Here is a 72,089-nt window from a genome sequence, read left to right on the forward strand (position 1 = left end):
ATTGATGGGGAGTAAAACCCCTGCCACTCTGCTATATTCTGGGGAGATTCGATATTGAAGCACAGCACAAGGTTGAATTGCTCATGTAACATAAGCTGCAGTTGAGTTGGAAAGCTGATCTGTTATTATGCAGTGAGGCTGTTGGGAAATTTTCTTGCTCATAATGTGTCACCAACCAACTGAGGTAGGTATGCAAAACCATGAGTCAGGATTAAGGAGGTGGGAGGTGTAAACAGCAATTTATCAGCACGGGCAGAAAATAAACATGGTTTGTGGTTTCCCAAAGCTCAGATGCACTGAGGCAGTCTGGGACTAATTCATCACTGGAAAAGCAAAAACAGTTCTGAGATCACTGAAGGTGCACTTATTTCTTCAGAAATTTCAGTACCTGTTACTGTTTTCTGAAGCTTCAAGTATCCCCGTGTCTAAATTAGCTCAGTTTCTAAAACATCATTAAACATCTCAGCTAAACAGACATTCCATGAATTGCTCATAAAATGTTTAGTATTTAATTCAGATTACTGCATTAAATCTTTATCTACAATATCATAATGATTTTCACTCCTTATAAAGATACACAAGCTCTGTAGTATGATCTTAAAAGCTCAGTAGTTGTTTCATCAAATAAAAAATTTAACAAGACCATATCTTTAAAACCGTCAAAGTAATTGATGTTTCTAAAATATGCATTAAAATCTACACTGTGAGTACCAGTAATTTTCAGAGTAATACAATTCAAGTTATCTTGTAGGACTTGAGTATGATATATAGGATGTTTTTATAGCTCTTGCCGAACATACCGATATCATGCTGACCAGGTTAGAGTACAAAATTCTCCCTTTAATGTTATATGTTCTGTAGGAAAATATACACATGTATACCAGATCTTATTGCATTATTTTTACTTAGAAATGTGAAAAATTTTAAAATGAGAGGAATACTTGAAAAGGTGTTTCAACCAGTACTTGAATAATTGCATCCTTGTTTTACCTTCTCTTTTAATGAAAATCTAGCCCTCTTGTTAATAGCTTGGTCATCATTTTGAATGCAGCTAATCATCATTACCTGCATCTGAAAGAATACTCTAAAATGAGTTATAGCCCTATAAAGTCCTATACCCTATAGCCTATTCATCAAAATTGTGCTGGAGACTATAACTTAATTCCTTACCATCATTGCCAGTATTTCCAACAGAAGATGTTCAAAAGAAGTGTCCATAAACTAGACTCTTTAATGTAAAGTGGAAATTATTTTAAGGAATTATAAATTCTACTCTGAAGTGATGTCTCTCTTGATTGCTTGATGTCTAAAAGCTACTGCAGTTTGCTTGTTCACATACTGCACTCCCTGGAAGCTGGAAAATGGCAGTTCCAACACCAAGACAAATTACTTGTAAACCCACACTGATTAATTTTTTCCTTTCTTCCCAGAATTCATTCTCAAAAAAGACAAAGAAGGCAGGTGATTATAAGTCTCCATTTGTATTAGCAGGGCAGCAGACAAGAGTTTGGCATGACTCAGCAGGGTTGCCCAAAACATAAGGCTTACTCAATAATTGGTGATATGACAGTTCACCTACCTAAAGAAAAACACTGCAACCTACTTATTTTAAAAAGCAGACTCTCTGCAACTTAGTCAGTTCATAAGCCTAAATTATTCCAAAGAAAATAATTCCAGTCAAAAGTGTTTGATAAGTACTTTCACACTAGAATTTAAAAGTAAAGGATTCAACAAATAAAATTAGTGTTTGTGAAGCCAATAAAACACAGACATGGTGGTTGCTCTAGTGCCAGTAATACTGCCAGTATAGTTCAGTTAGAATTTGCTCTTCTTTAATTACTAGCTATAGTCCTTTGCTGTGTTGAAGTGGTAACTGTCTCTTGCTGTCATGCATCAATTATATAATATTTGGTGAGGAGAAAAGACCCTAAAATTTCACAAGATCTCTTGTTTTGAGAGGTTTTTTGTTTGCTTGGTTTTGGTTTTGTCTTGTGTGTCAAATTCCCTCAAGACTGTAAAATTTCAGGCATACTTCTGACTGCCCTATTCATGTCTGAATATTCCTAATTATCCCATATCACCAAAACAAATCCTTTTTTCTCTGCAAATCCTTGTGATGTAAGATCACAAACCAGGAATGCACAGCTTCTGCAGAAATTGCTGGAAATCCTGGGCACTTGATCAAGTTTTGCAGGTCTGCCTTAGCTTTGGATAGGGGAAATCTTACTGCTAGGCACTGTGAAGTTGTGCTTAGGTCAAGTCAGGTTAAAAATATCTATTGCCTTCAATTTGTGCAACAGCAGAATGAGACAGCCCAGTGACAAATCTTCAGATCTAAGAAACAAAGGAAACTGTGCTTACCTACTTTTCCCCAGAAGATGATCTATATTCATCTGACCTGCTGTGGACATTTGGATCATTCACTTCATCAGAATTTCTGATGTCTGAAAACACCTCATGTCAGGTTGTACTCACGAGGTAAACTCCCCTCCTGCCAAAATACACTAGCATTTGTAGAGAAACCATTTCCTGGAGTCCTGCAGGGTTCAGTTCAAATTGTTGTAGGTTTTTGGTTTTTTTTCATATTGTCCCTTATTAACAACTTACTTAGTAAATTACTCAAAAAATTCTCCTGTCAGAAATTTCTGTCTTTGAGAAGTGCAGGTTCTACCAGGCACTAACCTCTGGCAGCAGACAAAACCTGCCTAATAATTGACTTTCCTAGAAACAGCTCCTCTATTCAAGCAAAACACCTACTTCACTGTATTACCTGTGCCTTGGTGAGTTTGAAGTTCAGTCTCACTTCATATCATGCCTCATTTTGACAAAATGATTTGATATATTAAACTAAATGCAATTAAATTAAATAGATTAAAAAATTATTGCACTTATCTCTTTATCCAGCCAAGCCTTATTAAAAATCACACATAATATTTGAATGGATAACAAAATAAGTAGGCCAATAAACACTTAGCATCCTTTTCTCCTACAGTGTTTCTGTACCCTTGCTCTTTTCCTGGGTCCAGTGAGCAGTGTGATCCCTGTAAGATAGTTATGGAAACTGATATTCTGCTTGAAATGTTTACCCCCAGGTCTGGGGGATATCCCAGATGTATCACCCAGCCTTATTCATGTTCCCACTCAGCTTCAGCTCCCATAGCTAGAACTTCAGATGGATAATAACCTTCCCTCGTGTATCCCCTTTCTACGTCCTTCAGAAATAAGCCAAAATGCACATTAGTGCTCAATTACAGCTTTATAAAAGAGAGGTTGAGCCTGAGGTAAATTGGGATTAAATATTAGGCTGGGTTGGTTTTGTTTTTTGATTTGTTTTGGTTTGGGTTTTTTTTTTTTTTTTTGGGTGGGGGTTTTCTTTATTCAATTAAAAAAAAGAATTTTTGAGCATAGCATAGCTTCCATTTCTGCATAGTCATCTAAGGCTGTAAAAAAAGACTTTGCTTTTAAACAATTAAATCCAATAATGCTGGATTCTGAAGTGGTTCTCTCCTATGTTCCTAGGTTCTCTCAAAGTTAGTTACACTTATGAAAACTATTTATTGATTGCATAGATTTTGAATACAATTAATCTAAAATTTTAGAGACAGCTTCATAACATATACGCTTATTGCCATAAAATAAGCAACAAAACCCAAACTAAACCTAATTAAAAACAAACCAAAAACCAACAAAAAAAAACAACAACAAAGCACAAACCAACATAAACCAAACATCAAAACTTCCACAATATGAAGGGGTTTCCAGTGGATTTTCAATTATCCTGTCTGAAAGTCTAAATAATGTAATAAAGTTGTACTCCAAGGAAGGAATTAGATCTCAGCACAACAAACACCAGTGTGGTTATTATCAATATGAGTAGAAATTAGTGAACCTTAACAAGGTGGTATCTACTTGCAGCAGCACTGAACTTAGAAAATGGAACTTGATGACCTATGCTAAAACTTGAGTTTGTTACTTCTCAGCTTAATAATGAGGGACTGAGAAATTGCTGAAAGTAGAGTCAGTTTCATGTAGCTTTCAGAGAGTGGAGTTTCACCTAATTCTAAACCCTGGGAGTTCATTTTGTGAGCTACTTTGGAGAACTTTGATGAGAATGTGCCACAAAAGCCAGTGTGATTTTAATCATAAAGCTCTACATCACATGCAGTGAAAAATTTTAGAATAAATTCTGCCTTCATGAAGGGAAGCACTATAATTTTTTTTTTAATAACAAATAACAGGAAAAGCCACATTAGAGGAACTGATGTATAATTATCATGAAAAGCAAATTTTATACATGACCATTGCTTTTTATTTGTGGAAATGGAAAGGGCATTTTAGTTTCAAATGGAAAACTTTAGTGACAAAATTTAATTTTATATAAGAACCTAAATTCATACTTTGAAATAAAGACAGATGGGAGGAAGGCAAGTGTTAGAAGTGGTGAAACCAAGAACATCTGTGCTATGCTAATGCATAAAGGGGAAAAATAGTAAGAATTCTTGATTTATTGGCTTTGTTCATAAGCTGGGTTTTTTTTCTGAAAGACTCTCTCTGGGGATCACTGGAAAAAAAACTTCAGTCATAAATATTTCATAGCATCTAACATTTATGTAAACCTGCATAAATTACTAAAACGTTAATGCATTAATTTTTCTGCCTGACTGTTTAGTGTTGAAATGGCAGTAAAATACATAGGTAAGCAACATGAAAGACTCTATGAAAGATGTCCCAAATGTGATCTTTTTTTCTATAAATGGAAAGTTCATAATGGACATTTATAGGAAAAGTCATAGTAGAAGAAAAGTAAAATGGTATTCTACAAAGAACTGTTTGAAGTTAGATAGATGACAGTCTGACAAAAGCTTGTTGTGAGAAGGATAGCTCCATAAATTGTTTTATTTCTTTTATCAGCATGATGTTCTAGCTGGTGACAGTTTGATTATTTGTAGTTGTGACCTTTCAAACTGAAGAATGTTGCTCTATGAGGCTCTGAGAAACAGATCTAAAATATGAGAAATATTATTTTCAGATTTTTTTAATAGTGCTTCAGTGTTTGGTAAATATTGTGGCAAATATTTTAAAATTTCTTTCTTCTGAAAATTGAATAATTAAATAATAATAATTATAAATTAAATTAAATAATAATTATTTAATTGAATAAATAAATAATTTCAATTTAAATACCATCTCTGTATTTAAAGCTTTGTGAAAAAAAGTAAATAACACAGGTACATACACTATGACTTAAATAAAGACATAAAAAATTATTTTTGGTGTGTAAGTGGGTCCCATCACAATAAAATATAAGCACTAGAAATTTACAACATCCTTTCAAATGATGTGATTTATTTAGGCCTTGCCATTTATTTTTTTGTAATGTTTCATTTCTTTGTTGTTGTCATGGCCAGTTTAGACAGTGCTGTAGCATTAAATGCTATAATTCTGACATTACCTGACCAAAATCCTTAATTGCTGCTATTTTGATAATAAGAAGTCTCTTTCTTTATCAGGAATAATATGGCTTTAGTTTGGGTTTTGGTAGGGTTTGGGGACTGGCTTTGGGGGGGGGGGGTTTGTGTTTTGGATTTTGGGGTTTTGACAGCTGTTAAATCTGTCTGTTAAGTCTTTTAACAGACAAAAGTTAGATAATAGTAGCTCAGAGGGCAAGACTGAGGCAATGACAATGTCAGTGACCAGCAAAACATTTTTCCTGCTGTAAGTAAGCAGTCAAGACATATTTTGCCACATTTGAAATTAATTCCAAAATGTGATGGGGTTTAAAAAAAATAAAGAAGGTGGCCATTTTGATGGTATTTACTGCTTTTTGACACACCAACAAAGCAATCTTTGTACAATGCAGAAGTTTCCATTTGAGTACAATGTCCTTCTACCTTTTTATATTTTTATTTATTGTTTTAGTACCTAAATATAAACTATAATAATTTAATATGAAAAATATGAAAGTATAAAATTTCATAATTTAATTTTCATAATATCTTTGCTGTTGTACTGTTTCTTCTTATAAATTGCAAATAAAAAAGTCTAAAAAAATTTTTTCTGGTACACTTCGTAAAAGGGAAAACTTATATTTAATTCAAATAGAAAATATTCAAAATGTAGGTTGAAAGACCTACCATCAAAAGAGACATACTCTTCTTTTTCTTGTGAACCAACAGTGTCATTAACACTTTGAATTTAGCTCTTTCCAATCCTGTAAAGTAACTGCTGTCATCTATATCACCAAAATTATTGAAGACAATATGATGTGATACACCAAGTCCACAAGAATAAGGAACTTCACAGAACCTTACATATCAGCTAGACTTTGCAATATCTATACATTTTTTAAATTTGCTTTGTATATAATCCTAATGAGTGATTACTTAATATCTATATATACTTGGATTTGTTTCTGAATAAGTAGGTATTGCAAATTTAAAAAAATAAATCTGGTTTTAGTACCAAGAAATTGAGAAGTAGAACAGACATTTCTGCAACTCAGGGATTGGATTCAGCTTTATGTGTCCCCAGAAAAATTGTTACCTTGGGGTTTTTTCCCCTTTTAAAATTACATAAATGAAGACCATTGGACAGTTAGTTTTTTTGGTTTGGGTCTTTTTCTTCCTGTAAGAAAATGTAATTTTTTGTAGATCTTGGTAAAATTTGATCCCATACCTTGGTTTAAGACATGGGATTGGATTAGATGTTATCAACTTTATGTTTGCCACCAAACCCCCTAAGAAGGGTAAGGTAATAGAAGATTGAATGAAGTTATAAAAAAAACACCCAAAAAAGTTCCCCCCCACCCAAAAAAAAAAAAAAAAAAGCCACCAAAAAAGTTCTCCAAGTACCAGGCATACAGGAATGAAGTACATTAGACCTGTTGCAAGCTATATGTAATAATCTTTTTTTGTTCTCTTACCATTTTTGAGGCTTCTGCTACCATACTGTGTACTGGACACTGCTCTACTAATGCAGGAATGAACCAGCTGGAGAAGGTTTAGAAGAAGGTGAGACTAACCAAAGTTCTTGGGCTTTAGGCTGCCTGAGAAAAGACTGGAATGTAAATTCTAAAAATCTACATAAAATAATAATGAAGAGGAAGAATCTAAGTCTCAAAATAGATCAAAAGTATGTTAGCACTTCTGAACTTGGTCTCTATACTCTGTACAGGTGTTTTGTGTCAATACGCTTTAGTAAAAAGATACAAAAGAAGAAAAGAAATATGCTCTCATGTTCTAGAAACTATGTTTAAATCTATGAAAAAGCAGATAAAAGTTGGTGTGTTAAGATAGTAGGGGAAGAAATGAGCAGGTTATTTTGTAGTGATGTGGATTTATTGTGAGCAATATCTGTAGTGTACATATCTTTCAGATATGCCAGAGATATGCTGCACACATTTTGAAACTTCATCTGCACTGTGCAAAGCCCTATTGATTTCTAATTTTCTGCCACTTAATTTTCTGTCTAACAGCACCATATATACTTTTAGGATTTGTGTCCACAAACACTCTCATAACTGGATCTCTGTAAAATACCATTATTTTTTCCTTCTTGTTTATGATCAGCTCCCTTTAACTATTTTGCATCCCAGCCTTGATCCTATGTGTGACATACAGTCGTATTCAAAAACAGCTTCATCCAGAGCAAAACCACTAAAAATTGTATTGCTGACCAATATAAAATTTGAGAATTAGAAGATTAGTCTAGCAGTATAAATAAGTTTTTTCTTCTACATCTGACAGCTGAGGCTCTCTGAGGAGGCAGGCATAGTTTATACGTCCACCTTCATTTTCAGCAGAGCATGCAAAAACCTATTACCTTCAAAGTTTACTTCGTCATTCCCTCCATCCAATTTAAATTAGTGCTGTGTTCTGATCATCAGTCCATCATCAAGGTCATAAAGGGGAGAGAGTAGACATTTAAAAAGATTAGGAGTCAGACTACTTATGGTTCTAACATCTTTTAAATCTTCCTGAATAAATATGTGGGAAGTATAAACACCCAGGAGAAGCCGGATCACTGAGTGACATAGGCTCCTCATTGCATGTTGGTTTTATAGGAAAACTTTTGTCTACAAATTTGTTTCACATCACTGATATTCAACATCTATTTCAGTACATAAATTTTAAGATATTGATACTAAGATGCATAATATGATATAATAAACAATTATTGTCTGTCAGAATATTTGAATTGAATACTGTCAAAATTCCATCTTCCAGAGATCTTCTATGAGCCTTGTGATGAAAAAATTGAAAGAACTCTCACCTGTGTCCTCTTTCTCTACACAGAAGCCACTTTAAATTTTAATTCATGGCAGAAATTCAGAAATTTAACTGATTGGCATCATTAATATTAATTTTAGATTAATACCATGGGTTTGTTTTATTTGCTAAAGTACATGCTGTCAGGAAAAATACTTGAACAGTGATCGGTTGGTAAAGATAAATGGGATGGTTACAGGAAAAATTTATTGGGCCAATGTGAGTAAAATAATTGCCAGCAAATTTTTGGATTGCAATTTTAACTACATTATAGTTAAAAAGTAATAAAAAAATATAGTATAAAAAATATAGTATAACTTATAGAACTATGGTTTCTCCCAGATAAATATCTTCAAAGCAGTCTCAACAAAAACACTGGTATTCCACATAAGAATTTGACTCAGTTCTTCTCATACCTGCATCAGTTTACTAACATTTTCAAAAGAGCCATGAATGACACTTGAATATGCATGTTGTCAGTGTGGCAGCCTTACCAGCATTTCAGGTCCACTGGCAGCCAAGCCTTTGGCCAACTTCTGACACGCTATTTATTCACTGTCCTTCATTGCCATACTCACAGACAGGGAGCTATGCAAAAGGAGAGGTCATTTGTTTCCCTCTTGAGGATGAATCTTTGTGCATATCAACAGAGCTGCCTCAGATGAGGGAATTCGTGAAGGGGAAATCACGCATGATCAACATGAGAGCATTTTATGTTGAGAAGACTGCTCTGGTGAATGCTGTGGAAACTTTTTGAAAACCAATAAATACTCTGATTCAAGATGAAATATTGAAATGGGAAAAACTTCACTGATTAGGAATTAATGAAATTGAAACCAAGTCAGTAAGAATTTTCTGTGTGACTATTCAATGATCTGTAAGTATATGCCATGTCTGATGGAGCTGTGTTATGTCTGGGGTTATCAGCCCCAAAGAAGAGTGGGATTGCAGACCTTGAATCTTATTTTTCCCAGAATATGTCAAATTCTTTTACAGAGATTTTGCTGTTGAATTTACCTTGAAAAAAACAGAGGATTAAAATATTTTAATTAAATTTAGTTTAGCTAAAATAATTCCAATCTGATTGCTATGAAGTATATAGTTATATTTTCCTGACGGTAGTTTTATAAATTACTGCAAAATTGTCAAGTCCATCTGAAATTTCCAGCCACAGAAAATTCACTGGGGAGAAAAGTACTTGAGAAGACACTTCAGACACAATAAAATATTACATAAACCTACAATGTGTTTAACTTTTGATACATTCTTCTGAATAGAGGTTTCAAAGAATAAAGATAAGATATTTAAAAGTATTTATGTAACCATTTAAAAAAAGTATAAAAGGTTACTATGATCCAGTTAGTCTAAAATATAAACAAAAAGGAAAATAATATTCTATGCTACCTGCAAAACCAAAAAGGTCTGATGATTTCTGTGGGTTCTGGCTACCATTTTATTGTTGATTGCTCTATTGTGAGGTAGAAATATTTCACATAATCCTTGTTGTGAGGTGTGAATATTCCAGTTCTGAATGTCATGTAACTTGGCATTGTTACCAAGCCTTGGCTTTTCTGTACCAAATTTATCCCATTTTGTCTCTTTTTTTTTGTTATAAAGATATTACAATAGGCCACCTCTCATCAAATGTAAATTACTGTTTGGGTACATAAACTTCTTTTTTCATAGTTATGGAAATTCCTGTGAAAAGTTAGAGGTAGCTAGAAAATATACTCATTTATGGACTGAACTGTAGCTATCAGGTAGAAACATACACCATTGGTGCTGTGTCAACAGAAAAAATGATTTCTAGAAGAAAAATGAAACTACTGTGCCCATTAGAGTTTATAGAGCTTTTAAAGAAAGCTAAGGAAATTTAAGTACTTTTATCCTTTCTTGTCAGATAAAAGACCAAGAATTTTGCATTGATTCTGTGGAAAACAGAAAAAGAAAATCTCCATTGACTGTAAATATTATCAATAAGTTATGGTGTTCATGTGGAATATAGCAAAGCTCAAATGAAGTTTTCCTCTACCTAGTTTAGACAAGAGTCTGTAATTTATGCCTCCATTTCCCAATGGAGATTTGTGTTCCCAGGTTAGCAGCTGAAGGACTTCAGATAGTTCTTTTGAAGTTCCAACTTCAACTGTATTTAAATAAATTACTCATCTTAGTCACACTGTTGAAAAGAAACTTTGTACCAGCTCAAAATTCTCAGTCTGAAGAAATGAATTTCATGGAAATCAATGTGTAAAGCTTTGGTGCAAATATGTTTCTTGAAGGAGCATGGTACAAAAAAATATCGTAATAGACTTTAATGCGTAACCGATACCCTAAAAGTAGAAAATTGGAGCAAAATTTCAAAGAAGCTAAAAAATGTATGGAAGGAAAGAAGAGGATAGGAATATTTTATTCCTGAAAGCTATCAAAAGGCATTGCTAGAATTTCTTTGTCAGCTAATGCTGAACTTCCCTTAAGGTTTGGTCAATTTTTATTGGCAAAAAAATCCCAAAAAACCTCCCAACAAAACACAAACCATGACATCTAAAAACAAAGTAAAAATAACTCCAAAGCAACAAACTAGATGGAAAATGGAATGTAATTTTTATTTATATATGTATCTCAAGCTAAATAATGTGGTGTGCAAACACATTGGAAGGGGAAAGGAAAAGTGTATAATTAAAAATGAACCAGCTCTAAAGAAATAAATAAGGCTCATATCTATCCATTTTACCTTCTCTAATTATTAGCTCCTCACTTTCTGTGAATCTATGATAGACATTTTATTCATAATGATTTTTTTTTTTCACATGACTTATTACTGAAAATTTTATAGTTAGTTTCCTTTACTAGTAAATATCGTACATGGAGTAGGTGAAAGACTGAAAGTCTTAATTTTAAAACTGTGAATGCCTCTGTCTGGAAGGTAGGTAGCACATCCTTATTCATGGGGCTGATTAGAAGTATCACTAGAGTTTTATGCTATTTGAAATCAAGCATCTTTGATAGTAAGAAACTGAATTGTGTGATAATGCCAGTCCATGAGATTTAAAATTCATATATTAATATCAAAGGGAAAAAGGAAAATGGAACTAGGATTGCTGAGGGATTAGCTAAAGTCTGTCTATATAACAGCTTCCACTTGTACTCCTGAGTTACAGGAGACAAAATTTTCCATTAGCTGTGGGAAAGTTCAGATGCAGCCTCTACAAAAAGCATCTCTGTGTTTACATCCCTCCTTCCTTCTACCAGGTGTACAAATGGCCTTAGAAAGTCTTGTTCTTTCATATTATTGCCTTCTTGAATGCTGTTCTCAGTTGGAAAAAAGGTTATGTCTCTACTGAAGGCAATTTCAAAAAAAAAGAAGTTGACATGATGTAAGTGTACCTTGTGATCCCATACTGAGGTGGTTTTGTTCTAGTGCTCTAGTTCCCCAAGTGTAAACTCTGTGTTGGTGTGAGGAAAAACAAAAACATACAATGTAGACTTCAGGCTTTGAATAAAAGCACATGCAATCACAGGCTTAATCATTTATAGTGAAATGTTTCCCTTTCTTACATGAAAAAGATATTACACTGTTTGCAATATTTTATTCAATGTATTACCAAACAACTCTTTTCCAAACATCAGGTGTACAATTACTACAGAATACACACACGCACACAAAAAAAAAAATCTAACAACATAGTAAATCACTTTGTGATTGCTTCCATAGTGGTAATGAAGCAATTTGTACAACAGCTTGAGGCAGATGCTTAATAAAGTACTTATTTCAGAGTATATAACTGTTAACTGGAGTTTACTGACACTGGGGAGAAAAATTTACTCTAGTGGTGTTTTATCCTTTTGCAAGAGGAAAATATATTCTAAACCTAGTAGCAACAGAATTCACACAATATTTTGTTTAATGCAATGATTTTACCCCAAACTAATACACTACTAGCACAATTAGAAAGAATTGGCTGAAAAGGTTTTGTGCTAATTGAGATCATGTTTTTCAAGTGTGGCACTTGAGTTGGTCTGCTTTCAAGTCCAGGACAGTATAAAGCTTGGAATAACAATAAAATGAAACATGGGTAGTACAAGTTAGGTCTGCTGGCTGGGAGTGCAAGAATTGTGACTTTTCATTGTGTATTACTTGTCTAAGGAAAGTATTAATATGTGGGATTATTCTTCCCCAGGTGCAAGAACCTGCACTTGCCTTTGTTACATATCAGACAGGTCTCTGCCCGTCTCTCCAGCCTGTCAAGGCCCTTCTGGAGGGCTGCACAGCATCCTGGGGCATTGGCTGCTCCTCCCAGCGTTGTGTCATCACCAAACTTGCTGAGGAGGCATCTGCCCCTTCATCCAAGTCATTGAGAAATAAGCTGAACAATGCTGGACCCATATTGAGCCTTGGGGGACACCCCCAGTGACAGGCATTTAATGAGATACTGGTCTAGCCCCTGCCTTATTTCATTTCCAGCACTGCATAACTAATCTTTCTTCATATAGCTCTAGTGTGAAATCGTGGTTTTTGTAGATGGATGTCAGGTATCACACAATTATACATATACATGGTTTTTTCCACCCTGTCTTGTCATGCTTATGCACTAGCAGTCCCTGCTGAGCTAAACTTTATGTACCAATTGCTGCAGCAGCATTCAGACATATTCATAGTTGAATATACTGTAGGATTTGGAGTTTTTCTCAAGGAAAGCAAATTAAAGTCCAAAGCTCTCAAGCTTTTGTTAATAAAGATTATTTTCCTACAGTTGTGTTATTACAGCCATAGTAATATTTTATCACTTACCTTCAAACACTGTGTTCTACTAAAGATGACACCATGGTGTATTTATAAGCACCAAGGAACTGCAGATTCTAAAATGTAGCACCTACTCTGACTGGAAATAATAGAATGTGTTGATGGCCATTTCTGTTTTCTTTTTCTAGTAGGAATTGCAGAGTGTTGTTCTGTGTAATTCTTCCAGCAGTGACAGAGCCAATTTATTTTGTTACCTATAGCACAGTAATTGCATATCATGAATATAATGCTTCACATGTAGATTACCTTGAGATTTGAATGGTAATAACTTGAAAAAATACCAAACACCAGGACAGTGAAAAGGAAGTTGTATTTTTATTTTCAAAGCAAATAATGCTGAATTAAATTCTTGCATTCAGTACTCAATGTAACAACAAGTGCCATATATGAGAATTTTCTAGTCCTGCGCACCTGGCTGCATAGTTCTTGCTTAATTGGTGATGGACTGGATAACCTGCCACAGGTGCCAGAATTTCTTTGCAGTGAAGTAGATAAGTTGATGTTTATTTTTGAGATTACTGAAGCACTGTGGTATCTGCAAGGGCATAGAGAAATGGAAAACAGCGATTACAGTAATTTACAGTATTTGCATTGTTTTTCTTATCTCAAAAAACAACTGTACATTTTATATGTTTCAAATATGTCTGATATCTGAAATCATTATGTACTAATACTGAATTTAAAGCACCCGTGTGCTTTTCAGAAAACCATTGTAAATCCCAGAAATAACCAAAGCACTCTAATTTACTGATGGCTGGTGTTGACAATTGCCCAACAGGTAGATCAACAATATGGTTTTACTGCTACCTCCTAGCATGGGATATGACCAATAACTTCTGTACCCAGGGTGGGAAAAGCCTCCATGCCACCCACTTCGGGCATTCTCTTGGAAAGAAGAATTCCTGGACCTGGTAGGTTCAGTGTTTTCCCAGTGGACAATTTGCCTTTTCACTTGTTCAATTCTGCCCCAGGCCGACATTCTGGCCAACATTCCTTTATGCCAGGTGGGGAGACTGCTCACCTAAGAGACCTCTTTTCTAGAGGGCAGATGCTCAAGTATCTTTACATTTCATTCTCTGAGGGGTCTTCTTCCTGCTTTTTCTGTCTTTTTCCTGACTCCTTTACCCAGCATGGTGTTGCAGCTGTCTTGGAAATAAGCTTAATTACTTTTTTAGGCCATAAAAAAATAAGATACAATGTGCAAAGTCAACATATCTATCATTAAGTTGAATGTTCTACTTTTCCTTTTTTTTTCAATCTTCTAATGTGATGATTCCTTCAATAAAACAAGGATAAGCTTAAACCCCCAACATAATTTCTTTTTCCTGCATGCAGCACAGAATTTCTTTTTAAGGAACAAATAAACATTTGATGTCTAGCAGCCTTAGATTGTTTTGCTGCATGTTTAAACAGACCTTGATTATAGATTATTTAAATGATCATTTCTGAGATGTAAATAATTACAGAATGATCATTTATGAATGCAGTAAATTACAGGGAAGCATTCTTTTTAAAGGAAATGGGGGGGAAAAATTTTGCTTATTTATTTTCTTCCTTGTCTCTTTGCTTCCACTAGCTTTTTCACTTTATTATTTTTTTGCCACTTGACTGCATCCAAGGTCAGAGTGAATGAGAGACAGATAAGAGATGACAGAGAAAGCATTCAAAACCAAATAATGCAATAATCTGATAGTGTCAGTAAAGGAGATGTTACCAAAGCAGAAAATATGCTGTAAGTAACAATTTTTCTCTGTAATTTCAACCTATACTAAATAACTAATAAATATTAAAAGGATATTACATGGGAGAAAATAAGAGAAAATAAGAATAGTTCTATGGTTCAACAAATTGTTTAAATTTAAATTATGCCCCATCTCATCAGTTAGGTCATGATTTAATTCACTGACTTTAAAATGCTGCATTATAAGGTTTATCACTAAATGGACTATTACAGTCATGGGCATATGTGCTTACTTTTAATTAAATTGCTGTACAGACCAGTATGTAAACCTAAGTAAAATAATTTTTTTTTTTCCTGAAATTTTGATTGGAAAAATACTGAACTTTCTTGATACAACTCAATTTTCCCATCCAATAAAATCTTAAAAAACAATTTTTAAAAACCCAAACAAACAAACCCCAACAAAAAGAAAATGCTGCAATGTTGTTGCATTATTTCAACATGGTTTCATTTACATGGGCATTTTAGTCCAGTGCAAGAGACACATAAAAATCAGAACTGCAGTGCAAATGGGTGTAATAATACTGTTGCATTCTAATTTATAAATGTTTGCCTTCACTGCCTTATGTTCCCTTTATTTTGACTAATTAGCCAATACTTTAGAGTTAGCAAGGCATGAGTGCAGACTAAGCATAACATCTCTCTGATGGTGAAAACCCTTCTTAAAACTGCAGATAGGTGGGACAAGGTCACCCTCTAGATATTCCTTCCCAGGAGATCCACACTACTTTGGCCTCAGAGAGAGCCACATTTATTTTGGATGTAAAATAGGATCTAATTAGCCCTACTGGAATAACTTTGGAAATCAGAGCTGGGTAAAGCATGGAGCTAATACTTCTACATTGCTTCAAGTTTTGCAGGCTACCTGCATAACTGTAGTGGACTCTGCTATGCAGCCATTGTGTTAAACAGCTGTGATAGTAGGTCCTGTGGAGCCTTTTATTTTATTTTTTTATTATAAATTCTCACTTATAATTGTCATACAATAAACTCACCTATTCATTCCCCCAGGGCTCCTGACCTTACCAGCAGTAATACCCAAGGTATTTTTTTTACAGGCAGAGGTTTAACTTAAGAATTTTCAAATTAACAAAGGAAAGGACAGAACAAACATGCCCTCTATTTTTTTTAAATCAGTTATATTGTTTTTTTAACTCTTGCTGATTCTTATGACTAATAAATATATGATTAGTTTCCTGTTCAAGGACAAACACATGTAAGAATCTCACAACCTTATGTATTTGAAAGTAAAAGAGTAAGCAAACAGATAACCATTACATCCACTCAGCTTTTATGTTCTACAAATGTGCTGCATTGCAAAGTGCATTTTCTAGCCTTCTGGGAAGGAAACACTATGTATCCACTATTATTTATTTTAGTTATTCAGTAATAAACCACAAAAGACTATGCCTGTCAACATATTGAGTGAAGGTTAAAGTCTCATCTGTGTGAGTACTGTGAGCCAGGTTTCACTTCTGTCTTTCTTGATTTAGTAATTATAACAATTGAAAATAAAAGCAGTGGGGTTGCATGGGCATAATAAAAGTATAAGATAGCAAAAATAGTCTTTAAAGCATTAGATATTCCCATAAAGCTTTTTAACAGGTGTCCTAGTGCTGCTTTTGAAAAGATTCTTGATTAAATCTACTAAACACCATTATTTATAACATTTAAGTACAGTTGGATAGTCCCCTCAGGGATGCATTTTGACTACTGAAGTGCAACAATATAGGTTGCAGGCCTGACAGCTTGACAATAAAACAAGTACAATATTTAAGTGTTTCATATTCCAGAGGGACAGAATGAGCTGCTTTCAAAACTCAGTATTCGTGTTCCATTGCAAAATATGTACATGCATTCATGCATAAGCAAAGGCAAACGATAAGTACTCAGTCTCAACTGAGCACTGTTATCCTCAGAATTTTTCTCTTTCAAACTTCTCTTTCTCTTCCAGACAGAGTAAAGCCCTTTGCAGAGGCTTAGATCGATCCCCTTGCAGCTTGCATTGTATCTGCAAGGTCTTTGAAGACTGACCCACACTTGCTGCTTGGACTTTGCAGTAAGTAGCAGAATGTCAGCTCTGATGCAAGGGCACCATGCCCCAGATAAGTGCCATGATCTCTGCTGGACCACAGCAGGTGTGACTTGGAGCTGGTGGGCACCTAGCCAGAGGCAGAGAAACATGGAACAAGAGCAGGACTGTCTGCCACATGCAGTGGTGAAAAATCTGGCTGCTAAAAATGTCTGAGTGTATCCAGACCCCAAAATTAGGGCTGTGGCCCCCATTCAAGTAATATTTAAGTGGAAATTTTGATCTGCCACCAGCCAGGAACTCAGACATTTTACAGACCAATTTTAGGCAAGAGGACTCAACAATTTAGTCAGTTCTATCTGGGGGAGATTACATTTTCAAATCTAAGTTGTTCTGATTTTTTTACACATCCCCAGAAGAGAAAACAGTTTTACTATGGTATTTCTATTTGCAGATTCATAGAATCATGGAATGGTTTGGGGTGGGAATGGACTCCAAAGATCTCATCCCAACCCCCTTGCAACTGGCAGGGATGCCATCCACTAGATCAGATTTCCCAGGGCCACATCCAACATAAGTGTATTAAACACTTTCTCATCACCCTCACAGGGAAGAATTTCTTCCCAATATCTAATCCTAATCTAATCCTAATCTATGTCTAAAGAAATTCCCTCTTTTCTGGTCATTACATGTCCTTGCAAAAAGTCCCTCTCTGGCTGTCTTGTCTTCCCCCTTTATTTGCTGTAAGGTGCTCTAATGGCTCTCTGTTCATCCTTTTTCCCCCAGGATGAACAGAGAGCCCTTAAATGTCCCTATTACCAAGATCTTGCCTTTAAAGGGAAAGGGATAAATGAAAAAAAGAAAAATGTAATAAAATATTCAAGCGAGGATGAAAAAACTGTTTTCTTACAATCAAAAATAGATCAAGATTCAAGAATATATTTTTATTTGAGGTCATCTTGCCTATTAGTATTCAGATTATGGCATAAAATATATTAACTTTTGGCAGTATAATGTCAGTGCTATATCTCATGGTAAATTTAAATGACATACTACTCTAAGGCTTAAGAGCATGAATTTGAGTAATTTGAATATAAATCAGAAAAACATGTTAAAGTTATCATATTTTTATTTACAAAATACCAATCTAGACTGCATATTCTGTACAAAAAGGACTTCCTAATTCCATTTCTCATTTCAAATATATATAAGATGAAAAATTTAGATATTTTTCCTGCTTTGCTCTAAAACAAGACACAGAGCAGAAAGCAACATTCTGATTTCCATTTTATAGGAGTAATTATATCAAGAAATAAGCTTCAAATAAGGAGGTATGAGCTTGTGACAGGACATAAAAGGTGATCTGGGTAGAAAGCACTCCTGGGCAAGATGTCTTGGGGGAGAGCAGTCCTATTCTGAGAGGTTCCACACAGACAGAGCACACAGTTTTAGCCTTGTCACATTAAAAATGCTGACATACATTTAAAACAGAAGTTCAGACAGGGATAAAATAGAAGTTCTATCATGAAAAATCTGCAGATCTGAATATTCCCTAGTCATTTGAGCAGCTTTTACCACTTCTGTGGGTATTGTACTTACAGAGCTGGAGTCCCAAAGGAAATGTAACAGAGGTTTAGCAGCAGATATGACAGGCTGCAACTAAAAGGAAAAATAGAGTGATTTAAAATTATATTGCACAATGGTGGTATCTACATATTTAAAGGCAAGGACATGCTGGGTGACTCTGTGAGATTTTGGAAATGATTAGTCCAGTCTTCTGAAGAGATGAGAAGTCATTGCTTCATACCATCTGCATGTGGAAGCTCTTGTTAGTCAGTCCAAAAGTAAAACGGATATCCAAAAATTCTATGGAAATAAATAAATTCAAATTAAAATTTAATTCATATAATGTTTTTCAATAATCAAACCTTAAATCTTAAAATAAAATTGGGAGGTCTCTTTTATCTGTAAAGACTTGTAAGAGGGAACAAGAGTAAGCATTGATCATCTGTCTTTCTGAAGAACTGTATCAGGCAAGGGTTTATTACTGATACTTCATCTCACAGCCAAACTCAGGTGGAGTGCCATATAACCACTGATAACAAATAAGACAGTTAAAAGGTTCCATTTTCTTTCAAGTTATGTTAATTATTCAAATAGCTGACATATCAGCCAACAATTAAACCAGATGTCTTGAATAAAGAGAACACCTAATGACCAAGATAACTACATTTTAACAGCCATAGAAAATTACAAGACTTGAGTATAAGTATCCATAATCCATCTGCAAACCAAAAATTTGTAAGCAGTCTGTGTTTGCACATAGAGCAACTAAGTCCATTTAATGATTTATTCTTTACAGTGGATTGTCTGTATTGCAGAGATACTTTAGTCTGTAGAATTATTTCCCCTTTACAAAGATTATAATTGCTGCACTGCAATATTCAGAACAAAATATTAAAAATACCCTTAGGTATTGCTGTGTATCAAGGAGTGCACACTTGCAAGGTTCCATGACTAATCACATCAAAACAGGCTTTTGTATTTCCACAGGACATCTGTGACACATTCTGCACATCTGGGAGTGCCTTCCAAGAACTTTTACATTTCAATGTAAGCTTTGCATCCTTCTGCTGTCCTGCAGTATGCGGCAGGTCATCTGTACTGAGAGATGGAATTTTTTGGAATACACAAGAGGATAAAGGTCAGTGCAATCTCATTGTGTGGGGCCTTCCTCTTATTCTTTTATTTCCATTCTGCTATACCATATGGATAAGACAATCTGGTTTCCATTGAAGGATCAATTCCTCAGTAAACATGTAGCATGCTAAGCATAGTCCAAGATAAAACAATATCTGATATTAAGTGTAACCACTGAGAAATACAGCTTTATAAAAATTATAGATTACAAGGAGTTACAGACTGTCTAACCTCAGGTACAGTCCACAAAAAACTTGCTATGGGGATTAAATGATCAATATGAAAATAGATTTTATGGTACGTAAAAAGGTTCAAAGAATTTCTTTGAAATTCTCTTATGCAGGGAGAGTTGAAAAAGAGTGTGGACAGGGCAAAAAGTAATTCTGAAAACCATTCTACAGCAAATATTTGGTCAAACCAATATATGACCAAAATAAATATATTTTAAAGTAAAAATTATTGTGATTCACTTAGTCATGTGAAAAAAAAATCTCATGTATAAAATGATAATAAGGGGACCATAATGTTTATGCATGCTAAAAATCTTCTGAAATTTCTGGCAATGTTATGACGAAAAGTATATCTGTATGAAAGAGAATATAAAACTAAAAATCAGTTTGAAAGGTTTTCAGTAATAACAAGAGTGATTAAACATGATTAAACAGGATAGAAAGAAGGAGTCATGACTCAAACTCTGACTGGGTGCTATCAGAGAACCTAGTATCACATATTAGAAAACTTAGGTATACCTGAAAATTAATTAATACCTTAAAACACGTTGTGCTTTGTATACCTGTTTTGGCTCAGGTATACAAAGCACAACGTGTTTTAATATTTTCCTTTCACTTTGTTTTCTATTCTCAAAAGTTTGGTTCAACCTACTTTTCATTTTCCAGTAAATTTTTATCTCTGTTTTTGTTGTCTTTATTTTAAATCTTCAGATCTTCAAAATCAAGGCATTTATGTTTCAGTAACTGATTTTGGACACTTCAGGACAAAATCCAGGCTGCAGTGTTTGCAAAAGCAGAGTTGTAAGATAATATCACTTTATTGTTTCTTAACTTGAATGAGTTAGGGCAGTACTTAATTCATTATAAACATCATTCTGATTCCATGAACCTTTTTAGATACTGCAGAACAGATCTATGATATTTAACCCTAGACTATAGAGACCATTATGGCAAAAGGAAATCTTTTGTCTGACATTGCTGCACTGGAGCTTTTTCTGGAGGTGCTTTTTCAGAGAATTGCAAAGCCATTAATGATGTTGCACAGCTAACCTTTTTTTGAGAGACAGCCACCAAGGAGAGCACGTGAAAAACGTGAAGAATCAGGGAAAAACCCCACAGTGAACTGAGTGAGCAGGAGCCCGTGGGACCCACACCTCTTGGTTTTCAACACCAAATGTAGAAATAGAAGGAAGTATAAATTATCCATCTATGATTTAACAAATGAGTAATTGTGGCCTACCTCAGAATACATTGCATGTCAAAGTTAAACACCACTCTGACAAAGTGAACAGGAGAGTTTTTATGTAATTGTTCTCTGAAGGCACTATTAAATTTCTATTCCAGTATGGATAAAAACTTTCACAGAGGAAAACTCTGGTGGGGATTATAACAACCACACAGCTGTAAATTGGCAGATAGATAAAGGTCACTCAGAAAAGGTAAGTAATCCCCCTGCTCCAGAGAAGAACTAAATCACAGAAGTATCATGTTGTTTCCTGATAGAAAAACATGGGGTTTATTAGGTATAGTACCATGAGAGCACTTCACTTACTGGAAGTCACAAGTAAAACACATGCAGATGTTTTATAAACTAAATTTGAAGACTGAGGTACCATTGCCCAAAATAAATTTCTATTAATTAATTAATTAATTAATTAATTAATTCATTCATTCATTCATTCATTCATTCATTCATTCATTGTTGCTCTTTTCTGTGTTTTTTTTCCTGCTCCTCTAGATTTTTTAATCATCTTTGAACTGATAATATAATAAAGAAATGACTATTTGGTGCAAGGAATAATGAATTTTCCAAAGCAGGATGTTTCAAAACAGAGGTGTGGATCAAAAAAAAAAAAAAGGAAACAGGAGGTTGGAGAACATTTACAAAATTAGAGAGTCTTAAATTTAGAAGGCCTGTTGGATTCTTTTGATAATCCCAAGGAAACTAGTTAAAACTGTTTAGCTGTGCTTAAGACATTTTACTCTTAGACAGACAAGAAGAAAGGGAAGGGGCAGATAAATACAACAGGTCTCTCGAAAGACCAGTAAGGGTAAGAAAAGGATGGTCTGAACAAATCTGCTCCAGCCAGCCCACTTTCATTTTTGAAAGACATGAGATCATAAACTAACTCATTGGTAAGTACCTAACATATAGTGAGACGTTAAATAGATGGTGTGGATCTGTCAAGAACAAATCATGTCAAAGAACTCTAATTTCTTTCTTTGACAAGGCAGCTGACCTAGCGGATAAAAGAAACACTGAAATTGTTACACCTTGACATCAATAATGCTTTTGACACTGTTCCACATGACATGTTCATAAGATTAGTGTTAACAACCTGGATGACAGAATGGAGAGTACTCTTGTAAAATTTAATGCTGATACTAAGCTGGGTGCATTTGTGAGCTCTTCAGAGAAAAGAATAAGAAATCAAAATTATCTTGGCTAAGTGAATAAATGGTATAAATGGCAAAGATAAAAAGCAGTATCAGGAAGAGCAATTCTCTCAAATTACTCTGGGTTTAGAAGTAAGGAGAGCCCTGTGAAAGGACATAGGGTGTCATGACTTTCAATACAAAAAATTACTCCAATGATTTCTAATATGGTAAAAAATATAAGAATTGTGGTTTTTTTGCTCCTAAGTGGTGATTACCAGTCAGGGGAGAAAAGCTTATTTTAGAGGAAAGCACATGGTAAATTATTATTTAGATTTTTATGGAAAGCTTTTCAAGTGCAATAGTCATTTTCCTCTGATGTGAGATTCTCTTTAGGGGTACTTTTAAGAAGTATGGTAGATAAATATTCGCTGGGGATAATGTAAGTACAGTTTATCCTGCACCAAAGAATGAGTATGGACTGGATATTCTTGAGATCCCTCCTGGGTTTTTTTATCATTTTTACTGTAATATATGAACTTAAGTATTTTGCTAGGTGAGAGAACTACTAAAATGAGCCTGAATAGAAAAAAAAATTAATACCTCTATCACATTTTGTAATTTTTAAGGTGAGAATAGGATGACAGCACCTTTTGGTAGCAATTTTTTTCCCAATTGTACTTCAGACCAGAATTTCTGAATGCAGAAAAGAACAGTTTAAAACACAGGAGGTTGAAATATGTATTTGACTATTTTGAAACTCACAGAGTTTGCCATTGGTTTCCTGTTAGTTCAGTTTTAATTTGCTCTTTTCAGCCCTACTTGTTTCTAGTGAGAACAACTTCTCATTTAAATAGATTCTCTGATGTCCTCCATAATATACCCTATTAGAGAAGACGTTATTTCACTGAAGAACTAAGACTTCAGGAGTTGTGTCTGGGAATGCATCCAGGTAGTTTGAGGAGGATTTTCCAGCACATTATTAAGCTGTCTACATGTTTCCGTTTTATTCTTCCTCATTTTTGTCAGGAACGGGGATGTGAGACATGGGAAGAATTAAGCTAGAATTTGCAAAAATATTTCAGATGAGTTTAAAAAAAAATTATTGTGGTCACTTTATTCACAGAATAAATACAGTTAGATACCAGGGACTTTTAAATGAGCAGACTTTCTGATTTCATCACAATTGTTTTGTAAAACAAAGCAAGTCCCCCAAACAGGAAATCTAGGAGTAAAGCTAGCAAGAGCAATATGATTTTCTAAAGAAAATAGTGCAAGGTTTTCCTATGGACCAAGTTTATATGTTGCCTTGACAACACTTCAGTTAATGTAATAAAAATATTTATATAAATGATACACAGAAGTAAGCCCTTCTATGATGGTATTACAGTAACTATTATGGTATGGTATTACAATAACTATGGTTCTTGTATTATGGATATTAGTATTACAATAACTATTTCCAATAGTTCTGCAGTTGAAGTCCTTTTCCATCTGAAAAAGACTGAAATACATTTCAAAAGATTGTAACAAAAATTATGAGTTTTCACAAATGCCAGTATGAAATGCACATTCAAAATTCATTAGCACTCATAAATAATATTTATAACTTACTTGTCACTGAGAAACAAGGGCCTTTGCCAAATATAAACCTCTGCCTAAACTGCAAAATGAAATCAAGTCCCCCACAGTTTACACAACCACCTCACTAATAGATTCCCAACATGTTTAAGGCCAGGTGAGAGGGTTAACCAATGGCCCTGTGCTAACACAGTCATTGTGATTTTAAAATCTGGGGTAGTGTTTTATTCATGGCACAAGGCACAGACAGGACTTTGGATACACGTGAGTTTTACAGGCACTAGTTCACTATTGTCTGTACTGGACTGCTCTGGGTGATTTAATCTTTCCTTAACAAAAGATAATGGGAAAATAGTGACTGTCATAAAATACAGTGGGAACTGCAGAAGATATTTTGGGTCTTTTTACAAATAACAAAAATTCAGAGATGAGGGTTACCCAGTCTCAAGTGGGAAGTCATTTCTCTGTGATCAAATAGAGTAGACATAATGGTTTCAGGATGATTTCTTTATTAAGAAATCATTAAAAAAATATTGAAATAACTCTTAAGTTAATGCAGCATTTTATAAAGACTTTGCTAGCTCTTGGAGAGATGCGAAGTTGCACCAACCAAAGAGGTTTAGCTCCAGAGACTGATATTGTTAAGTCAGTTCAACATTATGGTGCTTGCCCACTTAAATCCATGAACTAAAAGAGGTGGATATATCACACATAATCATGCAGGTGTGAGTGTGTGAAAAGAAAACTAAATAAAAGTCCATTTAGTTTCTTCAAAAACGTGAAGTTTTTCCCCCCATATTTTTGCACTAGGGCAAAGTAGTTCCTAATTTAGGTTTATCTAGAGGAATCCTATTTCTATATAGTATTTGGATTAGAAAAAAAAAATATCTTCTACTCTCTTCAAGAGTCTACTCACAAGAGATGTAATTGACTTTTAACTTTAAGAAAAACTTGAATCATGTGAATGATTCAATATTGAAATAAGCAAAATATACAGGCAAAATATTCAGCATTCCTCATTTGTCATTTCTCTTAGACAACATGCAGCTTGTAAGACTTTTGTAAGTGAGAAAACCTCCTATACTTCTGATTTTTTTTTAAAGCAGGTAATTCAATATTTACTTTACAACTCTACTTTCAACAACTGCTTGGACCTTACTTACTAAATTTTTTTTAACTTCTTGCACTTTAGATGGATGCTGTTGTTGTCATACTAATACTTCTGTCATATCCATCTATGACACTTTTCCCTTACACTCTTTCTCATCTCTTGTGTGATTAATATACAAATGTAACCATATCCATTGCTGTGAACCTGGTTCTTGCCAAAGACATAGGGCTCAGTTGGCTTCTTGGGGGTTGTGACCTCCCAGCAATTTGAAAAATTAGTTCATTTATTTACAACAATCATAATTTTTAAAAGTCTGTATTTACTAAAAAATAGTGTCAACAATAGTAAGGATTTCTTTCCTTATAGACAAAAACCCCCCAAAAAAACCCCAAACCCATAGGAAAAATCAACATTTGATTGTAATGTGATGCTTTATGTCAAAATACTTCCCAGATTTTGAAATTAATTACAATCTCTTTTATATTATTTTTTTTTTTTTCCCAAAGGAGGTCTTGGAGAGTTTCAGTGCCCTAAATCATAGAAAAATATCTAATTTGCTGCTCAGAGGGAAAAAATAAAACCTGATTCAACTGTATTACAGAAAATTGCACGCTGTGAATCTTCACAGGTACTGAAAGGCAAGCTCATTAATAGAGCTCATGGGACTTTGAATTATTTCAATTAGTTGAAGAGTATCAAAATATTTTGATACTTCTCAGTTGTAAAGGTGAGATGTTATGCTGATAAATAGTAGGATCCCAAATTACTTGAAGATCAGGAGGAAATTTTTAAAATACGCTTCTTTCAAAGGTGTAGCTAGATTCTTCCATTTTTATGACTACACAGGTACGGTAGTCTGCTCAGGAACTTTTGTCTTATACTCTAGAGCTGTCAAATATCAAATTTAAAAAGACAGTAAAAATATTTAGAAATAAATATTAAATGATTCTTGGCAAATAAGTAAAAGAGTAATATTAAAATTTGCATATTTAAATCATTATTACTTGCTAACACAAGCCTCATTCTTTTTTTGTGTCTGTTTTAGATTTTTTAAGTCATTTGAGCCATCTTAAAGTATTCATGCAAGAAAGCCTTATGTCTCATCAGGAGAGGACAGAGTTCACATTCCTTTTCCTTTGCCCTTATGTATTGCTCTTACTGTGTTGCCTTAAGACCTTGAGACATTTTAAATGACAGTAGCAAAATCAGGGAGTAGTATGCAAAGCTGAGTGAATCAGATAGCAATTGTTGTGGCATGCATTCCTATGTGAGATCAGGTAAACCTCCCCCATCTACAAAAGCACCTTCTCAATAAGTCAGGCTTGTGTGTTGTTTATAATATAAGCACAAAGATTCAGCAAAACTGCAGTGACCAAAAGTCCTCGAGTCTTTGTAAAATAATTTCATTCTAAAAGATAAACAGTTAAACCAACTTGTCTTTCAAAATACAAAATTCTGATTTTACATGCCCAACCTGAGCTGCCTGTCTAAAAGATCCATGGGCTGTAGTGCACAGAGCTGGAAGTCATTCACACTAAACAAACTGGAGAACCACAACCACAAGTGTCTTTCAGCAGCTTCCTTTAGTCCTATTTAATTCTGAGTTTGATTAATTATATTAAATCTAGAAATTAGAATTAGTGTTGCTTGCAACACTAGCAACTAGCTTTTTCCACTCTTGCAACTGTTACTAAGAAAAATAATTCCATTTTGCTTTAAATAATAATGTTCTTGAAGAAGTAAAATGGGAGTAAAGATTTGAGTATGAATATGCACCTGGGAAGCTCCATGGAATTTACAGCTGCAGAGAGTGACAACAGGCACTAAATATAATACACTCTGCAGCTAAAGAGTGGCATTCACACCCTGATAAACCAACACCATCTATCTGGAGGGCCAACAGTCTCCTAAAGAAATCAAGTAGAATTTTGCAATCAGAGCCTACTCAAGCAAATGGGCTCTATACTCATCAAATATACCCAGGTCATACCCTAGCATAACAGGCTGTTATTTAAGTTATCTTTTGACTCAGTCTACCCCTGAGTGCCAGTGCCCTGCCTAGCAGGCTGAAGATGGAGCATGGACAAGCACAAGAAGCAGTGAAAGCCACTTTTTGTCCAGACCAGAAAGCATTATTTCCAGAGTGGGTTGGAATTTCTGCTCCTGCACAATTGCATGGAATATCTTCTCTATCCCTTGACAGCAGCTCTTTAAGTGGTATGCTTAACTGGGCAATCAGTATCATGTTGGGGGGGGGCAAATTTCAGCCCTTAGATAACAGAGTGATTTTGTCTTGACCACCAAAAAAAGAACTTTTGTCTTGTAATGGATTTACCAAATATATATTTTTTGGCATTGATTGTCTAACTACAGAACTGAATAACCATTTTACTTACAAAATACTGAATAATTTACTGAATCACCAGTTTATGTCATCAGTATAGGATAATTCCACTGATTATTTTTTATAGTAAGGGCCAAACAGATATTAGTCATTGTACTACAGGTTGTACTGTGAAAAACATCTTCCCTTAGACTGGAACTGCTATTAGTGCTCATTCTGTATCTGTATAAGAATATTTTCACATGTCTTAGAAAAATCTTTTCAACAGTACTTATATAAATATTGCTTTCAGAGATATTTTTAAGATTATGTTTTTAATTATGTTAGTATTTTAAAATTATTTTAGGGTTTTAGAAAAGTAGGCAGTATGTATGCTTGTGTCTGATCTACATGATCAATCACAAGTTGGGAAATATTATTTTGAACTTATAAGCCTTTCTCAGGGGAAATAACAGTTATCAGATATTACAGCTCTTCTGATAGTACAAAAATATTAAACTGCCCTAGGTTAAAGTGCAATTTTGTCACCTAAAACGAAGGGAAGCTGGAATTTCTTGTATGAAGCAATTGTAAATCGTTTTAAGATTCAGAACAAAAAGGAATGACAGTAATCATGTGAAAATTGCCTCTTAACTCACTGCTGGCTTATTTCTGCATCATCTGTGCACTGAAGTGGGCTAATTTCAGCATATTTTAGAGTTGGCTGCCACCTGCTGGGAGTCTGGCCTTGTTTTATTTGGTTAAGGAAGTTTGGAGGAACTAGAGAAGGTTGGGTTTGTGCTGAAACATTAATAAAATGGATAACTGTGAGTGCCTAAATATAAGAATTTAGGCATAACTGATTTGAAAACAGAAAGTACGCATCCCTGCCTGGTGAAATACATTTAAACAAAAGGAGAAGGCATCTCTTGGCTGTCTGTCATTCATAGGGATATTATTCCCTACATCAGAAAAAAAATAATAAAAAATGTTGAATCAACTGAATAACTTTCCCTTAAAGCATTGTAAACCAGCCCGACTCCGTTCCTTTTACCAGCGTGAATAAACTATACATAAAATCATCTTTTATTCAATACAATATAACATTTACAAAAGCTCTGCAGTATAATGACACTGCAAGAATCTCACCCAAGAGATTCTGCCAGCAGCTAATGAAGACAGGCTAAGCCATGTATTATAAAGATCTATAGCTTTTTGGACATTGATATCCAAAGCACCAGGGAAACTGCCACATGCTTGGCCCCTTGCAGAGTCATGGCCATAATCACTAAGAATTTTTTTTTATTTTTTTTACTGCTTGACACCAATTGCCAAATATCCAAATATCCTTGCAGTATGCAAGGTAATGTGAGATCAAAAATGCCCAAATACTATGGGATGCCTTTTCCACTCTGCTGTACTGTAAGGAGTCCAGAAATCTTAAACTATTTCCAAACCTAGGTAATGCTAATGCTAAACCCAGTTATCCCAGGCAGCCAGATCTGTCCCAGCATTGGCTGCTTCCAGGCTTCACTGCCACTATCTCTGCCAGGAAAGGTTCACTTTGTTTATTAAAGTTAGTTGCAGTCAAATGTTTTACTCAGCCTGTTCGAATAACCCTTCACAGGATGACATAGCAACATCCTCAAGAGAAAGGTGAAAATCTTGGAATGTAGCCTTGGAATAACCCCAGGGCATAGGGAAAGCTCTTATTAGGCGAAGACAGCCCTCAAAACTAAAATAAATCCCAGATTAAGTAATTAACTATCTGCTCAGTGAACAGAAAGGCAGAACTTGAGAACTTTCTGCTGATTAATCAAAACTCCTCCAGATCACAAAGTCCAAAAGTTCTTTGTACTCTTAAAGAGAAGTAGAAATCTGGTTTCCAAGGGCCCAGATTATCTAAACTAGAATTCCAAGTACAGAGCTTCACCTCAGCAGCAGCCTGGAGACACTGTAAGGGAAGATCTATCTCTATAGCAGCATCATTTAATTCTACTTTTCTATGGTGCAGTGGGTTGACTCTGGCTAGATGTCATGTACTCATTGAGCTACTCCACTCCTCAGCTGGACATGAGGAGAAAAAAAGTGATGAGAAGCTTATGGATCAAGATAAGGACAGGGAGATCATTCAGCAAATACAATCAAAAGCACACCAGGCCCTAGTTGAAGAATTTGATTTCTTACCTGCCAAATCAGAGTAGTTTATTAAGAAAATAAAAACTAAATCTTAAAACACCTTTCTCCCTTCCTCTCTTCCTCCCAAAAACAACCACACTCCTTTTGTTCTCTACCTCCTGCTCCTCTATCCACCCTCATCAGCACAGGGGAATTGGGAGTGGGGGCTGTGGTCAGTTCATCAAAGGCTGTCTACACAGCTTCTTCCTCCTCAGGGCTAGGACTCCTACTCTCCTACTGTTCCAGAATGGGATCCCTCAGTCATCCATGAACATCTCCAATGTGAATCCTTCCCAGAGCTATCTCTGCTCTGGCACCTGAAGTATCTCCTCCCACTCCCTCTGCACAGACATTGATTTTCCTGACCATTTTTTCCCTGCCTTCTAAAGTACATTATGCCAGAGGCACTACTGCCGTCAGTATTGGGCTCAGCCTTGGCCAGTGGTGGGTCTGCCTTGGAGCCCACTGGCATTGGCTCTGTCAGACATGGCAAGCTTCTGGCAGTGTTCCCTAGAAATCAACCCTGTAGCCTCCCTGCTACCACAACCTTGCCATGCAAACCCAATACACACAATCTGCCTGGGCATGGCAATATGTCCAAGATGAAGGTTTGGCTACCTAGAGGAACTCTTCAGTTTAGAATTGTTTTGCATGAGATTTAGTATGCACAGTTGTTCTTCTAAAGTAATGCTGATAGTTAAAACATAAATAGTAATTAGTGTGCAACTATTATATACCTCCTTTACTAGATTTGCATATAGAGTGAGAAGATATTTCTCCATTTTTAGAAGCAGAAGTTATCTGATTATGATTGATTTGTAAGAAAGATGAGATTTGATGTTCTCAAACATTATTTTGGCTTATATGTATCAAGGTTCCATAAGATTCTGATGTCTTGAATTACCAGGAACTGTGACACAGCTTCTTAGAACCATGATATTCTAAGAGATATTCAGGAAATATATTCAGAGATATTCTGTATTTGTGCCAGTGAAATTTAGGAAATTATTTTAGCTAATTGATTTTGTGTTTAAGCTTTATATTTCCACTACAGTCCATGACTATACAATATCTTCTGATAATGGAAACAAATGCAATAACTGTTGAAATAGGTTAGTCTAATTAGTCTTTGTGACATTAAAAAACAAAAGTTAAAAAAAAATCCAAATTCCTTACATTACTATTAAACTACAACATTTCAGTTCAGAATTAAGGAAAGTGAGCATTAGTCTGCTCATGCTGGAGCAAAACCTAGAATTGAACACTGTAATTGCCCCTCCTACTGTTCAGCTCTATGTCTAACAGGTCTCAAGCTGTTAGTACATACTTCGTGAACAGATGAACACATCATTCTGTGTCCTACCCCATGGACCAACAGAGTGCATTATCATGTTTAACTGAGGAGGTGTTTTGTGAGTGTCACTGGCATGTCTTGCCGCTGACACTGCAGGCAGTGACCAGGCAGAAATCTCCTCCCTGGCACTGCACTGCTGTGGTCTGGACAGAAAGCAGGAGAGCTGTCTTGTCAGGGCATGGGCTGTGAAACAAAGCTGTCCTGCAGGAAAAGAAAACAAAACCAAAACCAAAACACCTATTCCTGCACTGCACAATGCAGATATGCCAGGTTACTGAGCCCATGTCTTCCCCATCCTGCTAAGGGAAAAATAAGTATTCTTTTCCTGCTTTGTAGTTTCAGTTCTTCCTGTCCTTGTTTTCCCTTTTATCATCTTCCTCCATCCATCTTCTATCCCAAAGTTCACTTCAGAAACAATAGTCCTGGGAGCAAGGTGAACATTCTTGACTTCAGTCATCAGTCTTTGCAGTATGTTACTAGGACTACCCTTCCAAGGGTGCTATAACACAGCATCAGCTCCCTTCAGCAGCCTTCCATTGCAGCCTTTGCCATGTGTCCTGAGATACATTTTCATCTGCTATACAAAGATGGCATACATTAACCACATCTCCCTAGTGCAATGTCACATAACACTGTTTTATTATGCTGCCAAGCAATTCTTAAAAGAAAAAAAATTAAAAAGGAAAGAAAAAAGGAAAAAAGAATAAAGGTAGCCATAAGAGTTGTCTGCTTAGTAGTTGTAATAGCTTTGTTTGGCACTCAGAGGGTATAGATGCAGCTTTAGTCCAAAAAAGAGATAATTTTTCATCACATGTCATCTTAATATTGAATTTACAACTGCAATACTGTTTAAGCAAGTGTCCTTTCTTGCATCCTGATTTATTTTTTGTTCTCTCTTTTGTCAAATATATCTATGCTTACATATTCCTTATATAAGGAATGCTTAATCTATAAGATTTTCTGACTTTTTAAAACCAGATTGTTACTCATATGTAAAATAGCACCAACAGTATCATTAGAACTTCCATTATTTATATACTTCACTCTGTAGGTGATTTATATGTTAAATTTATATTAAAAAGACTATTTTTTTCAATATTTTTTTGCAAGTAGTCTTTTCTATACTAAAGGCATGTCAACATTGCAGTTTAGAGCAGAAATTCCAACACTAGTTTCTGAAAGCCTAGCAGCAGTATCACAAGAGTAACTCCTAAGATAGTCTACCTTTCAGACTATTACTAAAATAACATCATATTTTAGTTATATTTAAAAGCCTGCTACAGAGACACATGCCTTCTGAGTTGTGTTTGTAGTCACATCCAGGACATAACAGGGCTTGCTAAAAATTAAAACAGCAATCTAGGATTGTAAACAAGTTTAATTCAATAAATTCTTATGTTATTTCTTTTCTTTTAAATTTTAGGAAACATCATCTGAAATTATCATAGATCTCCTCTTCCAGTGTGATTTTGTGGCTCTTCTCTGCTTACCTTTTGTGTGCACAGCAAATTCTCTTGTAGTCAGCCAGCAAACCCGTCTGAGAAATGAGGATATTTTTAGTAGAAGTAGGCAGAAGGTAATTGATTATTTTCACCTCTGCAGTCTTTGATTAAAGAAGATGTGCTTAGGGGGGAGAGTCAACAATCATTCCTAAACATATACAAGCATTTAATTGTAGTAATTAATTTATCTATACAACTCAGTGTACTTTTAAAAAGCTTCTTGAATGAGAATGAATGCCTCATCAGTCTTAAATATAACAGCCTGAAAGAACAAGTGAAGCCAGTAGAATAACAAATAGTACTGCAGAAACCTCAGGCACTTTCAGGAAACAAAGAGACATTTCCAACTCTGTGCAGAGCAAAATTATGAAGAATTTGAAAAATAAAGGCTGCAGAAGAAACATAAATTGATAGAGCCACAAAAATTAAGTACATCCTTGTACACATTGCCAGGTAAAAGAAATGAAAAGAGAAGCATTGAGATTACAGTATTACAGAAACAATTTTGTAGGAGAGTTTGAAGAATTCAGTAGTTATAGATCCCATTTTTATAAATGTCATGTTCCCCATCAGTTTATCTGTTCACTACAAACAGGAATTGCTGTCAGAATGTGAGTCAAAGGCAGCAGCTAATGAAAAACAAACATCCAGAGAAAGGCAGCCAAGACAGATGAGCAACAAAGACAGATAAACAGCTTCAGAAGAATCAATGGAAAAATGGCTGTGCCATTTGTTGGGCAGGGTAGACAAGGCTTTGCTCTCTCCAAGCTTGACAGGTTTACTCTTCCCTTCAGCCTAAATGCTGAAGGTAAGCAAAGTTAAAATAGTCTAGTCTCAGGAAACAGGAAAAGTGATCAGGTTATAGATCATTACCAGGTGACCCCAAGTGGAAATATCACATAGAGAAAACATTCTCAGCAAAAAGGTTTATGTTTTACCATTGGATGTGGTACAAAAGTGAGGTATTGAGCAGGCAGAGCTCTTGGAAAAACTCTTCTAGATGGACAGGTAACAAAAAGGATTATCTTGAGCAGAAAAATGTTTCTGCCCATCAGAAAGAGGTCATTCCTGACTGATTTTTAATCAGCAGCTCAGACCTAAAGATACTCTCTCACAAACAACTCCATTTTAGCAGGGTTTACTGCATGCCTTACATCTCTTCTTTTTCCTCACAGGAAGAAGAGACAATTATGGAGAACAAAAAGACAATGGAAATAAAAAATGGAGATAAAAAATACAAAATTAGTGGTTTAACTACCTGGTTTCCTGCTTCCTTCAACTCCTCAATACCACTAAACTCCTTGATACTCCCTTTTAGTCAAGTGTGACAGGTAATATTCCTGACATTAGTCAGATAAGTGCACCACAATTCTTGACATTCAGAAATGCAGTGATATAGAGCCAATGCATTAGGGATCATAACTTAGATGTCAATCACATTTGTGATGTAGTCATTTTTATATTTTATGGTTGTATGAAGTTGCATGCATTTCTGAGAGAGACAATAGAATTCAAGTTCATCTAGAACAGACTTCTGGATTCTTCAGGGTTTTTTTTCAAAAGTTAAATCTAAAATAATAGAATTATAAAGTCATTAAGGTTGCAAAAGACCTCCAACATCAACCAAACACCACTGTGCCAGCTAAACTTAGCACTAAATTCCAAATCCACTCATGTCTTAAATACTTCCACACATGGGGACTCCACCACTTCCCTGGGCAGTTCCATTGCCTGACCATTCTTCACTGACATTTTCAGTGAAGAAATTCTTTCTGATATCCACCCTGGAACTCCTCTGGCATAGCTTGAGGCTATTTCCTCTTGTTCTGTCACTTGTTACCTGAGAGAAAAGGCCAACACCCACCTGGCTACCAACATATTTCATGTCATTGTAGAGAGTGAAAAGAGTGGAGCATTCTTTTCTCCAGGCTAAACAGGAAGAGATAATAAGACCTTCAAACAGTTTTTTTACTTTTTTTTTTCCCCTTTCCATATATAAGAATTTCAGCAAAGTGAATGGTAGGATATTTTCTTAAATTATTTTTGTAAGAAAGACAATGCTTGAGTGATTTTAGTTTGCATTGCTGTAGACATTAATGCCTTTGCAGTCTTCTTTTTCTTTCTATTGATATAGGAATTGTTAATATTTATAAATCAGTTATAAATATCCAGAAAACTCTTCGGATTCTCCGAGGAGAAAGAGAAAAAGAAGCTTTCCACGAGAGGCTGAGCTGCTGCTGTGAACAATTCACTGGCCTCATCTCCACAGGCTCCTGAAAAGCAGCCAGTCCCAAGGTGGATCCTATCACCTGATCCAAATGACATAGTTCCAGCCTGAGCAGATTACTCCACTTTTCCTTAAAACAATGTAGAAATTCAAAATCCTGAATGTACAGTCTAGACTTTAATAATAATTCTATGAATAACTCAGTTGTATTTTTTTTTGTCCTATAATCTTTCCTAGTAAAATGAAAAGATTAATACATTGAAGTTTTCATTATTTTATGTCATCAAAGTTTAAATATAGACCTAATGGCCCCTGTGATTGCTGGCTACATTTGCTGAAACAGTATGTCAGAAGTTAATAAATGTGCTTGGCAATAACAAGGAAGGTCTTCCTAGTGCAGAAATTCACTTTCACATGAAGCTGGACAGCTAACACAGTTGATGGTGGAGCTCAGAAAGCAATGATGTAGGTGAGGCACATTGACCTATGTGAAGAGAAGTGTTAGAGCTCTGAATGTATCTTGGAAGAGAATTGAGAGTTTTTAGGCTCATATAACTCAGATGGGGTGCAGCAGGAATTTTATCTGGTTTTGCTATACACAACTGGAGGAAAAATGCTGCAGTTAGGATAAAAAAAAGAGTCAATGCAAAAGATAGCAGTTTTATTTGTGGCATTTCATGTGGGCTAATGGATGTTGATGAATGACAGAACAGATTAAATGTTTTCCATTATTTCACTGTACCTAGAGGCAGGTGCCTAGGGCTTTTTTTTATTTGCTCTACTGGGTTGTATATAAACCATTGTACTAATGCTGATAGTGAAGCAAATACCAATTAATGAAATCATTAGCCATGGCTAAATAAATAGAAATAACTATTTAGATTGGCTTTGTACCAAAGTTTCACATAATTATTGTATTAATAATGTAATACTGAAATTCAGCAATGAATATATAAAATATACAAAAATGAGCAATAAAAGAATAAACATTCTCTCTCATATCAGGAAAGATGCAGATGCACCACTTATTAAATCGCTAATAAGAAAACCAACTTTGGACAGATGTTTGTCCTTTTTTGAAAATGAGAATAGATATTTGATCTAATGGGCTGAGAACTAGAAAATAGCAAAAGACACAAGCAAAACAGAGTGAAAGAAAAGAGTACAATTCTTTAAAATTGGGCAAAACAAAATAACAAAATTTATACTTACGTTTATATTTATATACAAAATTCTGCAGTATAAAACAGGTTGTAAAGAAGTTGTTATCCTTTAACCAGAGCAAAGGCAACAAATATCAACACAGCAACATGTTTCATGTAAATAATTAGGAATTTTAAAGTACCTTTAAAATTATGAGTTTATTCTTGGGAAAGTTTTCATAATTTGAAATGTTTTTCATATATATTATTTATATATTATTTCATAAAGTTTTTTTATTATTTGCATGTTTGGGATTTTAATTCATGCTTGATTTTTTGGAACAAAAATCTGTAGACTAAAAACCAGTTTTTTCTGTGTTTGTTTGTTTTTTAACACAGTTAAAATTACAACACTGGGGATTTCCCCTCCAACCACATTATATTCTGAAAAAATATTTGGTCCTTAAATTATACTGTAAAAAGGTTGCAAATATATTCTTAGCACAAAATTTTCCTCTATGCAGGTTGAAAGCAACACAAGTGAACTTGCCATAAAGCTTTGGGAAAGGAGGTTACATTCCTGATCTTGGAAGAATTATCCAGACCACAAAACAAATAACTAAGGACATCCTCGGACACGGAGAGCTGCCAGCTCCAATTAAGATGGGTCCCAGCCATGAATAGTCACCAATAAAATGATTTGGGAGTAAGAAAAGCTCTGGGTCCCCTTAGAGGATAGGAATGCTGAGAAAGTTGAGCATGTTTTATATTTATATCTCCTGTTGTTATTAGGAGTAATCTTACAGTAGGTTATAGGAATGACAATAGTTTTTCTGCTAACAATAAGGTTTTATAGAGGGGAATTTCTGAGCAGAGGTACTGCCTGGATATCCTTCAGAGAAACTACAAGACCCATGGGGGATGAATTTTGCCTGAAAGAAGAACTGAGTTTGAACACCAGCATGGATTTTTCCTGTATTAAATACCAGGAAAATTATATAAAATTCTTTTTGAGGGCTCTGAGGAGAGTTAAATGGGGTTATCAAACTATGAGTCCAAGGCTGAGTAGCTAGTGTGAAACTCTAGAGTTTCTGCTTGTGGGAAAAACCACAGTCCCATAAGTCAGCTATGGCTCAATTGGCTTCAGATGAGGAAAACTACCTGCTGTGGGAAGTGCTTGGTTTTCTGGTGCACAGCTTTAGTTAGATGCACCTTATGGGGAGCTTCTTTCTGCAAATCTAGGTGTTAAAATTATAACTCATCTGTTGGTTTCTTTAACATTACAAGAATTATATTGAACTCTGCTGAGACACTCACTCTGTAAATGTGCAGATGGTGAAATGATGAACCCAAGCTGTGATCTTGTGCCTTCAGAGAAGTTTGCTTGTTTCAGTATATTTTCCATACTTTAAGCAATAAGACTAGAAGTTCTGCTCTGTAGATGCTTCCTTTCATGGCACTCCTTAGCTTCTGTATTTCTGAGCAATGCTAAGATCAAACTACAGCTGGACTCCCATCTTTATGGGTAAGGCAGCAACCACCTGATTCCACTGCCTGCCAAAAAGTGTGGAATGCACGCATTTATTCCTGAAAACTAGTGAAATTATCAACCAGAAAAGAATTTGAGTGATTGTAAATATTTTACATGGTGAGATTGGGAGGAGGAATAGAAATTTAAATTTCCATCGCTTTCACTCTCAAACTGCCACTGAACTAAAGAGTAGGCAGTAAATACTTGGCTAAAGCAGCACCCAGTTTTTGGCAGCTGTGAAGGAGATGAAACCAGAAGAGAAGGGCTGCTCCTGAAGTGAAAAGCAGCAGCTGATAACATAAATTACTGCCATGATATTTGGATATGAGTAATCTGAGTAGACAGAATCAGCTCTTGTTGGAAAGCTCTAATCCCAAAAAGAAGGATGCAGTTCACCAAAAAATGTGCGACAAGTGTCTGAAAGACTAGAAATAGGCTCATGTTATACAATTTTTTTTTATTCTATAGTCTGTTAGTATTTTTTAACCTAGCAAAAATATTAATAAAATAAAAAACCTAACTACTTACTGGAGATTTTGTTGGTTTGTTTTTATTTTATTTTATTTGCAAGATCACTCTTTCTATGAGTGATGGCATGGCATATTGTTCTTTATGCAAAGAAACAATTTTTTTTAAATATTGCTTCAGGTATTCCATATATGAAATAGACTTCTTTTTGCACACCACTTTACTAAAAATTAATTGTGTTTCTCAAAATAGAATCTCACTGCCTGTAGTTTGGGGATGAATTTTGCTTGAGCTTTAAATTTTGCCACAGTAAAATAGTTCTGAAGTATAACTTTCTGCCTCTCTATACCACTTCTGAATGTTATAAGAATCAAGAGAAATATCTCAATAAACACAGTTCTAAATAAAGATATCAGTACCTTTTAAGTACCTCTGCTGCTACCTGACTGTAAAAGGTTCTCCCTTCCTGAGGATGAGATACCAGCTTTATATTGATGACTGCCCGTGATGCAAGTTCTGGTGCTATAGTTTTGAAAGTTCTCCAAAAATGATGCCGGCTTGTGTAAAGCAAAAAATCAGCTTGAGAATATCAGAAAAGTCATGGGAAATCTGTAAGGGGCTGGAAGGTCAAATGTAATTCTGCCTGCTTCCAGCTGGCTTCCCACTGCGTAGGCTACTGTGAGAAAAGTTCCAGGAAGGATGGAGTTTGGGACAAAATAGAGCACTGTATGTGTAGTACGCACAAGTCTGGCCATGCATATTCAAGGCTTCAGACTGGAACACAGACATGAAACAGCTGGCCATCTGGAGCAACCAACATTTGGTATCCGACTTGCAAAACTAAAAATGTCAGTGTAAAGTCATTGTCCTGTGCACAAATATTGTGATGCTGAGTTCTTCATAACAAAATACTACATTTTTTTACATTTGGGAAATGTATTTCTATTTGGGAAATGAATTAATTGTACCTTGTCCTGGGTTTGCCCCCTGCCAGGACATACCTTTAGACCCCAAAACTCCTAAGAAGAAATATAAAACTCCAAAATGGTTTAGTTTTGTGAACTGTTATCTCTGAAATGTTATCCTTGTTATTTGAAAACGCTTCTATAAAAAAGGTTAAAAAAGGTCTTCAGTGTTATTTTCATCTTTTTTTTTTTTTTTGAAGACCTAATTTGCTAAATATTTTGTAAATATACAAAAGGCTGCTCAAACTTCTTGCATTGGAGCATGTCTGGCTCATTTTATATTGTAACTTGTTGGAATTGCTAGCTCCTTTAATATTATATCTGAAATACTGTGCAACACAAAGTTTAACCAATGTTTTGAAAATGTTATTACTTACACAAGCATCTAGTATACATTTTCAAGCAGACCTTAATTTGAAACCCAAGGGTTTGTATGCTAAATGTATTATTTCGTAAAAGATAAATAAATCTTGAGTTGAGAAACAGTAAATATTCCTTTACCAAGTTCATTTTAGCGTCAAGTTGTTAAAACACATTTTATTCTTAGGAACTGTACTAATTTCTAACAAGAGTATTTTCCTTTCTGTGTGTGGTATCTGGTTAGGCAGCTCCCTAGCATGATAAGATGGCATAACAAGAAAAACTAAATATAGACTGTTTTTCAAAATTGGTTTCATTTTTCTTCTGAAAGATTCTTGTGGCACAGAAACTTTGGATAAGCAGGATGAAGTCAAGGTTATTTTTACTGTCTGTCTTCTGATTAATTGGACAGAAAAATTAGGAAATTAAATTAAACTTGTGCTTGTTGAAGTCCTTCTAGCTCAACAGCGAGCTAAGGGAAGGAAGTACTAACTAGCACTTCCATAGAATTTGTAATGATGTGAGAAATGGGTGACTCTGCAAGAAATGATTTTCTGATTCTTAGGAGAAAATAACACTGTAAAAAAAAAAGAAATAACTCTTTCATATATATATATACACAGAATATCAATGGTTGGAACACATTATTATTTTGTTTGTTTCATGTTTTAAAGGCTATAAGGGATTTTTTTTTCCTTGGATTATTCTGACAAATGTATAGCATCCCATAATGCAACTAGTGAAATAACTTTCTACCATGAAGCCAAAGACATGCCATATGTCTTCTAATGCTGCATACTCATGAATCTATTTCAACTTTCACTTTTTCTCCTCTATGCCATTTGCTGTTCAGATGGGTATAAGTGAAGTATTCCTTTTTGGTTTTTTTTGAAGCCCGTTTTTTGCTCTTACCTAAACATGGTCTGTGTACATATCCTTCAAGTTGAATTTTAGGGTTTGAAGTTACAAAGTGTGGTGATACAGAAGAGAGAATATACTCCTCACTAGCAAATATGGTTTTCTCAGCACTCGAAATCCAGCTGTGCACATGCTGTGAACTACCCAGAAAACATCATGCCCAGGACCTGGGAACTTAATGAATAATACTCTTGCATCTCCTGTGTTGTCAAATAATAAGAGTCCCCACTGCATTATGAGTCCTTGGGCACAGTATGATGCTGCAGCCCTAGAAAATAGAAACCATTTTTCTTCTGTCACTAACTACCCCCCTGGGTATTATCTGAGCATTATGATGACCTAGGAGATTCCAAGCCATAAAAATGGCTCCTGCCACACTGGCTGCATATCTGACAGAAGACTAGCAGCAGCTAAATTTTCTTTGGGAGAAAACAACCAAACAAACTAAAAGTACTAAACCTTTGTCTCATTTTATAGACAAAGATATTGAAAGATCAGAACAGTATTTGAAAAATAGAACAGTGTGCATATGTCTTTTAAGACCCAGCTTGCAGCGAAACACAATTCAGAAATTTAGGAGTTCAAGTAATTCTGATATCTGTCACTCAAAGGCGACACTTCCAGGACGGAAAGGGAGAGGCACTTAATTAGAATAATTAAAATCTCCTTGACTTCAACTTATTTTTAACTGTCCAGTAAAAAAGGAGGATTTGGTAGAGGGCTCACATGTACAGTTTTAACTCTGCTCAAGGCTTTTTTCAACATCAGAAGTGTTATCATGTGTTCAGAGTAGAAGGCTTTATAATTCAAAAACCTGGCTAGGTTCTAGTGCTGGTCGACCTAAAGTTATTGGTTAATTCTGTTCTAGTGTGAATTGTGGTTATATGGGGTTTTTTCTCTTCTTTTTCTTTCTCTTCTTTTTCTTGTCTTTCTTTCGTTGTCTGTCTGTATGGCGGGAGGTCTGGCGTGCTGGGCTGGAGGGCTGGATGGCGGGCTGGCTTGGTTGCTGGGCAGGGGGGAGGGCGGGTTCTTTCTTTCTGTATGTAGTCTTGCGGCGGGAGTTAGTGCGGGCGGGTCGGCTGGTGTCGGTAGGTGCTGGGCTGTTGTGCTGGCGGTTGGTCGTTCATTCGGTCTTAGGCAGGGCTGGCGGTAGGGATGTGTTCGGGTGCGTGCTTGCTGGCTGGCGTGCGGGTAGTTACTGGCAGTTCGTAGTCGTTGGTTCTTTCGGCGGTCTGTCGTGTCGGGGTCTTCTTTTCTTTCTTTCTTCTTTCTTTCTTCTTGCTTTCTCGTTCTCTTTTTCTTCTTTCTTTTTCTTTATTTCTTTTCTTTCTTCTCTGTCTTTTTCTTTCTGCTCTTTCCTCTTTCATGTAACAATACTTTCCAATGAAATGTTGAAAGTTCAAGCCAAAATAAGACAGAAATTAGTGTTTCCACTCTGCATTAAATACTAAAAAGTTAGTGCTAAGAATTAAAAGATTTGCAGACCTTAAAAATGAGCTGCTGAACAAGGCATTAGCAGGGACTTTCAGGAGTGTATTGCTGGAATCTTGCCACTCGATGGCACTCTGTGTTCTACTGTTTGCTCGAGGCCAAGGCTGCCGTCCACTCAGCTCCGGAAACTCCTCCAAGCCAGCAACAAGGCACAAGCTGCTTTGAAGTGGTCTGCCAGATGTAAGGATGTGGGGAGAGGAGATGTGCTTGGGAGGGTCGGAAAGCCTTTCCTTTTTGCTCTTTCCCCTGCCCCCATGGGAAGAGTCGGGAGTTGTTACTGATTCATCCTGGGGAATGGAACTATTCTGCCGTTAGTCTGAACCAAAGAAAAAGTACAGGTCTCCCTTCTTGAGAGTCAAAATGTTTCTTTTGTTTTTGCTTATGGCTGCAGCCAGCCAGAGAAGGTGAGACTTGCACATGTTCTGCCGTCTCTTAGGTTTTACAGATTAGTTTAAGTGACTTTCCATCAGGGTACTACTAGAGCAAATGCTTAAGCATTAAAACAAACATGACGACGTATCTTAAGCATTTCTACTTCTGAAGGAATTTGAGCATCTATTTCTTAAATAACAGCCCCTATAAACAAATAAGCACTTGGATTTGGCCTACTTCATTAACCCAGTCTCCTCTAGAGATGAGAGCCGTGCAGGGAAACAGGAGGGGAAGGTGGGATGGAGGAGGATGGGCCACAATTGCACAGGATGGGACTAATAGCACCTAGGTGATAATTTTATTTTTATTTTTATTTTTATTCTAATTTTATTTTTTAGCTTTAACATTCACACTGCAATCTCATATCCAGTAATTCAATATAAACCTTGAGCCTTTATTAAGGAATCATTACCGAGAACTCTATAACTATTTTCTTTGGAACTAATACAATTTTTTTTTCTGGTTACCTTTATTTTCATGAATTACTATAACCTTGTCAGTCAAGAAATATTGACTCTTCTGATATTTTTCATTTTCCCAGGTCTTAGCTGAATATACCATCAGATCAGAATAACGTATGATATAAGTTGGTGGGACTTGCCAAACTAAATGTGGTTATGTTGTTTTGCCTATTAAGCTTTTTAAGTCACTGACCAAATTGCTGTTTTTCAGGTAAATTAGTTTTGTGACCCTTCTCAATGAGTCTCAGCTGTAAGTTCTATGAATACTAATGTGCAGGACTATCTTGGACGTATTTGTTTCCTCCTAATACAGTTGAGTTATGTGTTAGTTACTGCTGAAAGTGATGCTGAAACACGAGTCATTAGAAATAAGCCTTTTTATTGATCTTTTAGACTATATGTATCTAATTTACCAGCTGCCTTGTTCTAGGCATTTATTTATGTGTGAAATTTCCTAAGAGTAAGGTTTGTAGTTACACATGCAGACATTTCTCATTTGTAAAAACATGCCTGATAGATATTATAAAAAAATTTTAAAATTATAAATTTAAATAGTCACTGTGATAAAGAACTCTTTATGGCAGCTTGGATATGGTCATACAATCTTACAGGAGTGCACTAACAGAGCTTACTAAGTGACTACCAGGACTGTAATACCACTGAGGTGTGGAAATTCTCACTGGGTATTCTTAAGACCACCCAGCCTGCAAAATGTGACACATTAGCTCAGTGTCCTGCTGCTGTATTTAGCAGCAGGAGGTGGCAAAGAGCATGAATGTAGTAGCTACTGGAGCTTAGAAGGTTACCTTGTCACTACCCCTGTTTGTGCAACTTGAACTGAAAGGCATTCAACTGTGCACTCAGGTCTGAATCACAGAGAATTGTCTCATTCAATGGTTAAATCCAAGCCTTGAGACTCATGAGAATGACACAAACTGGTTTATTTGGGCCAACAAAAGATTATGAAGTCTGAAGTTTAACTTGAGGACAAGAGGGCAAGAAGAATGGTCATTTCTCATCTTGTCAGCATGCTGAGATGACAGTGATGACAGATGATTTCCAGACATTTCTGTACCATGTTCTGGTACAACTTCACAAGAATACCTTTTCAATACTATCTCTTTTTAACTACAGCCGAGGGAATATGGGTTCAAACATCACTTAAAATTCAGCTGAACCTTGAATGACAGAGCTGTTCTGGAAAAACTTTGGTGTAGCACCGTCCGTGCTTTGCCAGAAATGTAGTTCTAGAGTTCTTTGTGGAAGAAACAAAATCTGCATTTGGTAGATCACTTAACAGCACTCACCCCTCACTTTTTAAAGTCAATCTCAGAAGGATTTTAGAGTTTAGGATTTTAAGAATCAGATAATAATGGCAGAAACAGTCATCTGAGAGCACTGTTGGTCTCAGATTATAAAACTCAGGTAACTAATCTTGGAACTGAGAGCAATGGAAGTTTCATATAGGTATGAAAGGACTACTTTCACTTTGGACATTTAATTTCTGCTCAAACTGCTTTCTTTTTTTATTTTTCTTGATCTAGAGTACTCGATTTATAGCTTACTGGTTAGAAAAATAAATTCTTTTTTTTTCTTTCATTGTTGTTTTTATTTTCTTTTGTTGTTGTTTTTTGTTGGGTCTTTTGTTGTTGTTTTTATTTTCTAATCCAGTATCTAACATGAATGGGAATGCCTCAGGCTGTCACTGTGTAATGGATGATGTATAATAGGCATGTGCTCTGACACTTAAAAGGGAGTAAGCCTGCAAAGATTTGGGAGATTATAATTAGCCATTTAACAGGAGCAGATGACAAAAAAACCCTTCAGTTTCATTACAAACTTTATTTCCAGCTTTTCCTACTGAAAGACTAGGGGGAAAAAGCAATAAAACTGTGTTTCCATCTTCCCCACCTAAGTAAGTGCATGGTGATCAAAGCTCTAGGAAGAGACAAATGCAGCTTCAGTTTAAAAGTAATAAATCTTCATTCATGAAGGTGTGTTGCCATAACAGCCAACTTCCTTTTGCATGGAGGAACTTTACTTGCTGATCCAGCAGAGATATTTTCACCTCCATATTATGAGATGATTCAATACATGATTAGAGTCTTGTATCATGACAACATTAGGGCTAACCAAAGTGCAAGTTAGTAATAATGTAGTTATGGGCTACACTGCATGTTAAATAATGTCTTACTTTCAAAAAGAAAAAAAAAAGTGTTCAGATTAACAGCAAAGCCATGGATTCAAGCAGTAAACAAACATGATTCTGTCACACCCTTTGGCAGCTGAGACAAAGTGATATCGTCAGCTCTGCCTTGCATGCCCCAAGTCACATGCTGTTTGTGACTCATTTAATTTCCACAACTGCCTCTATTGTTCTGCAGGGCACAACAGTATGAAGGGATGTCAACTGAGAAGCAAGAAACAACTATTGCATTGTTAGGTGGAAAAAAATAAATGTATAAGTTATTCATGCTTCTGTCTTTTGTGATCTCTCTCTAAAGACTATGAAGCTGTTCTTGGTAAGAAATACTTCTCTTGTTTCTGATGAAGATGGTAAATGAACCCTATATTTTTTATTTTAGTTATAACTATGGCTATTTTAACTTGTTTTCAGTTAGTGGTTATTGCAGGTAAAGCAGTTCACAGGGGAAGGGAGATGGACAGTGATTGCATCTGAATGACTGGCAGCTTGTGTCTTCCCTTGAAAGCATTGCTAATGCAATGAAATAATCAATTGACTTTCACATGAAAGAGGAGTTTCTCTCCTTGTACTTGTGGTACTGGAAAGGAAGAATCATATTACTGCTTTGCTTTCTTCTAGGTGCTCTACAGTTTTGCCCAAAACCAAGAAGCTTGCAGAGGTGAGGCAGAAAAGAATTTGGTTCAGAATTTATGAAAGACATATTTTTCTAAAGAATTTGCCAGAACAGTATCAATTGCTTGCTTACTTGTTATTTATCATTTTCAAAAATGCTGATTCTGGTTAAATGTAAATGGTGGTAGTTGACTGCCAAAACATGGTTAGGTTGCTGTTCAAACAAAAAATCTGTCTACTCAATATCTTAAGGAGAACAGTATCAGTATTGTCAAGGTTAGCGTATGAGAGATGCTTAGCTGTCATATCTTTTGCAATGGTGATTTTCTTGCAATAGCTGTAGGTAAATGCTTTAAAAAGGGAAGCTGTAAAAATTACCACCGAGTGATTAATAGTAATACTACTCAGACAAGACTTACAGCAGACAGAATCTGTTTCTGGCAGCTGGAGTGTCAGATACTGTCTAATATTTACTCCATTTATTGTCATTTGTCAGGTGTCAGTAGGTGTCTTAGAAATGGTCTCTGTGTCCTGACACAGTGAGCAGTGATTGCAGAGTGTTGGGTGTCAGTTTTGCTTTCCATTACACACAGGACTGGAGGATTTCAGCTCTCCTATGGAAATACAGATAAGGAGCCACAGTTGTGATGGGCATAAGGCTGAAGTCATCTTGGTTTAGTTCTTAAATCATGTTGTAACAATTTAAGAGGGCATTTCAATACCTCAGCATATCTGTAGGCTGTCCCAGTTGGCTTGATGATTTTTGTTAGTGCTTGTAGCAATATTTTTTTTCTTCCAATTTTCTTAAATAATTTTCCAAGGTGTTTAATAACCTTAGATTTAAGTGGTTAATATTCTTACTGCTGTCTCATAACTTTTTGGTAGATATGCATTTAAAGATGGAAAAAAAGTGTTACCCCACAGGAATTTAACAATTTTGAGTAAAACAACCACATCTTTCATGGCTGACACTTGAGAAGGAAGATAATTCAATGAAGGATGTACTAACATAAAAATGAAGTATAAAAATATTTTGTGTGTGAATATTCTGTTTTGCTAAGACCTGAAGATCTAAGCACCGCTAAATTGCACTCCAATATGCATGTTTGACATATCCAATATAACTATTAATTTATATCTTTGAATTGCTAATGAAAGTTATGTATGATAGATATTTGGCATGATGTGTTATAAGGTTTAAAACTAATAATAAAAAAAAAGAAAAAATATCAACAGCTGAATTTTCTCAAAAATTATTTCTGGCTTTCTGCATTTCTCTTCTGAAGAAGCTCCTTTCCTACTCCAGGGTTTCATTTTTGCTGAAGCTGTAAGAACTCAGAATAGCTATCTTAAAATCTATTTGCCTTAAATCTTGCTGGCAAGGAAGCTGAACTCTAAGACTAACATCATTAATTCCCATTCTTCTAATCTGTGTTGACTTTTTTAAAGATTTGAAAATAAAGTGTCTTTCCGGACAGGTGGCAAGGTGTAAAATCTCAAAGGAAATGTCATATGTTTGATGATCTCTGGGGGATCACAGAGGTTATATCCTGATGAGACTGCTAGATCTTCTTGAGCAAGAGCAGATAGAACACAGTGATAAAGCATGTATTCAAAGTGGATTTTTGTGCTTGAAAACTGTGTAGTGACCTCATATTTCTCCTCTACTTCAGAATCCTGTCATGTGAACCCAACTGTGTGTGATTATATGTTTCCACTTTGTTTCTGACACTTGAAAACTGTTGTGGAAAAACTACTGAAAATCCAGGCAGGAGGTGGACTTGTAAATACTATCTGGTAGGAACAACTCCCTTGGGAATGTGAGGCTCTGTACAGAGTTATGTGAAAATAAATTTGGAATAAAAAGCAGAGCAAGTAACAATACGGCCAAATGGATAAAGTCCAGATGTTCATTTGCAACACAACTCACTGAGTAAGTTATAATTAGAATATGAAGGCCAAATACATGATAAATAAATCTTATAACAGTCCTTGTCACTAAATAAAAAAATATTTCCCCTCTAAACATCCACTTATGCTCTTCATCTTGCTTGTTTCATCTATTTTCTTGGTCTTGCAGTCTCTGAAGTTGCAAGTTGTTATGTTACCATGGAGTCCACCAGAGAGCACCTGAAGCTGTAGCTTTTAAAAGATAAATAGATAATAATTCTTCTGTGACCTTTTGTGACTCATTGAATTCTGAGGTCAATAAATAATAAAGGGGAGAGAGAGGGGAAGAGGGAGATGGAGGAAGTTCCAGACCTGCTACTTCTAGCTCCCAGCCTGGTTTCTTAGAATATGAAAGCAATCTAAGCTTTCTTTTGGTTTTCTTTCTCTGAGTTTCTCTTTATTTCACTATTACTAAGGACAGCTTAGTAAAAAACTGTTTAGCAAAAAACAAGTAGGCAGTTTTTGAAAATATGATGGAAGTTATGGATACAGCATCTTTCATGTAAGGTATGTAGCAAGGAGCAATGTTCAGTAGTATTCTTTAAATACAGGACTGTATTTAAGTTGCACTTTGTAGCTAACAAACAGATATTGTTTGCTAATAAATCAAGTGGTTAATCTGATTTTTTTCTTTTTTATACTTTTACAGTTATATTAGCAATGTGATGGGGGCAGGGAGGGCACTGTGTGGAACATATCCCCTTCAATGAAACCCTAAGCATTCCACGAGACATGGTTATGAAGCAGTTCTGAAGTCTTGGAAACATAGGAACAGTTAGGGTGGAAGTGACTTCTGGAGCTATCAGCTAAAGCTCCTTTTCAAAGAAAACCTAATTTTAAAGGTAGATCAGGATTTTTCACTTTTCTTGCAAGCCTTCAGATATGGAAAAGCCAAACTGCTCTGGACCCTTACTTTGGTGCTTAACTATTTTCATTATTTAGATAATTTTCTTTATATCCAATGTAATTTTCTTGTTGTTGCTCACTGCTGTCACCTTGACCTTTTGCTCTATTTGTCTGAGCAGCGTTCAGTTTCCTCTGTATCTCTCCTCACAGAATGCATCCAGTTTCTCCTTAGCCACCTCTTTTCTAGCCTCAGAAAGCTCCATTCCCTCAGCCACTCCTCACCAGTGCCAGGGGAATGGGGAATGATCCATTCCCTTAGTCCACTCCCAGTTCTCTCATTGCAGCCCAGTGAGAGCACAGCTGAACCCAGCTCACTTGCTCTGTGGTGTCTGGGGTAGTTTTTTGACTGCCTGTTTACATGTCACCTCTTAAAGAAAGTCCACTCTCTGTATTTAAAAAAATAAAAATGCAAAACAGGACAAAAAAGCTAAACCATTACAACCTCCAAACAAACATAAAAGAACCCCCCAAAAAACACACCATCTGTTACACATTTTTCAGTCTTTGTATTGTCTGTATGTTGTGGGAATTTTTATATTTTTTTTTCCTACTGCTACTTGGAATGATGCTAGAGTATATTAGAAAATTATTTCTTTGCTATTTAAAATTAGTTTTAATGCATTAATTATACAGAATATAAAATCTTAAAAGCAGCTAGTCTTCTACAGCTTAATGCAGTTAGTTCCTTCAGCCCCTAAAATGACTGTGAAATGAATGTGTTTCAGACTATGTATATTAAAATTTGCACTCGACCCAAAACTTATCACAATAAAAGCTGGGGGGATGACAACTTAAAGCAAGTAAACTAGGTCATAGCAGTCTGCAAATATCTGGAAAGCTTTATACAATGATGGTAAAACATAGGCTTCTAAGCAAGGCAAAAATAGCATCAGGATGTGAAGAAAAGAAGTAAGAAAATCCCAAATAAGAAAGGGAAGGGGAAAGGGAAGGCAAAGGAAATCAGAAGAACGGTCTCTAAGTATTGGTCTTAGTTCTGGTTTTGGCTACATTAATTTTCACAGAATCCAGGGGAGCAAAAAAATTCCCCTTCTCAAAGGTCACTAAGGAAGATTTGAGATGGAATTCATGGGAAACAGGAAACTCAGGGAATGTTTCAATATTTTGATATCATCATGAATACCAAAGTGAAAGTATTTATAATCTGTTTAGTTTTTCATGAGAAATGCAGAAACTTCTGTAGTATCAAGAGTTTTGAATACTTTCCAGTGTTTTGAAGCAAGACAGCGAAGCTGTTGTCCATTCCTACCTCTGCCACGTGGCCATGGGTTTAAAACTATTCTAGGAGATATTACTAAATTTACCTATGTCTCAGGGTTGTTTTTTTGTTAGAGTTGTTTTTTGGGGGTGTTCTTTTGTGTCTGCGGGTGGATGGGCATTGCTCGTGGGGTTTGGTGGGAATTTTTGGGTTTCTTTAGGAACAAGTACTCTGAAACAGGGCATGATGTCTGAAAACCTGGACCTGTTCAAATCAGTGATAGAGCCCTCAATACCACAGAGTCACAGTTTTATCCAATCATTAAAGTTCTTCATCCTTACTTAAACTGCCCATAAGTATATGAAAAACCAGAGCTTGATTTCAGGAAGATCGCCTTTCTTGAGTTTAATCTCAATCTGTGCATCTTTCCATAAAATTTCAGAACTCTCTTCTTCCGTCTGGCTGAGCTTTCACCTCAGCAGATGATTTGGACTGCAGTCTGTGTTCTGCAGAGTGATGTGTGGTTGAAAGCTTTGCCACTCCACACAGCTACCCAGTGATGGTCAACAACCAGTACTGTGATTGAATGCACTGCTTGAATTTGAGCCTTTGTCCAGCAGAGTCCTAAAGCTTCAAGGATGGAGCCTGCAGTGTCCTTGGGGAATTTGCTCCAGTGTTTCTGAAGGAACAAGATGGTTTTACATTTCAGCTTGAACCTTCCAGACTTCAATTTTTGGCTATGGCAGATCATTCTTATTGCTCTCAATTTCTCTTGCCTGTAAAAAATTCTTAAAACCTAACACTGATGAGGGACAAATGAGAAGCTTAGATTCTGATACCTGTACAAACTAGATTTTTGTGAACTGGATACTCCAATAATAAATGTTTTAATATCTAGACCCATATTCATTCTGAGATATTTTTTCCTTTCTAATTCTATTTCATGTAAAATGATTACATAATAATTTAATATGTTGACATTTTTTCTTCTTATCTGAGCCTGGCAGTTTTCAATGAGTTCTGGTTCATATATTAATGAATAAATGACTTGAAAACAAACAAAAAAAAATTGTTAGTATGAAATTAGGAATTACTCCATGTTTTTTTCATTTCTTACCTTACTTGTCAGCACATGCCACTTAGCAGAGCTTTGAGAATGGTAATTGTCCTCCACAGTGCCATGAGAAGTGAAGCAGTTCTCATCTTGAAATGTTAAGTTATATAATCAAAAGAAACTTTACCAGACAAACTGATTGTTCTGAATAAATAAAGACTTTTTCACTCTTCAGTATTCTTTTTTATTTGTTATTGCCCTGTGGTAGTTTAGAAATAGCAGTGTTTTCCTTATTTCTGCACCCGTCTGAAACCTCACAACCATCCTCTGGCTTGGTAAGAAAGAAAAATTTCCAATAAAAATGATACTTAAAAGAACAGAAGCTATCCTATTCATTTCAATAACTCTTGAACCATATTATACCTTTCAATTAAGTGTAAGAAAAGGTGGTCATAAGACAGGAGGTTAAACTCCTGTAGAAAGGAATCTCATTAAAGTGTATTGGGTTGCTCCCATTTCAATCCCTGGCTTTCAGAAGAGATGAGATAAATTATTCTTGCTTACAGTAAAACTAGGATGCTAGCACAATTCCCTGGGTTCTGGTAAGAACTGATGCTGCTGTTGAAATATTAGATATGATCCAAAGAGAGGAAGTGCTGCCCACGCATGAAGGGCAGGAAAGGTTAGATGTAGCTATTCAGTCAATGAAAAAACAGGGGATCCTCACAAAAAGGGTTTGAAAATTACTTCATCCACAAGCTGTAAACAAACTTATCCTAGCAACAGAATCCATTAAGAGTTGTATTGACATAAACACCATAATACTTGGGCTTAAGAACTGTGCTCTTAGTAAGAGTTTGGAAAGCAGTTTGTTCAATGTGGTAAGCAGTACATTAGTGCAGTGATGCATCTCCAGAAAAACTGCAGAAGGAAAAACATGTCTTTTTATTGAACTTTCTAAGAAACTTATGGTGGCATTATCTAAGCACCACATACCGAGTCAGTCATGAAGTCAACTGAAAAATGCAGAAGTTTTTGCTAGTCTTCTCTGCAGCACTTTATGAGACTTTTCTCATTGCAGTCTTTAATTTCATATACAGCAGCAGAGAAGTATGGTTAAAAAAATAATTTGAAGGACTGAAACCCCTTAATGGAGCAAATATGCACAGAGGTATTATAACTATTTCTCAGTGCAATACTGTTTGATGTATTCCAGTCTATTTGTAGCAGTTTGGTCCATCTTGTATTTTTTTTTCAGTATCTTCACTACAGTTATTTGACTTTCTAAAATTATTGTTTTGATGGGAAAAGTATGTTTATGGTAAATATGTTGGCCTAGTCTCCCCAGATGTCATTACTAAGGCTGTATTGCCAAACCTCTGCAACAAAAATATTTCTTCAAGGTATTTATGTTATGGTACAGGATGACATTTTTAAATAGACTGTCTCAAAAACCACCTTTAGGTACATTTCTGCAATCTCTAAAGAGTTAGATAAATCCAAAGTTAGATACACCAGGTGACTCCACAGAGGGCTGCCCCAGGTTCTCTTTTGAGAGCCCTTGCTACAAGGAAATGTGAAGTATGCTTCTGATGATATAATACCCCTGAGAGGCAACGAGAGCTCTGCTGTTTTCCTAATGACAAAAAGAACTGACTACACACAAAAGCCTTTATATCACCAGAGTAAAAAGTGATATTCAGCACACATTATCACTATCTTACTGAAATACAGAATCCATGTTAGCTCAGTGCCAGTTGAACACATGACCTGTACTTTAGCATGGAAGAGTAAAGGAAAACTGAGATTTTGTGTACTAGAGATGCAGATGGATCTTCTCTGACTGGAAGGGGTAAAGGGTAGAAAACACTTCTGTGAGAAGATGTCTTTGTGTTAAATGCTGTTGAGCCATGATTCTGCCCAGATATGTTTCTGTCTCTGTTTACTGCTTGCAGATGAAATGCAGTTTCCACTATCTAGAGTGTTTTGTGTCTTTCCTCAAAAAAATTAATTGGTTTGATGATGTGCAGGTATTGCTAAACACTGGTCACAGTTCCATAACACAATATCAGTAAATCCAATCACTGTTTGCAGAAAGATGGCATTTTATGGAATTTAGTTTCCTTTATGAAAGGACACTTTCTACTTAGAAAATATTGCAGTTTAAGTGATTAAAGAACAACTGTAAAGAAGAATTTTATTCAATACTGAATACAACTATCAAATAGAAGAAGTGTAACTGCAAGCCTGGAGGTCCAACAGTAGCAAAGGGGGCTGCATGCAATTTATTTATTTAAACAACAATATCTTGGCTGTCTGGAGTCACATTTCCATGAAGTAATCTGTAAAGTAGGTGAAAACAAGTAATTTAATACAAGCAATGCACAGGCCAGAAGTTGAAACAGACTTTCAACTGCATATTAGATCAATAAAAGAAGGACTTAGGTAAAGCCAGTCTGTGAGGTCAGAACAATTAAGTTCCAAGGTCTAGCAGGGTGCAACTACTTCATATAAAGAGCTGAATCACAGCATTTGAAGTGTAGTACACGTGACACATGGGTTTTGTTCTGTCAGTATGAAGTGCAGTCTTGCATGCTTCTCAGTTTTGCATCAAATTGAAAAAGGAAACTTTATTTTCAATAAAATCTTGCTTGTAATCTTTTATGTCTTTTTGGATGAAGGTAAAAGCTTTCCAATTAATGCATCAAGCATATATTTAAAATTTAATTGAAATGATCAAATAGTGTTATATTACTTTTAACTGTCTTAGTAGGTGGATGGTGTTCACACTTCTATTGACATAAATAATTCCTATCAAAATAATTATTTTTAATATTTTTACAAATTATAAAAGAATACTTGTGCTTGGATAAAACTATTTCTGACAGCAACATGCCGCACTTCTGACAACAACATGCCTCATTTCTGACTCCTGAATATTCTGAACTTGTACAGAAAAACTTGTGTAGACATGTTCAGATCACCTCTCAGCCAATGTAAAATTAACTCTCCCAAGATTATTTTTGATACTTTTTTTAACCTGTTCTTAAAGGCTTCCAAGAAATAAGAAGACTGAGGAGTCTCCCTGTTTACTGGTAGATCCAAGGATTAGGCATTGGAAAGGTTTTTCTCCTGCAATTTAAATTTCTTCCCTGTTATGCTATCTTCTATAAAGATGGGAAACATCTCTTGCTTTTGACATAGCTAAATATTATCATTCTTTTTCTTTGCTGTTCTTCCTTCACCTTCTGCCCTTTGAGTTGAGCAACTGTAAATTCTTTTCATTTCTCTGGAAACAAAATCCTCAGAATTCTACTTTAGATAAGGTTGTTATCTGCTATTCAGGTAATACTCACATTTTAACCTTCTTAGATGATGTTTATTCTTTTGGTTTGTCTTTTAAGTAACTCAGATTCTTGAGTGTGGCCTCCCTGTTGGGACAGTTTCAAAAAAAGGTGTTGCAAGCACACAGACCACTTCAAGACTTTCTGGTAAGGGCAGTTGCATGGAGTTGAGAAATGCAGGTTGCTTTTGAAGGGAAGGGAGTTGAATTTGTCTTTCACACCCTGAATGAAAGCTGGAATTTATACAGAAGAAATCTATGATTGTTTGTACCTCTTGTGAGTTAGCAAACAAGAAAGCTATAAAAGTAGTAGACAAGTGGAGTCACTGGGAGGGCTGGCCAACCTGATTGACTTTCTACGAGGAAACAACTACCTGGAAGGATGAGTGGAGGGCAGTGGGTATTGTCCACGTTGACACCATCTCTCACAACATCCTCACAGGCAAACTCAGGAAGTGTGGGCTGGAGGAGTGGACAGGGAACTGGTTTGATAACAGGCTGAATAGAAGATCCCAGAGAGTCATTATCAGTGACACGAGATCTAGCTGGAAGCCTGTCATGAGTAGTGTCCCCAAAGGTTCAATATTAGGTTTAGTATTGTTTAAATTATTCATCAGTGACTTGCTCAGAAGGTACTCTGCTCCTTCATCCAAGTTCACTGATCCATCAAAACTGGGAGGGTTGGCTGAGGGGTGGATGCTTACCCTTCAGAAAGACCTTGACAGGTTGGAGAGATGGACAGAGGGGAACCTTCTGAAATTCAATAAAGGCAAATGCTGGGTTCTGCATCTGGGTGTGTAATCCCAGACACCAGCATAAGCTGCAACTGACCTGCTGGAAAGCAGCTCTGCAGAGCTGGAAGTTGGTGAGTCTGCTTTGTTTTGCTTTTTATCTGTAAATGAGGAAATAAGGGAAGCGCTGGATGATTTAATAAAGGCTGATAGGCTCACTTAGTCCAGTAATCAGGTCGTATGACCATTATTCTTACTGAGGTGAAACTCCACTGAGGTGGTTGGCTGAATACTGGGACCCTCCACCAGTCATATTCACTGCCATAACCTTGCCAGATATATATCTCTTTCATCCAAAGTATCAATTTGTGCTTATATTTGTTGTCTAATATTTCAAGTGACCACACACACTCTCCAAGGTTTTTTTGCTCATACATCTAAATAATAATCACTATGAACATCACTGTTCTTTGTTGGAGAGCTCACAGGAAGCTATTTTTTATGTTATTGGGTTAACATGTTACAAAGCTTCTTCATTATGTCTGAGCTGCCACTCTACATGGGAAATTAGTGGTAGCCTGTAGGGTGGGTGTGTATCTGCTTTTTATGTAACTTATCATTTAGGACTATGACACTCTTATTTTTTTATTTTTTTTTTTAGGTAAGGATTAACATGCTTGACTTGGAGTTTCTCATTCTGAGATGAAATGATTAGAATTGCTAATAAACCCATGCTATTTTGCCACACACCTATAGACTAAATAAATAATTTCTTCATAAAGACCTTTTGTGACTCTCCTTTTTGCATGTATAAAGTGTATGCACATACACACTCACCTGTATTTATATATACACTTTCCTTGTAAAGCATGCTGCAGTTTTCATCCTCTCAAAGATTTAGCACACAGGAAATATTTGAATCTGCATCACTCCATGTGTGTACTTGTACTTACACCCTGTGTCTAAATCTAATCATCCAGAAGCTTGTGACAGTAAGTGTAGAGTGGTTTCCTTGTCTGCAGCAGCATTCTTTCAAAGGGAAGATTCCCTGGTGAATTCATTATTACACAGAAGTCCCACCCCCGTGAAACTGCTGTAGACACATAACAGGATTACTGTTCAAGAGTTTACTAGGATGCAAGTAAAATTGTTCCAGTCAGTCAGCAGCAAGCATCTTTGGCTAAGGCAGGAGAATGCTTTCTTTTCCACACCTCATGAAAATATAAGGAAGCATTTATATTTATTTTCTGTACATAAAACTTCTTTGCCTATTACACTATCGGTTCACTTTATATTAAAAAGATGGGGTTTTTTCAGCTTGTCTAAATCTGACTCTGTAAAAATAACTTGTTAAGGTTAGTGCATTCACAGTCAGTCAAACAATAGATGTGAAGATTGCTGTTTGGAGAGGATCTATAGTTCAAATATATTTTAAAATACTGAAGGGAGAGCTTCTGTACTTAATATATCATTAATGATTTTGACAGCTGATATTTGGAGGATTTTTTGTTGCTTAACATAATTTCCTTGTTTCTTGTAGTCTCATCACTGCAAGGAAATGAAAATTCTAGTTTTAAAATATTAGCTGTTGTATATTATATCTTTAAAAATTATACATATTTTGTCTCTGAATTGGAGTTTTGATAATGGTAGTTCTCAATACTTACAGAAAGGATATGAGACGAATCTTCTAACTTCATTAGCTAATGAATGTGTCAAATGTATTCATGTAATTCTCAGGAAAGAAATTAGCTGGACCTAATAACCTAATGGCTTAGAAGTGCTCTCAAAATGTAGAGCTGCCTAATCGATGGGGTGACAAACGAAATGATCTGTGGTCTGCAAGGTTAGGAGTTAATTGAATGAAGAGACAGTATTGACAGTATTTTATTTTTTTTAACAGCTGCTCATATATTCCTAATGGAAAGCTTGGTTTTATTCTTCCCTAAAGTAATTGCACATTCAACCTTAATTGAAACTCCCATGTTTTATCTAGCAAATTGCTTTTACTCAGAGTAAGGGTCTTTGACATTTATACTTTGGAGATTTAAGATGTCGATGTGATATATAGAGCTCCTACTTGTAACTATAAGCGGCTAAAAATCATTTTAACCTGCACTGAAAATTTTCCTCTACTCTCACATTCTAAAAGTTTATGTGAGTGCTGGGAAATATCTCAATTAATGTAATATATTTCATGTTTTAGATACTATTTGCTCTCCACATTACTGTATGAGGAAATATAACACTATTTCATTTTGTTGATTTTCATTAATTTGCATAACCAGCTACTATTATCATTAATTAATTCATTGATAGCTAGATTAAGAAGACTATTTAATGACATCCAGATGCTTAAAAGAGTCCTCATCCAAATTCCAGTAAGTCTTCTTACTAGGATTCAGACATCAGAAATGTCACAACAAGTAATGTTTAAATTTTATCCGGGTCTCAAATAAAAAAAAATATATATAGTAAAGCCAGCTGCTATTCCTTCACTTCCTACAACTGCTCCATCTTTGGGGAACCCAGTGATCAGAACTAACTTTTTTATTTTGCCACAAACTCTGCACACCCGCTTGCATTCAGTGAAAGCCTGTATCTGCCAGTTGGTTCTGGCAACTTGATGTATTTGAAGAAGTCCATGCTCTTTGCAGAGGGTTGGACTAGATGGCTTTTGGACATCCTTTCCAACCCAAACTATTCTATGATTTTTGTCCTTTCTTTGCTTATTCAGCAGCAGCTATCCCGAATATCTTGATTTTAACACCACCTAATACTGGGAAAAGGAGGGAAACAAAGATTCGGAAAAAATGTGGTTCAGCTGTAGAAACATAAATGGCATCATTAACTCATGTTTAAATAAAGACAGAGTGAAATGTAAAATTAAAACAAGCTGGATAGGAGTTTGGCATGAAGCAAAAGCATCACCCTATGCTTTACCACAGAGGTGGCTGATGAAGTGGCAACATAGGCAATGTCATGATCAGTAATAGGTATGAAGGTATGCCCAAACCCTGGGACGTAATTTTAATATGGAAATATCTGAAGATATCCAAGTTGTAGAAGGAGAGGATGTCTCAGTGATAACTATGTACCACAAAAATTACTGCCACTGAAGAGCCTGGCAGCCCTGGTTTCGCCCTTCAGACCTAGGACCTCTGGACTGACTTAAACATGCTGAGATTCACTGTGCAGGGGCACATGGACACGTGTCAAGTAGCCTGACAGGCAGATTGCTTTTGATGTTTGTGGTTTTGGGGAGTCAGTTATGCTAGGTCCAGAAAACAATAGCATTAATTAAGCATGTACTGAAATCTTGTTATACTATAGATATGTGATAAATAATTTTCTTCATCACTTAAAGCTTTAAACTTTAGCTTTAAACAGGGAAGGAAGTGTTGAAAATGAACTAGAAACTTTCTCAAATACCAAGTTCTTTTTAGGACATGAATTTTCAGCATGTTCTGGGATTGTATGAACTTTAGACTTGATTCTGCTATTGCAGGGTCTGGCTCTTACCTCCAGGGCTCTTGAGCAGGGGCTTATTAAGTTTCAACTATTTGGTTTCAGGGAGCTACTGTACAATGCAGCAATATGAAGGTGCTCTCCATTGATACTAACCTGATACTACCAAAGCTATCCTGTGTAAATAGCTCTTTTCTTTCTTGATTTATATAGAGTTTGGACATATTCAACACTAATCTGCTTGCTAGCCTTATCAGCCTTAATCTATAGTTATACTTTGGCTATTGCTGAAACATTTTTATTTTTACTACAGCATTTGGACCTCTGTTTTCCCCCACAAATCTCACTTGTTCTCCTGTGCTTAACATATATGAACTGAGCAGGTCCCCTCCATTCCTTCAGCTTGGGAACAAAAACAGCTTAGACAATGGTATCTCAGAACTGAGTAGTGGAATAAAGTCTGCATCCTTTGAAACTTGACAATGATTATCTGTCATTTTCTTCTCACATTTGAATGTCATCCACATTTAATCCGTGAAAAGTTTCTACACTTCTTGCTTTATCTGTTTTTGGTTTTTGTTTGTTTCCCACTGACCCTCTCTGAAACAAAGCTTAAAACATCCAGGTGCATAATTTGAACCTGGGATGGGTTCTCAGAATAAGGAATAGAAAGTGAAAGAAAATGGAGGAGGAGAAGAAAAGTGTCTAAAACTTGCATCCACAGAGTTATTACATATAATTCATGGTTTTACAGTTAGAAAAATACAAAGAAAAGTAACTCGCTCTGACCAAATAGCAATCTAACTGTATGGTGAGAACACAAATTCCACATCTTATAAATTTAGGAGGGATAAAAACCACAAACATATTGTATGAGGAGAGAGGGAAACAAAAATCCTTCCTTGCCTGGCAAAGAAAGAACCTGCTTTTCTTTACTGCAGAATGAACTGCTATACTGTCCTATTACACAAGTCCTACAGTAGGATAAAGTAACTTGGCCAAAAGTGATTTCAATACGAAATCGCCTTCAGCAATCTCTTTTCTTGCATTTTCAACACTATGTTATAATTAAAAACTAGAGGACACAATGAAGTGCAGTTTGGAAGGGAGAAAAGAGAGGGATTTTGGGACAGTTTTTTTTTTTTCCTGGTTTGGGGTTTTGTTCGGGTTTTTGTTTTTTAATCTGTAAGAGTTTTTTGCTTTTTGGCTTTTTGTTTTCTGTTTAAGTCCACAGTCCAGGAAGAAGCTGCTTCAGTCGTGTTGTTAGAAGGTAAGGGGAAAATTAATAACAGAAACATTAACACAGTGTTGCTAATGTTATGCTCCTAAGTACATCAACCATTTTTTCATTAGAGAAGCAGGTTTGAGCTCTTAAAAATCCATTCTTTCTGGGTTTCTGAACTAAGTCCATGCTGACTGCCATAACCTTGCCACAGAGACAAGGCTCGGAGCATGATGAGGTGATATTTTTTTCCTCCACTTCTTTCTCTGTTGAGAGCTGGTGAAAAGAGGGAAACATATTTACAGAATAGAGATTTTACTGATAATGTCATTCAGAGCCTTGAGGGCAAACAGTAATCATAGAATATATTGATAGCATCTTCCTAATAACTCCCATATATCTGCTCATACCAACCTGGCTAGTAGCTGGTAGCTAATAAGGCTGCCAATTTGCTGAGTCTGATAAATGCACCTCTGGAAGACAGGGGGAGTTCTCATGCTAATAGCTGGCTTTTTGAATGCTTATTGCAGACCACTGTAAAAAAAAAATCCCTTTGTTTTGCTGAATATTCTGATTTCAGTATATATTTACAGAATTACAGTATCATTCTTTCCCTTTTCCTTTGTCTTTTACTTTCCTAGGAGTGAATCATACAAAAATTAAGATGCCTAGTACAAAGAAACTTCTTTGGAACATCTCTTTGCTGCATCTTGTTTTTCCCATATTATTTCTCTTCTTCTCTTGATTTACCTTTAGGGAGAAAACAATGCAATTGCAAATGCCAGAGACAAAGTTGCTTCTTAATGAAGCAAATGGTCTGGAAATATGCAGCCATTCAGTAGCGTATGGCAAGTGGATGTGCACAAGCTACACCTAGTGTTATTTGACTAGTCTGGGTGTTTTTTCCTGTGCCCAGTTTCCTCCTAAGCATTTTAAAGAGTCAGTCTCTGAAAGACAATAGCTGTTCTCACAATGGAAACCACCTTATAACCCCAAAAGTTTAGTTGCTGTGCAGAAGAGCATGGAAGAATAGCATATGGCTAAAGAATATTTTGGGGAATCCTCTTTTGAATTAGAAATTTGCAATAAAATAGAAGTGAGATGTTCCTGTTGTTGAACACTGCACATAGAGCAAGAAAGGAGGTAGCAGTAGAAAGAAAACAATTGGCACTTGATCAAATTTCCTCCTTCAGTAACTACTGTCTATATAGCAGGGACCTCTCTCCCCTCTATTAGTCTTTGTGCTGACTTAAGCTACCTTCATATTGATTATTTTGAACTCACCACAATGAAGTATTTAGCTTTTAAGTAAATTTCTTTTGTGATAAAACCACTGATGATATAAAAATACAGAACTATGAATAAAGAGTCTGTATGAGCTACTTGAGGTCTTGTAATTACAAGACACTCTTGGCTTGATAAGGAAATCTTTTGTTTTCTGCTGTATATGGACTTATATCACCAAAAAATGAAATGAATAGGCAAGCTCACAAGCTTTCAATCATGTTTTCTTAACAAAAATCTGTAAGGTAATGTGGTACTTGCAACCTAAATTTTTCATGATTGTATATTATAAAGATGTACAAAACAGGTGTCAAATGTAGAAAAAAAATGTGTGCTATATAAAGATTTCTACTTTGTTTTTACAATGTGAACATGACCATAGAAAAGCATAAAGCTGCAAATTCAGATATGGATACATATATACAGTATATATATGAATAAATATAAGTATATATGCATAAATCTCCATGAAAAGTTCTGGAATTACCTTCTGGTTTATATATATATATATATATATATGTATGTATATGACAATTCTGATGTGTATGACACAAAGGTGAGACTCATTCTTGAGTCTTTTGAAATGCAAAAATATCTTTGAAATGCGATATTGTTCGTGAACCACTTTCTTAAGAAAGATGTACTTTTGAAAAGATTACTTGAGAGTGCATAACAATCTATCTTGATGCATAAGGAGCAACGAGGTAGCTATTATTTGTCTAGGTAATACTTCTTTTAATGTATTTGTAGTTTTGCCATGGTTTTATTTACTTGATTTCCCTGTAGTAAAGTCCTGTCAAAAGGCTTCTAACTGGTTTAGCACTCAGTTTTACATGTGGTCTGGATAATTCTTCTACAGTGTTAATTCTATTTAGATTCCACTAATGCTGCTGAAAGTTATCTAGCTTTATTTGACCTTATGTTCACTTAACTGAAAATGCTATTGACACAGCAAAAAACACAGCAAAAAACACAAGTGCTATTATGTATGTCTTTCTCAAAATTGGTGTCATGTAGGGTAATAATTTTTCAGCCAGCTCTCTGATCCTCAGAGTTTGTGCCTTGGCTTTATATCAGTAAAATACTAAGGGTATCCAGGGTGATCAGAAAGAACAAAAGTAATTTTCTAGAGAATTTCAGAGACCATTTGGCATCTAATAGATTAACAGAAGCCTAGGCGCAGGCTAGACAGGAATCTAGAATTTTATTATCCAGAGTTTTCCCATAAATTAACATATTTGCCAGCACAGATTCTTTGTTCATAAATTTAAATTGAGGTGAGTTTGTGCCTGAACCTCACCTTCCTATTTTAATTTGAGCTTTTAAAAGGAAAGCCTTCACAAATACCAGTAATGGAAACATGGCATACACACTCTCCATTCTCTCTGTAAGAGCCATTCACAAGAGAAGAGCCTTGAATGCTATAGGGAATATAACTATATATAAGATTAAAATTTGGTTGTTTTATCCTGCAATATTTTGAATTTCATGTTGGATTTCATACAGATGCCAGTCATGTTGAGTTCTATGAAACACACAGTTCATGGATTCCGTTTGATGGAGCTACAGCACAGTATGGGCTTACTCCTGGCAGTTCTTTACATTGACATGTCATTTTTCAAGTTTTCCCTCAAGTTATTCTGCTGGCTCCCCTTGGTTCTGGACTTTGATCAAGCTGAGCAGGTGAGCCTTTGAACAGGATGCTGTCAAAATGGTGAAGGCATTTCCCACCTTTATCTAGGAAATGCTCTAAGCAGATTGTCAGCTCTTGCCACTCCTGTTTTCCCCCTCTAATTCTCACTTGTTGAGGGGGATTTGGTCACTCTACCCAGGTTACCAGTCACAGGCCACAGACACACAAACTGTGATATGCAGTTGTGAACTGGGCTCCTGACTAGCGTGGCTCTATGCCTCTGCAGTTCATTGGGCTGGGGAAGGCATATGGCTATCAATTTTTAAAAAATAAAGTCATAAAACCACAAGAATCTACAAATCACAGGTTGATTCCAGACTTTGTGAGTAGAAGGACAACTGTATTATTTTAAACTAGGTCATTTAGACCATGTGCAAACATTGATCAAGATACTCTACTGCTAAATAGTTATTTTCTTAAATGCTATCTCATTCTAACAATCTCAGTCTTTGTCAAGGGTGTGAGAAGAGTAAGAAGAATTATTTTTATTCTTGAAATAAATGAGGAAGAAAATAATATACCATTAAGATATTGGGCGCATCTCTTCTTTATTTTTTTTGTTTGTTTGTTTGTTTGGATTTTTCCTTGATGTCAAGACACAGAACTGTTATTTTGGCATGAAAGAGAAGCATTTTCTTCCTTTCATATCCAAGAGTTGTCAAATAAATCTCTGTCAGGTGAATCTAATGTTTGCAGAAAAGCAGTTCCTGTAAGAAGCATCCAATTAGCCTACTTATGTCACTTAGTACTCTGTGCTTTAGTGTTCTCTGACTATAGATTAGTTTCTGTGCTCTAATTCCTGCCATTAATATTCACCCACCATAATCCTGCTTTGCTATGCATTATTTATCAAGTTTAAAAAGTGTTATAGCAAGTTTAACTAGGTAACAGGCAAAAACTGTTGTCCAAAAAGTGTTTTCAACCTGAACAGTTCACACACTGAGGAAGATGTGAAAAATATTATTTAAAATGAGAAAACTTTACAGATAGTGGGGACATGTTGTTTGTTCATGTTTTTTTCTGTCTGTACAACCATCTGTTTCTTCAAATGCTAAGAATGAAACTAAATTTCTATACAATTTAATTTTAAAAATATTTAAAAGTTGGAAATTTGGAAAAAAAAACAAAACATGTAAGTACTATAAGTATACCAAAGGAAATCTTTTGTAGCAGAGGGGGACTCAAGCTGCAAGCTATAAAAGGGGCTTCTACAGATACTTCTGTGGTCTGTTGGGCAGAAGTGCTCTTGCAGGTGCTTCTTTGAGAACTACTCTTTGCAGGGTAGTAAACTGGCTGGATGGCCATGGCCAGAGGGGGTGGTGAAGGGTGGCACATCCAGCTGGCAGCTGGTCACCAGTGGGCTTCTGGAAGGCTCGGTGTTGAGCCCAGGCCTGTTTAACAGCTTTGACAGGATTCTGGGTGAGATGGTCAAGGGCACAGTCAGTCAGTTTGCAGGTGACAGCGAGCTGGGTCATGGAGTTGATCTGCTGGAGGGCAGGAAGGCTCTGCAGATGGATCTGGACAGGCTGGATCAAGGGGCCAAGGCCATTTTTATGAGGTTTAACAAGGCCAAGTGTTGGGTCCTGCACTTTGGTCACAGCAACCCCATGCAGCACTACAGGCTGAAAGAGTGTCTGGAAAGTTGCCCAGCAGAAAAGGACCTGGAGGTGCTGGTGACTGCAGCTGAACATGAGCCAGCTGTGCCCAGGTGGCCAAGAAGCCAATGGCACCCTGGCTTGTATCAGCAATAGTGTGGCCAGCAGGAGCAGGGCAGTGACTGTCCCACTGTGCTCAGCACTGCTGAGGTTGCACCTCAAATCCTGTGTCCATTTCTGGGCCCCTCACTTCAAGAAATACATTGAGGTGCTGCAACATGTCCAGAGAAGCTGGTGAAGGCTCTGGAACAGAAGTCCTGTGAGGAGTGGCTAGGAAGCCATTTATACTGGAGAAAAGGAGGCTCAGTAGTACTTTTATCTCTCTGTAAAATTACTTGAATGGAGGTGTAGCAAGGTGTGGGTCAGTCCCTTCTCCCAGTTAACAGGCAATAGGACAAGAGGAAATGGCCTCATGTTGTACTAGGAAAGGTTTAGGTTGATTGCTGGGAAAATATTCTTCATGGAAAGGACTGTCAGGCATTGAAACAGGCTACCCAAGGAAGTGGTGGAGTCAGCAGCCCAGAATATATTTAAAAGCCGAGTAGACATGATTTGGTGTTGGATTTGGCAGGGTTGATGGTTTAACTCTATGATCTTAAGGAACTTTTACAAATCTATTAGTTACTCTATGGCATTTGATAAATAGTTTTGATAAGTGAAATGATTTTCATGAGAAGAAGAAATTTTAGAAGTTTGATTTTCAAGAAGGATATTTGGATTGGGTAAAAGAACAGAGTGCAAAATGCCAGTGGGGATTACAACCTTTTACAAGGGCAATGGATTAGGCAAACAATCCCTGCAAAATATGTTGAGAGTATTTTAGTGTGCATTTAATCTGAGACCTCAAATAATGATAATCATGAAAGACAAGGAAACAAGGACTTACACTCCTATGAATATAATGCAACTCTCCTGTGGAAAGGGGGACAGCTGCCTCTGAGAACAGGGTAGAAATCTGGGCCAGTCAGTTAAGTGAGAGTTTAAGATAAATACATTGCTGTTTTCAGGAATTTATAATTTTTCATGAGTTCCTTCATGAATTTTTAAATTTTAAAAGTTACGTATTTGAGTATTCAACTAAAAGTAAGCAAGATTGCCACTGTTGCATCAGTACCCATTACATATCAAGTGAAGAGTAAGCTAGCTTTGTAAACATGTCATAATTGTTATGTGGAAGAATAATTTGATTAAATACTTCTTCATATTTAATCGAGGGATATGGTTCTACATATGAATAAGTAGAGAAAAAATATGTAACCTGCATGTATTATATAGATACAGAAAGAGAGAGAGAGAGAGAGAGAGAGAGAAAGGAACTGTATAGTTTTCTTTCTTAAAGAATAATCTAATCATTAGAGCAGTAAAGTGGATAACTTTGGATACCTTTTCTGTTCTGTGTCTTATTTCAGGCAGAAGAATACTAAATATTTACAGCAGTTATAGCTGTAATACCCATCAGTATCTATATTTTTTCATAAGTTACATGGCTGGTGATTCCATTGATCAGAGACACTACTGAAGGTTTAACCTCAACACATATAATCTAAAAGTTCACATTTTCATCAAAAATGAAGGGATCTGAGCTGAAGGTACTGTGGGAAGCTGGAATCACAGTAGCACTCCTTTTATTGTACTTGCTTTGACTGGGAAAAAAATTCTAGTTTAGAATATCTGACATTTGAGGAAAAGCATATGATTTGGAGAAAGTGAATAAAGTTTTCTGGTCATTTGTTAAGCTTTAAACTCATATAGGAATATCTCAGAGCTGATGTAATGCATGAGTTGAGGGAAATTATAAATTGCTGGAGGATATTGTCATAGACTTATCCACATTTGTGGTTTAGGAATACATCTAATGTTGACTTTGTAAAGCCAGTTGGTTTCTCTGAGTCACTTTTAAGACCCTCCATATTCATATGACAGTGAATTTGATTTTTACTGATTCCTCTATTTTCTTCAGCAAGTAAGTTATTTATTACAGATTAAGTAATATATTGCCCCAAAAACATCAGTTTAAAATTATAAAATTAGAAACATTGAATTTTTGTATATGTGGTAGTCAAGTACTCTCCAAATGAAGTAAAACATAAACTTGTTATACAGTCACAACATTAAAACAGTTAAGGAGTTTAAAGATTTGTGTTGCTTCATTTATGAAGATGCAAACATGTTTTGTGCAGAAACGTTCCTTATTCTTTATCCTACTTCTGCTCTGAAACACTTGCTTTATGTCATATTTGTGCTTCAGTTGATCAAATTCAAAGTTTTTGAAGATTTAAGTATATAATCATGGAGCACAAATGAAAGCAAATCAGTGATGCCTGGAAATAAAAGGCTTTATTCTTCCCCTGTGACCTGCAATGAATCCTGTGAATCATTCATTTTCCAAGTATTAACCTATAATTATTTTTTTACTAAATATATCCTTTTAGTTCCTTTTTATCTGTTTTGAACTAAAATATCAAAACTCACACTTTGTTTTCTCTGCAGCATGGCCATAACTAATGCTAATACTAGAACTAAAATGGGAGGAGATTATCTGTGCCAGGACTGAATATATTTTACTTTTGAGGGATATCTATAACTCTTACCATAATCCCCAAGCCTATACAAGCCTGTAGGTGACTGTGATGCATGTGTGGGATTATAAAGGACCAAACTTGGCTTTTTCTTGTCAGCTCCATAGGACTCATACAGCAGGATGCTTCTGTCTCTGTTCATAACTGTCAGCCTTGAAACCCTGAAATTCTAATCTTGTTTTCATGGGACATCTAGATCACCCTGCAGTCCTAGTGATGAGGAAGTCTTATCTGGTTCAGCAATGGGGAGAATCCATTGCTTCACAAAGGATTGCATCTTCCTGCGCTATGTTCAGCAATGTTCTGGATGCAGAGGGGTTAAGAAGCATAGGGAGGTGGAAGTGTTGGTTTCAATGCTGTTTCCAATTAGGTTGGATAAAGAATTGTACACAAAAGCAACAGTCAAAGGCAATGGGGAGCTGCTTTAGAAGAGAAGAACAGATGCTGAAAGCAGGTTTATGTTCCAGGTGACTGGTATAATAAGCTTCTAGAAATAATGCGAGAGACAGCAGAGCATTTTAAACAATGTTCTCTGCATAATTTTTCTGTGTTTGTTATCCACGGGCTTCAGCATTCTGTGGAACATCTGGCATGCTGCAGTTCTGAATGTACCTGTACCCATCCTGGGAGAGAAGCTGTGGCTGAACTGAGACTTATCATTAGCATTTGATGTATGCTGAAATAAGGAATGCATTTCCTACCCTATTAGTACATTTCTATTTAGATGGAACTTGGAAATTACTTGAAAATCCAAGGAAATATTTTTTAAAGATATTTTGCATCTTGTATTTTTAATTTGTCTCAATCTAAATTCCCCTAAAAAAAGCATGAAGCATATTATACCAGAGTGATTTTATATGTGTTTCCCAAAACTTACAAGAACTACTGGTTGAGGGCCTACATCTGCCTGCCCTTGGTTTTGGGGATCTCTGTTGCCTGCTGCTGGTGTGCTGAAAGGTATCCCTGCCATGTGCCTCTGCTGTGCTGAAAGCCGTCAAACAGGGCAGGACTGGGCAGATACAGCAGGACAGTGGGGGTGATTTAATTAGCAACGAGCTAAAGGCTTTTTATTGGACAGTTATGTCTTTTTGCTATGTTTTTTGATTGTGTCCTCATGACATGTCCTCCAAATGAAGTGTTCAGCATCTTCTGAGCAATCTGGTGTTTCTTTTTGCTGTTGCAGGATGAGGTCTCTGGTATTGCTGCACTTTGGGATACATCATAAGAGAACATGACTGCAGCCTACAGCCTCTGCAGTCACTCTGTAAATTCCAAGGTTCCTCTCACCATCCCATTAGTCATTTTTCCATGAAAGCCCTCACACCATTTTCAATGGGGTAAAGAAATAATTTGAATTTAGAGACTGCAAATACACTGCTGGAGAAGATGTATTTGACAGAGTACTACACTCTGGCATCAATCCTCTGTGCTAAAGCCCTGCTGGGGAATTTCACAGCAGTTCTGTCAGTATTTTGGGCAATTTATCTACCATTGGAGAAAAGAATGATGATACAAACTATTTCCTTTGGGAGGACTTTTTGGTCATGCTTTAGAGTCCTTTTATTCTGAGCCCATGAGATAAACAGATGGGTAGACAGCTGCCATGCCACATTGCTGAGGTGACCAGCAGGAAAAATTCAGGTTAACAAAAATGTTCTCTGGTGAAGGACTGCACAGGGCTCACCTCAGAACTGCAAAGCAATGTGAAATCTTCCCAAGCACAAATCTCTCAGTGTATGAAAGATCACTCTATCGGATGGCAAAATGCCAAAACATTTGGTGCAGACAGTGCAGTAGATTTGTGGTTTAATTTCAAGATAGTAGTGCCGTCACACTACTTAGCGATACCTAGTCCAGTTTTAGCAACCTGGGCTACTTTTAACAGAGGAAAAAGAAGACATTAGAAATTTTGCTACATAAATAGTACTGTGAGTCCTCCTTGTTTAGGATGGCAGCAGGCATGCTTCCAGCACAACACACTAAAGAAAAATAAGGAATTTGTTCATTACCTCCCATCAGCAAGCAGAGGTTTAGCCATTTCCTGTAAAGCAGGGCTTCAGAAAATATAACAGCTACTTTGGAAGATACGTACCATAACCATGTCCCCCCTTCCCCCTTCTTTCCCCGAGTTTTTACTTTTGAGCATGATGTCATATGGTATGGAATATCCCTTTGGCCAGTATGAGTCAGCTGTCTCCTCCCAGCTTCTTGTAACCCCCAGCTCTGCTCTTTGAGGGAGGCAGAGTCGGGGGGGAGAAAACCTCAGTGCTGTGTAAGCACTGTCCAGCCACTGCCAAAACATTGGTTTATTGGCGTGTTATCCACATGGTTGTGGGGGTTTTTTTTCCCACTTTAGCAATACAAGAAGTTGTGGCAACATGAAGTAATGCTGTTGATACAGCTTGGTGTCATGCTCAGGCTTGCTGAGGGTGTGCTCAATTCCACTGTCCACGTCATCGACAAGGACATTAAACCGTGCCAGTTCCAACACCTACCCCTGAGGAACACCACTTGTCACTGCTCTCTGCTTGGATATCATGCTGCCAAACGCCACCCTGAATGCAACCATCCAGACAGTTCTTTTTCCACAGCATGGTCTGTCCATCAAATCAGTAACTTTCCAGTTTAGAGACAAGGATGCTGTGTGGGACCGTGTAAAATGATTTACAGAAGTACAGGTAGATGTCAGTCACTCTTCCCCCATCCACTACCTCTATATCTATCATAGAATGCCACCAAATTTTTCAGGCACAATTTGCTTTTGGAGAAGCCGTGTTTGTTATCACCCATCACGTCTTTATTTTCCATGTGCCTTTACAATAGTTACCCAGAGGATCTGATCCATGATCTTGGCAGGCATAGACATGAGGCTGACTGACTTGTAGTTCTGTGCTTGTGGATATCTTGCTGCTGAAATGTTGCAATTAAAACACACAGAGAAAATACTATTTAGAGAAGTTCTATGACACACCTTTCATGTATTATAAGAATTAATCCACAACCCCAGTTCATAAAATTGGTTTGCACTCTACCCAAAGAGGATACTGTTGTTTCAAGTTTGAGTAGATGAAACAAAAAGATAGTGCCAAGGAAGTGATCTGCTTGTTGATAAAGACAAAAGGCTGGGGTGATCTGCTTGGTGAAAAAGACAAAAGGCTGGGTAGGATGTACCATGTGGTAGGAAATTATTACTATGAAGCAGGTCAGTTTGAGAAACTAGAAGAGCCACAAAGAGTTTCTGTAGAAGGAAAAACAGTAAAGCAGGTAAGGACAGCTAAAAGCATTTTATGATTATTGCTTAGGTTCAGGCAGACAACTTCTTAGAGAACAGAAGGAGAATGTGATTCTATACAAATCCTACAGTATATCTGGTCTTTTTACCACTTATACCATGTGGTATCTGCTGTGGTACTTTTCAGAGTATAATGCAGAGAAATAAATGAAAGGTATAAACTTAGCATAAGATCATTTACTTATGAATCTATTGTGTCAAAAGATAATAGCTAGCAGCAGACATATCTAGGGAAGTGAGGAGTCATGTCCACTTTGAGCTCTATGGTACAGCTTCTTGCATAGCAGGGAAGTCTTGGCTCTTAGTCACTATTTCTTTTTCAGAGTCAGCAGAAGCCCTCTTCATCTTTTCTCCCTTTTCCTAAATTGGTCATATCTGCCCAAACCTCAACCTGCAGTATGTCTCACAGCAAAGTCTTCTTAATGTGGGTGAATTGTGGGAATATTTTTATGGCTAGATTCTCATTCTTGTTGAAATCAATGCTTTCAATTTGAAAATAAATTATATCCTAGTTATGACCCCCTGGTTATGATCCTTTTAGCAGCTCTCTCAAGTCTATTTTGGTTCTGTTTCATTTCAGAAGCTTACTGAGTCTGTTCTTAGACTCTATGGAAATTTATCTGCAGTAAAAGTTGCAAACACCAGTGTCAGCATAATCCAAAGTCTAATATTTTCTTTTAGAGCAGATATCCCTCATAGTCTAGTCTTGGCTGTAAATTAACATGTAAAGAGGCAGGTGGCATACAGTTATGACTTTCAAAGAGGAGAGACTACTCTTGTACGTAGATCAATCCCCTCTACAGGGATTGAAGAACTATTGGATGACAGCTGGAGTCTGCACAAACATAAAAACCTACCAGTTTCATCTGCTGTGGTCTTCCTGCACTTTCAAACACAGAATAAGCCTCTAAATTGATAACAGTGTGTGTGATATCTGAACTGAGAGTAATCTGGGTTGCACATATCTGACAATTCGTGTCCTCATGAAAATTCCAAGTAAATGAAATAAATTCACATTGGTTTTCCTGTGGGATGTAGTGGCAGAGCAGCCTAGTACACTGGAGAGTCAGTTTAAACTTACCATTGATCTCAAGATAACTTCAAATGCCGACGGCATCATTACAACACTGTTGAGTGAGACACATCATACAGGGTGGGCAGGATGAGGTTCAGCATGATTCTTTAGTACTTTTTTGTTTTGAAGATTTTATTAAATGTTTTAGGTATCTTTCTTTATATTCCTGGATTCTGTCTTTCTTGAGATCCTCATCCTCCTTAATAAATTAGTGATGGCTTATTAATCACGGAATGGTTTGGGTTGGAAGGGACCTTAAAGCCAATCTAGTTCCAAAGCTCTTCCACTAGACCAGGCTGCTCAATGCCCCGTCCATCCTGGCTTTGAACTCTGTCCCACAACACATCTGGACAACCTGTTCCACTGCCTCACCACCCTTAAAGGTAACACCTTCCCTACTTTTGCTGTTTGACTTTACTACGTCTCTGGGTTCTTTGCCGTCAGCAGAAAGAATAGATTCACACATGAAACACAGTTTTACAAAACACTTTGCAAGAGATCGGAACAGAAGATTATTTTATCCTACAGTTTGATGGAAATAGAGATTTATTGGTTTTTCCCTAAATGCCCTTTTATTGAGGCTGCATTATAATTAAATCATTTTGCAATTGTCCCCTCATCTTATGCATTTTTAGATTTTGTGGATAATATTTTTAGAACTCTACATTACTCATATATTTCTTAGATGGCAAATATACATAGTTATCTCAATCCTTCTCTTGACATTTCCAGTCTCCTTTGCAACTCTTGACTTTTTTTTCTCTGAATTCTCTTGAATTTGCTAACAATCTTGTGACAAAAATGCACCAAAGTAGTTTCTGACTCCACTGTTTTGGCTTTGAGGAGAAGGGTTATCAAGAATAAACTATGCAGGAACATGCTTCAAATCCAATGGGATGGGAGGTTTTTTACTGGTTTCCACTTTTTCCATACTGACCACATGGGACTCTGACCAGTCAGACTGAAGTCTGTTTGAAACAGTTTGAAAATGCTTGTATCTTAGTCATACTGGCTGGCCACCCACAAATCCTCAGAAAAAATTCTTTAAACTTCATCCACCGTTTTTATTGTCTTGAGTCCAACAAATTGAATGGTCTGGATATTAGTCACAGATGTCTGTGCTACTTTATACTGAGTGTGGGCATTGCCCAGATGTTGTGTGTACATGAGTTTTTTGGCCTTCCACAGTCACAGGGGAAGGGGGAGAAGACACACCAACACACATGTATATATATAAAAGTTCACTTGTGAGTGAGCTCATCCTCCAGTATTTTTTGATGATGGGCTTTGGAATGATTTAGTGAGGCAGTTATATTTAGGTGTATTTAACTTTTTGTGGGCATGCAGACAAATATTTGCTATAGCTCTATTTCACCTTTCACATACTATAGTATATTAAACCACAAAACCACACTGGCATAGTTAAAGGGTGGATATTTAACATTATGCTCTTCTTGGAATAGATGTGTTTGAGGAGTGCTGGGGAGATGGTTTTGTGTGTGTTTTCTTGGTTTGCACATTTTGGGTTATTTCCTTGCTACTATGCATTCCTAGTAGAAACTTTGTTTCAACATTAAAATCTTATCATTGGTGACCCTGCAACTCAGGGGTT

General features: G+C 36.2%; 1 long non-coding RNA gene across 1 annotated transcript; it reads left to right on the plus strand.

The window, feature by feature from the left end:
- The first annotated feature begins 44,652 nt into the window (after positions 1 to 44,652).
- LOC108961188 (uncharacterized) lies at positions 44,653 to 50,239 on the plus strand. Its single transcript, XR_001989364.3, has 3 exons — positions 44,653 to 44,713; positions 45,016 to 45,055; positions 49,524 to 50,239. It is a non-coding gene; the product is annotated as an uncharacterized LOC108961188 (long non-coding RNA).
- Positions 50,240 to 72,089: the final 21,850 nt, after the last annotated feature.

This window comes from Serinus canaria, chromosome 4 (genome assembly GCF_022539315.1).
Source record: "Serinus canaria isolate serCan28SL12 chromosome 4, serCan2020, whole genome shotgun sequence".
NCBI classification, from domain to species: domain Eukaryota; kingdom Metazoa; phylum Chordata; class Aves; order Passeriformes; family Fringillidae; genus Serinus; species Serinus canaria.